At 44.2% G+C, this 71238-nt stretch overlaps 3 protein-coding genes and 1 non-coding gene across 13 annotated transcripts in view; 2 read left to right on the top strand and 2 right to left on the bottom strand.

Annotated features, from left to right (window-relative positions):
- Window positions 1-5660, bottom strand: part of PGLYRP3 (peptidoglycan recognition protein 3) — a 15794-nt gene extending 10134 nt beyond the window's left edge. The window contains exons 1-3 of one of the 4 annotated variants that reach the window (XM_077987187.1): window positions 5335-5660; window positions 4506-4598; window positions 3311-3406 (exon numbers count right to left, since the gene is read on the bottom strand). In XM_077987187.1, coding sequence (XP_077843313.1) covers window positions 3311-3365 — 55 coding nt within the window. In that variant the 5' untranslated portion in view covers window positions 3366-3406; window positions 4506-4598; window positions 5335-5660. Of the gene's footprint in view, window positions 1-3310; window positions 3407-4159; window positions 4476-4505; window positions 4599-5328 lie in introns of those variants that run through there. The other 3 variants (XM_077987191.1, XM_001110279.5, XM_077987195.1) reach the window with 3 other exon arrangements.
- Window positions 5661-32269: 26609 nt separating this feature from the next.
- On the bottom strand, window positions 32270-50957 carry PGLYRP4 (peptidoglycan recognition protein 4). 7 transcript variants are annotated; one of them, XM_028847941.2, is made up of 9 exons: window positions 50648-50957; window positions 49999-50093; window positions 48164-48253; window positions 47216-47429; window positions 45157-45275; window positions 43698-43850; window positions 42467-42665; window positions 39253-39371; window positions 32270-32798 (listed from the first exon to the last, which is right to left on the bottom strand). In XM_028847941.2, exons 2-9 carry the CDS (start codon window positions 50045-50047, stop codon window positions 32620-32622), a joined length of 1122 nt encoding a protein of 373 aa, XP_028703774.2. In that variant the 5' UTR covers window positions 50048-50093; window positions 50648-50957; the 3' UTR covers window positions 32270-32619. The 7 variants fall into 7 exon arrangements, with proteins under 7 accessions (XP_028703774.2, XP_077802759.1, XP_077802756.1 ...); XM_077946633.1 differs by having other exon boundaries at window positions 43743-43850; XM_077946630.1 differs by having other exon boundaries at window positions 47216-47417.
- On the top strand, window positions 33467-33573 carry LOC114674877 (U6 spliceosomal RNA). Its single transcript, XR_003725961.2, has one exon. It is a non-coding gene; the product is annotated as a U6 spliceosomal RNA (small nuclear RNA).
- A 9109-nt stretch (window positions 50958-60066) lies between the features above and the next one.
- Window positions 60067-63341, top strand: S100A9 (S100 calcium binding protein A9). The gene is made up of 3 exons (XM_015152918.3): window positions 60067-60208; window positions 60596-60760; window positions 62982-63341. The coding sequence occupies exons 2-3, from the start codon at window positions 60611-60613 to the stop codon at window positions 63174-63176; spliced, it is 345 nt and encodes a 114-aa protein (XP_015008404.1). The 5' UTR covers window positions 60067-60208; window positions 60596-60610; the 3' UTR covers window positions 63177-63341.
- Window positions 63342-71238: the final 7897 nt, after the last annotated feature.

The following is a 71238-nucleotide window of genomic DNA, read 5'->3' as shown; positions in this document are numbered from 1 at the left end:
GGCCCAGCCTGCCCTGCACATGGGAGACACCCTGGGGGAGCTCTTCACCCCCACAGCCCCCTCCTCTCCACTGTGGCTGAACCACTGCCCAGACACACGCAGCACTCAGCCTGGGAAGTCGTGCCACCTTGTTCCCAGACAATCTCTCCTTGTCTTTCCCTGAAGGGCAAATCTCATCCCCTACTGCCCCCTGGCCTACATGCTCCCCTCCTTCAGAAAGCACCCCAGCCAACCCCGCCGCCCACCCTGGGGGCTCTGAGCTGCCTCCTTAGCCAGGAAGCCTGAGGATGTATTGTCCTCACTGGCGTTGGCCCCAGTCTCAACTGTGTCTCTTGTCTTCCCCTCCCCTAAGAACTGTGAGTCTCTGAAGGAAGCTCCATCAGTCTCCTCAACAAGCGGCTCCAGAGCTCACAGGAGGCTCCATGAACACGGTGTCTGCGCCTCTTTCTTCCGGGCGAACACTCCCTAGTGGCAGGGCTGTGAGATCCCACCCGCGGCTGCAGGCTACCTGAGGGCTCCCTTTCTCCATCCTCATCATAGGAGCCCCAGGAGCACGCTGAGGGACAGTTGAGACACTGTCATGCTGGAGCTGAGAGTGGAGGACATGTCTTTTCTCTCTGGGTTTTTTCTCCCTCTCTCTCTCTTTTTTTTTTTTTTTTTTTTTTTTTTTTTTTTTTTTTTGAGATGGAGTCTCACTCCATAGTACAGGCTGCAGTGCAGTGGCGCAATCTTGGCTCACTGCAGCCTCCACCTCCCAGATTCAAGCGATTCTCTTGCTTCAGCCTCCTTAGTAACTGGAATTACAGGTGCATGCCATCATGGCTGGCTACTTTTTTGTATTTTTAGTAGAGACGGGGTTTCACAGTGTTAGCCAGAATGGTCTCGATCTCCTGACCTCGTGCTCCACCCTCCTCGATCTCCCAAAGTGCTGGGATTATAGGCGTGAGCCGCCACGCCCAGCCTCCTTCTCTCTTTTTTCATCTGAGTTTCTCTTCTTTTTCTCTCCTTAGGCTGAGGAACTCCCCTTTGCCTAAGGACTCAGGATGATCCAAGGGAGTGGTTGGAGATGAACATCTTGGGATTCCTCCCCACCCCATTCACTCTTAGTCTAGACATTATCAAGTCCTGAGAAACATTTCTGACCACTTAAGAAGCCCCAGCCAATCTTCAAACCGCCTCACCATTGGGACCCTTGCGAATGAACTGTGAGATCCTGACAATCAGGTCCATAAGCCTCTGGGACAAGCCTCTGACTTGGGTCTCATTCCAGGAGAACTGTGGGAAATCCCCTGCAAGAGAGCGCTGGTGCATTGGTGCACTCCTTGGAGTGCACGTGGCCAGCAAGCTCAGAGGCTGAGCCAGACATCCCACTCCGCAGTGCATAGCCTCTCCTCCTCCCCAGGTCACCTAAGGCCCTCTAGGGAGCACACAGAGGAGAACCACAGAAGTCTCTGGCCTCGGACTGACTCTGCCTTCCATATCTTCCCAGAGAGGCCTTTTTCCTCCCACCTCCCCCAGCCTCCCTCCATTCCAGGAACACTGCAGTCTCGCCTGCTGCCTTATCTGGGCAGTGCCACCTTTCCTGGTTCACCTGGAGACCTACTAATCAAACCATGGGTACCCAGCAGAGTGTCACATACCAAGATGGTTGTGACATGTTGAGCTAACACACATGTCTTAATCACCTATTGGTGCCAGACAAGGTTCTTGAAACAGAAATATACAGATCATTGTGACTGCCTTCAAAAACTAGACGTTTCAGAGATGCTTTATTGTGGATTAGCCACTGCCAGCCTGTCCTTATCCCCCACTGCTCCCATTCAGTATGAGGGATCCTGGGAGCAGTGGCCAGTGGCAGCAGTGACATTGTCACCAGCCCCACCTCCCACAGACCAGCCCTGTGATTACAAAGCATGTCTAAGGACGCTATCAGAATTGTGGCTTAAAACAACTTCATGAGTTAAGCAAAGCAACTATGATCTCTATACAAAAGGGAAACCAAGTCTTAGGGAAGTTAGGTAACTTGTCTAACATAACAGAGGTTTTAAGCGTAGATTTAGATTCCAATCAGAATCTCTAACCCCGAAGCCCGTGTTCATAACAACTGTACTCTGCAGCCTCCCCAAAGTTGTCAGATGAACTTGGGTTAGTCACTGCCACAATGTGACCTGTTTCTCTTCCTACAAGACAAAGTCATCGAGGGTCTCCACCATGGTTCTGGGATTCTGTCTTTCTGTGAAATCAAGAGCAAATACATGACCAGGACACCAAGGCCAAGGTGTGCTAGAGAGACTGCTGAGGACGGGAGCCCACCTCAGCAGGCAGAGGGCCTGAGCTGGGCTGTGAAGGGGATACAGAGGACTGGGGAGGGGGGAAGGCGGAGCCTGGAGAGGACACTTTGCAAATGAAACCCAGAGGACTCTCAGAGTGGAAGAGCAGCCTGCAGGCCAGCACTGACACTTGGCAGGCAGGACAGGGGCAGGGCAGGAACCAGGAGACAGGGATGAGAACCACACACAACTCCCCATCTTGCTTGGGCAAGTTAATTTCCCCATCAGGGCCTCAGCTTCTCCATTCATACAATGAAAGGCTGAACTGTGTGTTCCCTGACCTGTGAGTTTCTCCAGCACTAACTCCAGGTAATCCCATTAAATTTGCTGTCTGAGTAGCAGAGGACAGAAAGAAAGCTATATTACATTATTCCTTCAGAAAGGGGACTGCGTATGTAAGACAAACTGAAAAACATGTCATATTTAAGAATCACCAAGCTCACTTTCGTTTTAATTCAACAGCATTTGTTTATTGAACATTGCTGTGTGTCTACTGTTATGTATAAAATGATAAGAAATCTTCTTAATCTAGAGAAAGGGCATTGCTACTCTTGGGGAATTTGCTTTTATTTACAAATGTAGACCTAAGTGCTGGGTTTAACTATGATTGGTATAATAATGATGGTGATAAAAATTAAATCATAGCTACAAATTACCCAGCACTTACTACTTGTGCTTAATGGCGCACACTTGTGAACTAATTTAATCCTCAAAAACAACCCTAAGAAATGAGCAATATTATCCTTTTATCATGGAAACAAATACGATTCAAAGAAATTGAATAACTTGTTGAAGACCATAACAAAGGGCAGGCAAGGATTTGAACAAAAATTGTAAACTCTAGAACAGGGCTCCAAATTGCAAATCTACACTATCCACTAGCAAAGGGAAAGCACTTGGATGGGTTTCTGTTATTAAACTTGAGAACGGTTTTCTCTTGCTCATCAAAAGCACTTCTGATACAAGTAAAGAAAACTTACCCCAAGCCTGGAGACCCAGAATGGAGAAGGCAAGAAGCCACGGCAGCATCCACATGTGGTCCCAGGACTCTGACCAGGAGAGTGTGAACGGCGGCCCTGGAAGAAAGGCTAACAGCTAACACAACCATGCTAACTCTGCAAGTGGAGCACCCACCTACTATGTGGCAACCGCTGTCTGCCTCCCCTACCATCCTGTGGCTTCCTGAAGGCCAGCACCTGGCTTAGGCTTCTCAGGACCCCTTGAATACATCAGGTGCCCAATAAATGTGAGGACACTAATGCCTATGTCTAGCCACCCCACTCCCCATCCACCTCCTGTTGCCCTGGGCAACTCCTGGTTCCTCATAGAAGAAGCCCAGTGCCTGATCTTAGGCCTTTCAGGGTAGAAAATAACCATTTCTAAAATCCTCGAGGGAGCTGTTATGAAAAAATCCTGTGTATGTATTTTCATATCTAGTGGTGCAATTTCGTATTTAATCCCATTTTTATAGGTAAGAACATTGAGGCTCAGATGGAGTGAACTACAAGCAGAAGCAGGCTTGGCTTTGCCCCCTGCACCATTTGAGAGTCTCAGGTACGTAAAGTCATTCAATTCAGTCCTCTTCTCTGCAAAGATCCCTGACAGATGCTTGACTAACCTCTTCTTTTAGTGAGAATCATAACAACAGCTACCACTTACTGACTGCATTCTGTGTTCCGAGGTTTTTGCTGAGGACTCCATGGATATTCACTAAGTAGTCTCACAATGACCTATGAGACCCGCACTTATCATCAGAACACTGGGCCTCAGAGAGTTTGAGTCACTTGTTCTAAGTTTCCCAGCTAATAGGGTCAGAGCCAGATTCATACCCAGGTCTGGCTGACTCCAGAGCCTCTGCCTGAAACTTCACAACCTGCTTGAGATTCTGATGATGGACGTTCTCAATGTGGGCCCGAGGTTGAACTATAGGATCACTATAGTCTTTTCCAGCTCCAGGAATCTTTCCTGCTCTTTCAGGTTGAAGTGAATTGCTTACTCATCCTCAGTCAGACTGAAACTGTAGCTCTATGAGCTACCACCCAAAACATCAACTTTCCCCCCAATTTTCCTACTGAGAAACTATAAAGTGGAGTTTGAAACCAAATGGGATAGATCATTGCCATCCAGGGTTTTTAAACTGCAATCAGTAGTCCCCAGATGGAAAAATTTTAAAACCACATCTGAAGAGTAGAGCATGTAGAAGCTTCCTGGGTCAGGACAAGCAACCACTTAGCAGATAACATCCAGGATTCCATTCATTCAGGAAAACTGCAGTGAAGACAAAATGAGCCAATTACAAATGAGGCAGGCATCTAATAAATATGAGGGAAAATGTTCAGCCTCCCTTGTTAGTTAAATGAGAGGTAAGGATTCACTTTCCCAAGATTGAAGCCCTGTTAGGAGCTGGTCTCCTGCAAAGTTTCTGGAAGCCACTATCAATTCTGGTTTGGACCCTGGTCATTTAATCATGGTGCTTCCACAACCATGTAATGTCAGTATGGCAAATCCTGCCCCAAGCTTGTCATATCATACATCCAAAATATCAAGGCTTCAGCCCAGTCCCTGACCTTGCCAGAGACAGAATTGATAGTGTCTCCAATCCGCACCATGAACTGCAAACACTAAGATGGCAGGATAAGCTAGAGCCAAGGATTTACCACCTTGGTTCACGTTGTTGTGCATCCTATATACTTAAAGAAACATTAGAGCAGGAGACAAGTGAGACATAATAGATAAGAATTTAGGGCTCTACAGAAAGGGAATAAATTGGGTAGAGGTAACCCCAGAACCCACAGCCTTGCCAAGAAAGATCCAGGAGTGATGAAACCAAACTCATTTAGAAGAATTTAGAATGAAGAAACTTTTCTTATTTGGAGAAAGAGTTCCACAAGGGAGATCAGGGGAACTTTCCCTACCATGTACACATTTTAACCCTATAGACTTCAGTCCCATTGCTGGAAGAGGGCTTCTAAAGAAACAGACTCACACTCAAACTCACAGATACCTGTAGGTTCTGTGCTGTCCCAGCCCAGCAGGTCAGGGTGCAGTCGGCTCGCCCCTGATTGGCCAGCAGCTCCTTCCCTTTGAGACTTGGTCTCCAGGCCCTGCCCTTCTTCTCCAGCTGGTGCCTCCTCCGGCCTTCACTCTCCCTGGCCCTAGAGGGCACTCCCTCCCTGGGAATGGAGCACTTGGGCTCTGGCTTCCCAGAGAGAAGAGGAGAACCCAAGATTCCTAACAAAAGATGGAAGAGGAGAGAAAGGCAGAGGGCTAAGGCTCCAAGCCAGCTCCGTTTACAGCACCCAGAGAAACTTAAGTGGGAACAGACTCAGCCTGAAAGCACCTGGGGACCCGCCCTGTGAATAAGCCCAGGTAGCTCCTCCCTGGGAAAGGGCATGATTGCCCAACACTCCCTGAGTTCCTTCCTCATCCCCAGCCCTTGTGCCTTATAGACCTGGGGTCCCGGGGGTTCTGTCCCTGACATCTGGGAACTTCTTACCAATGAAGATCTATCTGTTCCAGTTTCCACTGGAGTCACCAGCAGGGGCAGGAGAAAGGGACAGAAATGGAAAGGCACATTCCCAGGAGGCAGCTAGCAATGTGTCATCACTAGAACTTATTCTGACCCCGTAGCTATCATGCCCATTCATCCACCACCGCATCTCAACTTCAAACTCTTCGCCTGAAACAAACCAAGGCTCTCCTCTCCTCACCCATTCCTGACAGTGGCCCTCAATCCTCAACTCCAGTCTCCAAGAATTGCTGTCTCTTCTCTGAAGCAGTTAATGCATAAGACTTTCCAGTCAGGCTCAGCCAAGGGTACCTGAGCTGCAGCCCCCTGGATGGGGAATGCTCAGGCCAGAGGTCTTGGAAAGTACCATTCTCTCTTGAGAAGATACTTGGGTATCCACTCTGTTCTATACACTGATCAGCCCAAACCACACTTCAGGGACAAAAGCTGGGGAGACCTCTGCTAGACCCCACACCTCATATGGCTGCCAGCATCTGAGGGAGACATGCTGAGTGAGCTCCATTTTCCATAGGGTGGGGAATCTTGGGTGAGGACCTCAGAGACAGACATCTAGCAAGGGGACTGGGAATTATAGTTGATGACAGTGACAGACACTACCTTATAAGTCTGAAATTTTTATTTATGACTTTGGATCTTTTGCAGTCATGATTAAGTCCTTAAAATGATAATGGTTGATCTTTAGAATAGCACGTTAGGGAGAACTGAGGAGACTGTCTCACTCTGAAGACCAGACATGGAAGAGAAGAAACCCAAGTGATAAAGCAGGCAGTGGCAGCCCACAAAGGGAAAGGAAAATGGGTAGGATCCTGCAGTCCCCAACTAGAGATCGAAGGACACCAAGGGATTAGCTGGCAGAAAGTCTGAAGCAAGACCACTGTTAGCCATATGGTATTTTCATTAACATTAGAGAAAGTGTTCCTTCCACAAGTAAAAGTTGTAGCCAATATGTTAAGGCTAATGAAAACAGGATAAACAGCTACTTTGTATGTTATATAAATTGAATTATTAAACAAAATAACACTTTGAATTCTTTTTTTTTTTCTTCGCATTTTGAATTCTTTTTTTTTTTTTTTTTTTTTTTTTTTTGAGACGGAGTCTCGCTCTGCCGCCCAGCCTGGAGTGCAGTGGCGCGATCTCAGCTCACTGCAAGCTCCGCCTCCCGGGTTCACGCCATTCTCCTGCCTCAGCCTCCCGAGTAGCTGGGACTACAGGCGCCTGCCACCTCGCCCGGCTAGTTTTTTGTATTTTTTTTAGTAGAGACGGGGTTTCACCGTGTTAGCCAGGATGGTCTCGATCTCCTGACCTCGTGATCCGCCCGTCTCGGCCTCCCAAAGTACTGGGATTACAGGCTTGAGCCACCGCGCCCGGCCCATTTTGAATTCTTAATCACAGTAATTAGGAACTCAAAGTTACTCAGATATACTATGTTTTTTTAATTATACTCTAAGTTCTGGGGTCCATGTGCACAACGTGCAGGTTTGTTACATAGGTATACATGTGCTATGTTGGTGTGCTGCACCCATCAACTCCTCATTTACATTAGGTATTTCTCCTAATGCTATCCCTCCTCCAGCCCCCCACCCTCTGACAGGCCCCTATGTGTGATGTTCTCCTCCCTGTGTCCATGTGTTCTCATTGTTCAACTCCCACTTATGAGTGAGAACATGCGGTGTTTGGTTTTCTGTCCTTGTGATAGTTTGCTGAGAATGATGGTTTCCAGCTTCATCCATGTCCCTACAAAGGACATGAACTCATCCCTTTTTATGGCTGCATAGTATTCCATGGTGTATATGTGCCACATTTTCTTTATCCAGTCTATCACTGATGGACATTTGGGTTGGTTCCAAGTCTTTGCTATTGTGACTAGTGCTGCGATAAACATATATGTGCATGTGTCTTTATAGTAGCATGATTTATAATCCTTTGGGTATATACCCAGTAATGGGATTGCTGGATCAAACGGTATTTCTAGTTCTAGATCCTTGAGGAATTGCCACACTGTCTTCCACAATGGTTGAACTAATTTACACTCCCACCAACAGTGTAAAAGCGTTTCTGTTTCTCCACATCCTCTCCAGCATCTGTTGTTTCCTGACATTTTAATGATCACCATTCTAACTGGCATGAGATGCTATACAATTATAGTTTTGACTTGCATTTCTCTAATGACCAGTGATGATGACCATTTTTTATATGTCAGTTGGCTGCATAAATGTCATCTTTTGAGAAGTGTCTGTTCATATCCTTTGCCCACTTTTTGATGGGGTTGTTTGATTTTTTCTTGTAAATTTGTTTAAGTTATTTGTAGGTTCTGGATATTAGCCCTTTGTCAGATGCATAGATTGTAGAAATTTTCTCCCATTCTGTAGCTTGTCTGTTCACTCTGCTGATAGTTTCTTTTGCTGTGTAGAAGCTCTTTAGTTTAATTAGATCCCATTTGTCTATTTTGGCTTTTGTTGCCATTGCTTTTGGTGTTTTAGTCATGAAGTGTTTGCCCATGCCTATGTCCTGAATAGTATCGCCTAGGTTTTCTTCTAGGGTTTTTAAGGTTTTAGGTCTTACATTTAAGTCTTTAATCCATCTTGATTTAATTTTTGTATAAGGTGTAAGGAAGGGATCCAGTTTCAGCTTTCTACATATGGCTAGCCAGTTTTCCCAGCATCACTTATTGAATAGGGAATCATTTCCCCATTTCTTGTTTTTGTCAGATTCGTCAAAGATCAGATGGTTTGTAGATGTTTGGTGTTATTTCTGAGATCTCTGTTCTGTTCCATTGGTCTATATATCTGTTTTGGTACCAGTACCATGCTGTGTTTTGGTGACTGTAGCCTTGAAGTCAGGTAGCATGATGCCTCCAGCTTTGTTCTTTGTGCTTAGGATTGTCTTGGCAATGTGGGCTCTTTTTCGGTTCCATATGAAATTTAAAGTAGTTTTTTCCAATTCTGTGAAGAAAGTCGTTGGTAGCTTGATAGCATTGATTCTATAAATTACTTTGGGCCATATGGCCATTTTCACGATATTGATTCTTCCTGTCCATGAGCATGGAATGTTCTTCCATTTGTTTGTGTCCTCTTTTATTTCATTGAGGAGTGGTTTGTAGTTCTTGAAGAGGTCCTTCACATCCCTTGTAAGTTGTATTCCTAGGTATTTTATTCTCTTTGTAGCAATTGTGAATGGGAATTCACTCATGATTTGGCTGTCTGTTATTGGAGTATAGGAATACTTATGATTTTTGCACATTGATTTTGTAGCCTGAGATTTTGCTGAAGTTGCTTCTCAGCTTAAGGAGATGTTGGGCTGAGACAAGGGGGGTTTCTAAATGTACAATCATGTCATTTGCAAATAGAGACAGTTTGACTTCCTCTTTTCCTAATTGAATACGCTTTATTTTTCTTTCTCTTGCCTGATTTCTCTGGCCAGAACTTCCAACACTATGTTGAATAGGAGTGATGAGAGAGGGCATCCCCATCTTGCACCAGTTTTCAAAGGGAATGCTTCCAGTTTTTGCCCATTCAGTATGATATTGACTGTGGGTTTGTTGTAAATAGCTCTTATTATATTGAAATACATTCCATCGATACCTAGTTTATTGAGAGTTTTTAGCATGAAGGGCTGTTGAATTTTGTTGAAGGCCTTTTCTGCATCTATTGAGATAATCATGTGATTTTTTTCATTGGTTCTGTTTATGTGATGGATTACGTTTATTGATTTGCATATGTTGAACCAGCCTTGCATCCCATGGATGAAGCCAACTTGATCGTGGTGGATAAGCTTTTTGATGTGCTGCTGGACTCAGTTTGCCAGTATTTTATTGAAGATTTTCACATTGATGTTCATGAAGGATATTGGCCTAAAATTCTCTTTTTTGTTATGTCTCTACCAGGTGTTGGTATCAGGATGATGCTGACCTCATAGAATGAGTTAGGGAGGATTCCCTTTTTTTCTATTGATTGGAATAGTTTAAGAAGGAATGGTACCAGCTCCTCTTTGTACCTCTGATAGAATTTGGCTGTTAGTCCATCTGGTCCTGGACTTTTTTTGGTTGGTAGACTATTAATTATTGCCTCAATTTCAGAACCTGTTATTGGTCTATTCAGGGATTCAACTTCTTCCTGGTTTAGTCTTGGGAGGGTGTGTGTGTCCAGGAATGTATCCATTTCTTCTAGATTTTCTAGTTTATTTGCATAGAAGTGTTTATAGTATTCTCTGATGGTAATTTGTATTTCTGTGGGATCGGTGGTGATATCTCCTTTATCACTTTTTATTGAGTCTATGTGATTCTTCTCTCTTTTCTTCTTTGTCTTGCTAGCGGTCTATCAATTTTATTGATCTTTTGAAAATAAAACAGCTCCTGGATTCAGTGATTTTTTGAAGGGATTTTTGTGTCTCTATCTCCTTCAGTTCTGCTCTGATCTTAGTTATTTCTTGCCTTCTGCTAGCTTTTGAATGTGCTTGCTCTTGCTTCTCTAGTCCTTTTAATTGTGATGTTAGGATGTCAATTTTAGATCTTTCCTGCTTTCTCTTGGTGCTATAAATTTTCCTTTACACACTGCTTTAAATGTGCACCAGAGATTCTGGTATGTTGTATCTTTGTTCTCATTGGTTTCAAAGAACATCTTTATTTCTGCCTTCATTTCGTTATGTACCCAGTAGTCATTCAGGAGCAGGTTGTTCGGTTTCCATGTAGTTGGGCAGTTTTGAGTGAGTTTCTTAATCCTGAGTTCTAGTTTGATTGCACTGTGGTCTGAAAGACAGTTTGTTGTGATTTCTGTTCTTTATATTTGCTGAGGAGTGTTTTACTTCCAATTATGTGGTCAATTTTAGAATAAGTGTGATGTGGTGCTGAGAAGAATGTATATTCTGTTGCAATATTTGGGGTGGAGAGTTCTGTAGATGTCTATTAGGTCCGCTTGGTCCAGAGATGAGTTCAATTCCTGGATATCCTTAAGTTCCTGTCTCATTGATCTGTCTAATGTTGACAGTGGGGTGTTAAAGTCTCCCATCATCATTGTGTGGGAATCTAAGTCTCTTTGTAGGTCTCTAAGGACTTGCTTTATGAATCTGGGTGCTCCTGTATTGGAGGATAGTTAGCTCTTCTTGTTGAATTGATTCCTTTACCATTATGTAATGGACTTCTTTGTCTCTTCCTCCATCCCTTTATTTTGAGCCTATGTGTGTCTTTGCACCTGAGGTGGTTCTCCTGAATATAGTACATTGATGGATCCTGATTCTTTATCCAATTTTCCAGTCTGTGTCTTTTAATTGGGGCATTTAGCCCATTTACATTTAAAGTTAATATTGTTATGTGTGAATTTGATCCTGTCATTATGATGCTAGCTGGTTATTTTGCCCATTAGTTGATGCAGTTTCTCATATCATCAATGGTCTTTACAATTTGGCATGTTTCTGCAGTGGCTGGTACTGGTTGTTCCTTTCCATGTTTAGTGTTTCCTTCAGGAGCTCTTGTAAGGCAAGCCTGGTAGTGACAAATTCACTCAGCATTTGCTTGTCTGTAAAGGATTTTATTTCTCCTTCACTTACGAAGCTTAGTTTGGTTGGATATGAAATAATTCTGGTTTGAAAATTATTTTCTTTAAGAATGTTGAATATTGACCCCCACTCTCCTCTGACCTGGAGGGTTTTCTGCCAAGAGATCCGCTGTTAGTCTGATGGGCTTCCCTTTGTGGGAACTTTCTCTCTGGCTGCCCATAACATTTTTTTCTTCATTTCAGCCATGGTGAGTCTGACGATTATGTGTCTTGGGGTTGGTCTTCTTGAGGAATATCTTTGTGGTGTTCTCTGTATTTCCTGAATTTGAACGTTGGCCTGCCTTGCTAGGTTGGGGAAGTTCTCCTGGATAATATCCTGAAGGGTGTTTTCTAACTTGGTTCCATTCTCCCCATCACTTTCAGGTACACCAATCAAACGTAGATTTAGTCTTTTCACGTAGTCCCATATTCCTTGGAGGCTTTATTCATTTCTTTTCACTCTTTTTCCTCTAATCTTGTCTTCTTTCTTTATTTCATTAATTTGATCTTCAATCACTGATATCCTTTCTTCCCTTGATTGATTCAGCTATTGATACTTGTGTATGCTTCATGATGTTCTCATGATGTGTTTTTCAGCTCCATCAGGTCACTTATGTTCTTCTCTACACTGGTTATTCTAGTTAACCATTCCTCTAACCTTTTTTCAAGGTTTTTAGCTTCCTTGCAATGGGTTAGAACATGCTCCTTTTGCTCGGAGAAGTTTCTTATTACCCACCTTCTGAAGCCTACTTCTGTCAACTCATCAAACTCATTCTCCATCCAGTTTTGTTCCCTTGCTGGTGAGGAGTTGTGGTCCTTTAGAGAAGAGATGTTCTGGTTTTGGAATTTTCAGGCTTTCTGCTCTGGTTTCTCCCCATCTTTGTGGTTTTATCTACCTTTGGTCTTTGATGTTGGTGACCTACAGATGGGATTTTATGTGGAAGTCCTTTTTGTTGATGTTGATGCTATTCCTTTCTATTTATTAGTCTTCCTTGTAACAGTCAGGCCCCTCAGCTGCAGGTCTGTTGGAGTTTGTTGGAGGTCCACTCCAGACCCTGATTGCCTGGGTATCACCAGCAGAGGCTGCAGAACAGCAAATATTGCTTCTTCATCCTTCTTCTGGAGGCTTCATCCCAGAGGGGACCTCTGCCAGCCAGAGCTCTCCTGTATGAGGTGTCTCTCGGTCACTACTGGAAGGTGTCTCCCAGTCAGGCTACACAGGGGTCAGAGACCCACTTGAGGAGGCAGTCTGTCCGTTACCAGAGCTTGAATGTCGTGCTGGGAGAACCACTGCTCTCTTCATAGCTGTCAGGCAGGGACGTTTAAGTCCGGAGAAGCTGTGCCCACAGCTGCCCCTTCCCCCAGGGGCTCTGTCCCAGGGAGATGAGGGTTTTATCTATAAGTCCCTGACTGGGGCTGCTGCTTTTTGTTCAGGTATGCCTCGCCTACAGAGGTGGAATGTAGAGAGGCAGTCGGCCTGAGCTGCAGTGGGATCTGCCCAGTTCGAGCTTCCCAGCAGCTTTACTTACACTATAAGCATAAAACCGCCTACTCAAACCTCAGCAACGGCAGATGCCCCTCCCCCTGCCAAGCTCCAGTGTTCCAGGTCAATCTCAAACTGCTGCTCTAGCAGCAAGAATTTCACACCAATGGATCTTAGCTTGGTGGGCTCCATGGGCATGGGACCTGCTGAGTCAGGCACCAGAGGGAATCTCCTGGTCTGCCAGTTGCAAAGACCTTGGCAAAAGTGCAATATTTGGGCAGGAGTGTACCGTTCCTTCTAGTACAGTCTCTCATGGCTTCCCTTGGCTGGAAAAGGGAAATTCCCTGATCCCTTGCATTTCCCGGGTGAGGCAACGCCCCACCCTGCTTCAGCTCGCCCTCCATGGGCTGCACCCACTGTCCAACCAGTCTTCATGAGATGAACCAATGAACAAGGTACCTCAACTGGAAATGCAGAAATCACCCGTCTTCTGCGTCAGTCTCTCTGGGAGCTGCAGACTGGAGCTGTTCCTATTCAGCCATCTTGGAAGAGCACTCTCTTGGTTATGCTCAATATGTTTAGTTGCCTTACTTTCTTTTGTTTCTTTTTTCTTTTTTTGTTGAGATAAGAGTTTTTCTCTGTCACCCAGGCTGGAGTGAAGTGGCACAATCTTGACTTACTGCAGCCTCAACCTTCCAGGCTTGTATGCACCCAAATAGCTGAGATTCCAGGTGAGCCACCACACCTGGCTAATTTTTGTATTTTTGTAGAGATGGGGTTTCATCATGTTGCCCAGGCTGGTCTTGAACTCCTGAGCTCAAGGAATCCACCTGCCTTGGCCTCCCAGAGTGCTAGGATTACAGGTGTGAGCTATCATGTCTGGCCTAGTTGTCTTACTTCCTCAAGAGAAATGATCCTGCTTGAAAGAGTAACCTGTCATGTCATGAGAAGGCCTATGAAGGGGGCCCCAGAGTGGATCTGAGAGAAGCCTCTGGGAGCTAAGAATGATTCCAGGCCAGTATCTAACAAGAAAACAGGGGCCTCAGTCACACAGCCATAAGGAAACGAATGATGCCAACAAAGTGAATGAGCTTGGAAGGAGATTTTTCCCCACTCAAGCCTCCAGATGAGAGTGCAGCCCTTCAGACCTTAACTTTGCGCTGTAAGGACTTTAGCAGAGGACCTACATAAATCATGCCCAGATTTCTGACCCATGGAAACTATGAAATAATCAATGCTTTTGTTTTAAGCCACTAAATTTGTGGTTATTTGTTATGCAGCAATAGAAAACAAATACAGTATCTAAGATAATCAGGTAGTCTCCTGGCCATATAGGAGCATGTCAGCAGCTGAGAATGGAAACTTTGATGTATCTTTCTCATAACCATACAAAGATACAAGAAGAATTAATGTCTTAAAATTAATTAATATCTTAAAATCCTACACCTTCAGCAAAATTAGCAGATAAAAAAATCCAATTTTAGTTACAAAGGATGAATATGTTTGGGAGATCCATAGTACTGCAAGTGATCATAGTTAATACTGATATATTGGATACTTGAAAATTGCTGAGAGTAGATCTTAAATCTTCTCACCACAAAAAAATAAAACAAGTATGCGTGGTGATAGATATGTTAATTAACTTGATTTAACCATTTCACAACGTATACATGTACCAAAACATCATGTAGTATGCTGTAAATATACATAATTTAAGAAGACAAAAATGTTCACAAACTTCTAGGTATGTGAAAGTAAGTGTGGAGAGGGGAGACAGCAAGTCAGGAAACTGATACTAGAAGCCATAACAATGGATGGTGAGGTGGTGGGGTGGTCAGTGCTATGAGGAAATGTGGGGATGGAAAAAGAGACCGTTATAAGCAGAATATGGAATCCACAGCAGATATTCATCACCAGAATGTGAGGGACCACCTAGAGGGCCACTGCTCTGGACAGTTCTAAGAATGAAAAGGGTGTTGCATGAGAACTGGTGGAGATCGACAGAAATGACTGGGAGAGCAAAGAGAACAAGGTAGTATCACAATATATCCAATAAACTACCCATTGAGTGCAATAGATGGAAGAGCCAATGAGCTGAGAAACAGGAGAAGCTACATTAATTTTCTCCCACCTCCAAACACAGCTGCCACAGGATACTCCTGTAGCAAATGGACCAGAAAAAATCCAACTCATCTAAATATGAATAATAAAAGGCAAACTGTCACATCCAAACAAAGGCTCCATTTAAATATATGACATAAAATCATATTTTATTAACAAAAGTCATCATTAAAAAAGGTTAAAATAGGCAGAGGGGAAAAATATTTCAACATAATTTTCCTAATTGTCTACCTATAAAAAAGTTTACAAAACAGAAGTAAAAGACCTCAGAAAAGAATTTAACTAGACAATAGAAGGATGTGAAAGAGAAGTGACATAATCATCTCAGGAATTAAGACTAAAATACAAGGAGTACAAAGGGGAGCATGTGCCCCAGAAAACATATGTCAGGGGTCTAGAGAAAAGAAATTTTAAAAGTCCAAGGAAACTAAAAATTTTTAAAAAGACAGAGATAAAAAAGAATTAGAGAGAGTTTGTACACAATATGATGTATTTATTATCTCAGAGCTGTACACTTAATAATACTTAAGATGGTAAATTGTATGTGTATTTCGCCACATACACCTCCAATAAAAAATTGGAGGAAAAGAGAATTAAAGCAAAAGTGATCAATGTAGAAGACAGGCAAAGGAGATCCAACATACACATAATTCATGAACCAAAAGAAGAAAACCAATGTAAAAGAATAAATACTTTAAACAATAATTCAAGAAACGAATGTTTTGAAATCAAAGATATGACTCTACATATCGAAAGGCCACACTTTTACCTGGGAGAATTAACTGCAATGGTAATTGCTAAACCATATTATGGTACTTAAAATATGAAGAAATAAAATTTTTAGTCAGTCATGTGAAGAGACCAAGTCATTTAAAAGAGAAAAAATTAGATTGCCATCAGGCTTCTCAACAACAACATTCACATGCAGATTGTGGAGAAGAACCTACAAGACACTCATCAAAGAAAAGAGGTAGCATGAGCCAAGGATTTTACATCCAGCCAATCTATCCTTCAAAGTATAAAGGCTACAGATAAAAACTGTTTTGAATATGTAGTAACTAGGTAAATCTTGTTGCTCCATGAGCCCTGCTATGGTTGAATATGTTCCCCAGAATCCATGTGTTGGAAATGTAATGCCCAATGTGATCATTCTGAAAGGTAAGGCCTAATGGGAGGTGTTTAAGTCATGAGGGCTCATGCCTATCTGCCTTCCACTATGTGAGGATATAACAAAAACACCCTCACCAGATGCTTGTGCTGTAGTCTCAGACTTCCCAGCCTCCAGAACGGTAAGCCAGTAAATTCCTGTTTATTATTAATTACCCAGTGTCAGGTATACTGTTATAGCAGCACAAAATGGACTAAGGCAAGGCTCTTTTTTGAGCACTTTACTAGAGAATAATCTTTATCCAGTCAACAGATTACTGGAGAAATTTCGACCAAAAAAAACCTAAAAACTTCTGGTGAGCATTGAATGTGTTTAACTGTAGAACTAGGGCTAAAACAAGTCTGAAGGACACAAAAGTAGATCCAAAAAGTAAATAAATGGGCATTTTTAATAAATATTATTGAAACAAGATCTAGTTCTAGATCCTCCCGTTCACAATTGCTTCAAATAGAATAAAATACCTAGGAATTCAACTTACAAGGGATGTGAAAGACTTCTTCAAGGAGAACTACAAACTCAATGAAATAAAAGAGGACACAAACAAATGGAAGAACATTCCATGCTCATGAATAGGAAGAATCAATATCGTGAAAATGGCCATACTGCCCAAGGCAATTTATAGATTCGATGCCATCCCCATTAAGGTACCAACGACTTTCTTCACAGAATTGGAAAAAACTACTTTAAAGTTCATATGGAACCAAAAAAGAGCCAGCATTGCCAAGACAATCCTAAGCCAAAAGAGCAAAGCTGGAGGCATCATGCTACCTGACTTCAAACTATACTGCAAGGCTGCAGTAACCAAAACAGCATGGTACTGGTACCAAAACAGATATGTAGACCAAAGGAACAGAACAGAACCCTCAGAAATAATACCACACATCTACAGCCATCTGATTTTTGACAAACCTGACAAAAACCAGAAACAGGGAAAGGATTCCCTATTTAATAAATGGTGCTGGGAAAACTGACTAGCCATATGTAGAAAGCTGAAACTGGATCCCTTCCTTACATGTTATATGAAAATTAATTCAAGATGGATTAGAGACTTAAATGTTACACCTAAAACCATAAAAAACCCTAGAAGAAAACGTAGGCAATACCATTCAGGACATAGGCATGAGCAAGGACTTCATATCTAAAACACCAAAAGTAATGGCAACAAAAGCCAAAATAGACAAATGGGATCTAATTAAACTAAAGAGCTTTGGCACAGCAAAAGAAACTATCACCAGAGTGAACAGGCAACCTACAGAATAGAATAGTGGCCAACATGGTGAAACCCCGTCTCTACTAAAAATACAAAAATTTGCTGGACGTGGTGGCACACACCAGTAGTCCCAGCTACTCAGGAAGCTGAGGCAGGAGAATCACTTGAACCTGGGAAGAGGAGGTTGCAGTGAGCCGAGACCACACCACTGCACTCCACCCTGGGCAACAGAATGAGACTCCATCTTAAAAAAAGAAAGAAAGAAAGAAAGAAAGAAAGAAAGAAAGAAAGAAAGAAAGAAAGAAAGAAAGAAAGAAAGAGAGAAAGAGAAAAGAAAAAGAAGCAGCAGCAAAGTGTATTTTTCTGTCTTACTAGTATTGATCTGGTCTTGTGACTTGCTTTGGCCAATAAGTAGAACGTGGAAGTAAGGTGCAAAAGTTTGAAATTTACATGTGCAGTTGAGCCCCAGAATAAATATGCATGGGGCTGATCTGTGCCTAGTCTGGAGCAAGAAGTCAAACCCAGACAGAGCCACAGCTTGAAGCAAAGCCTGTCAGTCAACTCTAAATCAGCTCATTCACACTTGTTTCTCAGTGTGAGAATAAATGCTTATTGTTGTATTCTGCTAAGTTTTGAGGTGATTTGTGAGGCAACATTATTGTGGCCAGTGCTACATTGGGGAAATAATATATTATTTTAAAGAATCAAGATTTTGTTTTGGGGTGTGTGTGTGTGTGTGTGAGTGTGTACATATTGTTTTTTATTTTTTCTGTATAAACTTTATCTCATGGTGTTCAAATGGTTGGTAAAGGGAAGTTTCCCTTTATAAAAGTATTCCAGCTAATAAATGAAGGTGGAATGATTGAATTATAATATCAGCATTTTATCACCCCTAACGAATTTCTGAACATGATTATCAGTGGCTGCTAACATCAAAAAGAAAAGCTAAACAGGCCATCAGGCATTATGTGACTTCTAATGGAAGAATCTAACCCCATCATTAAGTATTCTCGCCCACAAAGAAATTGAACCACAAACCTCTAGATCTGCCAACTTACAGGAAATTTCAGAGCAGAGAGATGTGTTAAAATGTACCATGGATACACAATTGCAAAATCTATGCTGTGGAAAACTGTAGCAAACCAAACTCATTCTTCAACAAATAAATAGTAAGGAAAGAAAAGAGATGCTAGGAGCCTACAGATTAGAGGAATTATAAAAGACATATCAAACACAATGTATGGACTGGGTATGGTGGCTCACACCTGTGATCCCAGAACTTTGGGAGTCCAGAGTGGGTGGATCATTGAGGCCAGGAGTTCAAGACCAGCCTGACCAAAATGGTGAAACCCTGTCTCTACTAAAAACAAAAAAATTAGCCAGATGTGGTTAGTGAAACCCACCAGACTAACAACTGAACTCTCAGCAGAAACTCTACAAGCCAGAAGAGAATGGGGGCCAATATTCAACATTCTTAAAGAAAAGAATTTTCAACCCAGAATTTCATATCCTACCAAACTAAGCTTCACAAGTGAAGGAGAAATAAAATCCTTTACAGACAAGCAAATGCTGAGTGATTTTGTCACCACCAGGCCTGTCTGAAGAAGCAAGAGCTCCTGAAGGAAGCACTAAACAAGGAAAGGAACCAACAGTACCAGTCGCTGCAAAAACATGCCAAATGGTAAAGACCATCAATGCTAGGAAGAAACTGTATCAACTAACGAGCAAAATAACCAGCTAACATCAAAATGACAAGATCAAATTCACACATAACAATATTAACCTTAAATGTACATGGACTAAATGCTCCAATTAAAAGACACAAACTGGAAAATTGGATAAAGAGTCAAAACCCATCAGTGTGCTGTATTCAGGAGACCCATCTCACGTGCAGAGACACACATAGGCTCAAAATAAAGGAATGGAGGAAGATCTACCAAGCAAATGGAAAACAAAAAAAAGCAGGGGTTGCAACCCTAGTCACTGATAAAACAGACTTTAAACCAACAAAGATCAAAAGAGACAAAGAAGGCCGTTACATAACAGTAAAGGGATCAATTCAACAAGAAGAGTTAACTATCCTAAGTATATATGCACCCAATACCAGAGCACCCAGATTCATAAAGCAAGTCCTTAGAGACCTACAAAGAGACTTAGACTTCCACACAATAATAATGAGAGATTTTAACACCTCACTGTCAACATTAGACAGATCAATGAGGCAGAAAGTTAACAAGGATATCCAGGAATTGAACTCAGCTCTGCACCAAGCAGATCTAACAGACATCTACCGAACTCTCCACCCCAAATGTAGCAACAGAATACACATTCTTCTCAGCACCACATTGCATGTATTCCAACATTGACCACTTGGTTGGAAGTAAAGCACGGTTCAGCAAATGTAAAAGAATAGAAATTATAACAAACGGTCTCTCAGACCACAGTGCAATCAAACTAGAACTCGGGATTAAGAAACTCACTCAAAACCACTCAATTACATGGAAACTGAACAACCTGCTCCTGAATGACTACTGGGTACATAACGAAATGAGGGCAGAAATAAAGATGTTCTTTGAAACCAGTGAGAACAAAGGCACAACGTACCAGAACCTCTGGGACACATTTAAAGCAGTGTGTAGAGGGAAATTTATAGCACTAAATGCCCACAAGAGAAAGCAGGAAAGATCCAAAATTGACACCCTAACATCACAATTAAAAGAACTAGAGAAGCAAGAGCAAACACATTCAAAAGCAAGCAGAAGGCAAGAAATTACTAAGATCAGAGCAGAACTGAAGGAGATAGAGACACAAAAAAAACCCTTCAAACAAATCAATGAATCCAGGAGCTGGTTTTTTGAAAAAATCAACAAAATTAATAGACCACTAGCAAGACTAATAAAGAAGAAAAGAGGGAAGAATCAAATAGACTCAATAAAAAATGATAAAGGGGATATCACCACTGATCCCACAGAAATACAAACCACCATCAGAGAATACTATAAATACCTCTACACAAATAAACTAGAAAATCTAGATGAAATGGATAAATTCCTGGACATATACACCCTCCCAAGACTAAACCAGGAAAAAAGTTGAATCCCTGAATAGACCAATAACAGGCTCTGAAATTCAGGCAATAATTAATAGCCTACCAACCAAAAAAAGTCCAGAACCAGACAGATTCACAGCCGAATTCTACCAGCGCTAGAAAGATTAGCTGGTACCATTCCTTCTGAAACTATTCCAATCAATAGAAAAAGAGGGAATCCTCCCTAACTCATTTTATGAGGCCAGCATCATCCCGATACCAAAGCCTGGCAGACACATTAAAAAAAAAAAAAAAAAAAAAAAAAGCATCTTAGACCAATATCCCTGATGAATATCGATGCAAAAATCCTCAATAAAATACTGGCAAATTGAATCCAGCAGCATATCAAAAAGCTTATCCACCATGATTAAGTGGGCTTCATCCCTGGGATGCAAAGCTGGTTCAACATAGGCAAATCAATAAATGTAATCCATCATAAAAACAGAACCAAAAGCAAAAACCAAATGATTATCTCAATAGATGCAGAAAAGGCCTTTGACAAAATTCAACAGCCCTTCATGCTAAAAACTCTCAATAAACTAGGTATTGATGGAATGTATCTCAAAATAATAACAGTTATTTATGACAAACCCACAGCCAATATCATAGTGAATGGGCAAAAACTGGAAGCATTCCCTTTGAAAACTGGCACAAGATGGGATGCCCTCTCTCATCACTCCTATTCAACATAGTGTTGGAAGTTCTGGCCAGGCCAATCAGGCAGGAGATAGAAATAAAGGGTATTCAATTAGGAAAAGACGAAGTCAAATTGTCTCTGTTTACAGATGACATGATTGTATATTTAGAAAACCCCATTGTCTCAGCCCAAAATCTCCCTAAGCTGATAAGCAACTTCAACAAAGTCTCAGGATACAAAATCAATGTGCAAAAATGACAAGCATTCCTACACACCAATAACAGACAGAGAGCCAAATCATGAGGGAACTCCCATTCACAATTCCTTCAAAGAGAACAAAATACCTAGGAATACAACTTACAAGGGATATGAAGGACCTCTTCAAGGAGAACTACAAACCACTGCTCAACGAAATAAGAGGACACAAACAAATGGAAGAACATTCCATGTTCATGGATAGGAAGAATCAATATCATGAAAATGGCCATGCTGCCTAAGATAATTTATAGACTCAATGCCATCCCCATCAAGCTACCAATGACTTTCTTCACAGAATTGGAACAGTTCATATAGAACCAAAAAAGAACCCACATTGCCAAGACAATCCTAAGCAAAAAGGACAAAGCTGGAGGCATCATGCTACCCAACTTAAAACTATACCACAAGGCTACAGTAACCAAAACAGCATGGTACTGGTACCAAAACAGATATATAGACCAATGGAACAGAACAGAGACCTCAGAAATAATACCACTCATCTACAAACCATCTGATCTTTGACAAACCTGACAAAAACCAGAAATGGGGAAAGGATTCCCTATTTAACAAATGGTGGTGGAAAAACTGACTAGCCATATGTAGAAAGCTGAAACTGGATCCCATCCTTACACCTTATATGAAAATTAATTCAAGATGGATTAGAGACTTAAACGTTACACCTAAAACCATAAAAACCCTAGAAGAAAACCTAGACAATACCATTCAGGACATAGGCATGAGCAAGGACTTCATGACTAAAACACCAAAAGCAATGGCGACAAAAGCCAAAAAAGACAAATGGGATCTAATTAAACTAAAGAGCTTCTGCACAGCAAAAGAAACTATCATCAGAGTGAACAGGCAACCTACAGAATGGGAGAAAATTTTTGCAATCTACTCATCTGACAAAGAGCTAATATCTAGAATCAACAAAGAACTGAAACAAATTTACAAGAAAAAATCAAACAACCACATCAAAAAGTGGGTGAAGAATATGAACAAACACCTCTCAAAAGAAGACATTTATGCAGCCAACAAACACCTGAAAAAATCCTCATCATCACTGGCCATCCGAGAAATGCAAATCAAAACCACAATGAGATACCATCTCACACCAGTTAGAATGGCGATCATTAAAAAGTCAGGAAGCAACAGGTGCTGGAGAGGATGTGGAGAAACAGTAACACTTTTACACCGTTGGTGGGACTGTAAACTAGTTCAACCATTTTAGAAGACAGTGTGGCGATTCTTCAAGGATCTAGAACTAGAAATACCATTTGACCCAGCCATCCCATTACTGGGTATATACCCAAAGGATTATAAATCATGCTGCTATAAAGACATGCGCACATATGTTTATTGTGGCTCTATTCACAATAGCAAAGACTTGGAACCAACCCAAATGTCCATCAATGATAGACTGGATTAAGAAAATGTGACACGTATACCCCATGGAATACTATGCAGCCATAAAAAAGGATGAGTCCATGTCCTTTGTAGGGACATGGATGAAGCTGGAAACCATCATTCTGAGCAAACTATCACAAGGACAGAAAAGCAAACACCACATGTTCTCACTCATAGGTGGGAACTGAACAATGAGAACACTTGGACACAGGGCGGGGAACATCACACACCAGGGCCTGTCATGGGGTGGGGGTAGGCGAGAGGGATAGCATTAGAAGATATACCTAATGTAAATGACGAGTTAATGGGTGCAGCACACCAACATGGCACACAGATACATATGTAAGAAACCTGCACATTGTGCACGTGTACCCTAGAATTTAAAATATAATTAATTAATTAATTAAAATAAAGATTAATTTGAGATTTTCTGTTCTATTTTATTAATTCTTTCCTTTTCTTTTCTTTTTTTTTTTTTTTTTTTTTTTTTTTTTTTTTTTTGATGGAGTCTTGCTCTGTTGCCCAGGCTGGAGTGCAGTGGCACGATCTCAGCTCACTGCAACTTCCACCTCCTGGGTTTCTGGGTTTAAGCGATTCTCGTGCCTCAGTCTTCCAAGCAACTGGGACTACAGGTGCATGCCACCACACCTGGCTAATTTTTTTGTATTTTTAGTAGAGACGGAGTTTCACCATGTTAGCCAGGATGGTCTTAATCTGTTGACCTCGTGATCTGCCCGCCTCAGCCACCCAAAGTGCTGGGATTACAGGCATGAGCAACTGCGCCCAGCCTATTTCATTAATTTCATCTACCTTCGTTATTTCCTTTCTTCCACTATCTTAGGTTGATAGTGCTACTTATTTTCTAACTTCTTGTGATAAAATTTTATCTCATTAGTTTTAGTTTCCTCTTTTCCAATGTTTGTGTTGAAGGTTATAGTTTCCTATAAGTACTGCTTTAGCTGCATCCCACACATTTTGTATGGAGTATTTTTATTATTATTTGATTCAAATATCTCTTATTTCCATTTTAATTTCTTCTTTGACCCATGAATTCTCCATCCCTTACATGGCCAATTCTTGTATGTCCAAAAGTCATTGCTCACAATTAATTTGATAATTTACTTTACGTATATCTCCCTGGCAGACTTTAAACTTCAGAGGGCTGTGAGTCTTTAATTAACTTTTTATCCATGGTATTATCACCTTTCCTAGCAAAGCACATTATAAAAATATTTTGAAAGAATGACAGAATATATAAATAAAGTCTTCATGTAAATAATCAGCCCAAAAGCTAAAGGCTATCTCAACTGGATAAGGCCAGGAGAAGGCAGTATAGACTCTTTGGTGACCTTAGAGTTCACATTCCCATCATTAGGAATTTCCCAAGTCTCCCAACTGCTTCAGCTTTTCTCTTAACTGTATATCAAAACCATTATTCTGCACACAACTGTCAGGAGTTTATTCTACGTGAAGTTCATCATCATCCAAAAATAAATGACACAATAATTAGTTTACTTTCGAAGAGTTAATGATAGGATAGTGTGGGTCACAGGCTCAAACACCAGTAATTTTTTTGACAGCGAGGTCAAATATGGTAACCGGTGTGCTTTCTGTAAAGAGATATCTAAGAAAAGGAATTCTAAGGAAGAATGCACAAGCCAGGAATGGGTTATTAAGGTGGGAATTGAGGCTATTTAATGGGCTATTAAGTCATAACCCTTTGATTTCATGCTTGGGTTCAGCAAGGAGTAAAATGGTGAGAATGGTGAAAATCTTAGAAATATAAGAGACGGGAAATATAAAAGAAATCTCCAGGGTTCTCAGTTTGGGAGGGGATATAGTTATGAGTGATGCTGAGCTTGAGCTCTGTGACTAGGAACCTCTGAGATGAAGTCAATGGGGAGCATTTAGAGTTGAGAAGGTTGAAGGAACAAAGATAATGGAAGTGTTCTTTGTGTTCTTCGTATCAACGCTGAAGCAGCCTGGAGACCAGAGGCATAATCAGGTCTTGGTCTGGATTGAGCCCAGAGGGCAGGGCCATGATCTGAAAATACCTTTGGGCTGTGAGGAATTTGTTGAGACCTTGTAATGCACAAGAGACACCAAGGGAGTGGATAGACAGAGAATGTATTAGAAAGTGTCAGCAACTGTGCAGATAATAGTGCCAGATAATAGTATGGTTGCAGAAAGTATTTTGGAAGATGACCTGGAATAAAGGGAGGGGGTGAAGAGGCAGTGGGTTGGAATACATTCTTGCAGGGGCTGGGCTCAAAGTTTACCTCTGAGAGTCTGTAATTCTTCCCCAGACCTCAGATCGCTATGTGAGGGGTCAGTGTGCATGGACAGAATAGAGACTTTTCTGCTGGTGGGGCTGCCCAGAAACCTGGATTCAGAACGGCACCCTGGAGTCTTGAGGCTCATTATAATACAGCAACTGAAAACTCCAGTGGACTCTAGAAATGGTCTAGACTCCTTATTTTAAAGAAAAAAATACTAATGTCCAGAGAGGGAAAGACTTTCTCAAGACCACAGAGGAAGTCAGGCAAAAAAAAAAAAAAAAAAAAAAAGCCAAATCTAGAACTCAGCTCTGGTGCCCATGGTCTAGTGGGCACTTTCAGCCAGGACTTTGAAACTTCAGAGCTAAAAGAAGAAAACCTGGGACAATAACTCTCTGTGTCTGAAGTGACAATGCCCTATCACCCCCTGGTGACTGGCAAAAGCCCACTCATTATTATCTAGAAGGAGTGAAGTTCCCAGAGGCACATCAGGATGTGGAGATGGAAAGAGGCATTGGCTCCCTCACTGTCCTGGGGATGGGAGAGAGTGCTGTTTCACTGTACGTATATAAATCTCTGTTTTGCATTGTTTCATTTTGTGTTCAAATAACCCATTTGAAGAAACTTCAATGACTCCCACCCAGTGAGTAAAACACCACACCAAAAACAGTGAGGACAGTTGCCTTATTTCATGCACTAGCAGAGTCGCCTCCTTATTGATAAATAACACACCTGAAAGAATAAATTTACCTACTGCGTCCCCTCATTCTTAACTGCGAGCCTTGGTTACAGTGAGAAGTAATCGGGGGTGAGAGCTCCTATATATCAGGCTAAATGTCAGAGCCTTGAGCCCCTCAGCCCTGCAGAGGTTGGAATAATCATCTGCCTGCTACGTGGATTAAGTGGGATTCTTCAATGACGACTACCCTCTGGGTGGCCTGCAGTGAATGAGGGCTCTTGGCATCAGTCCACCTGCCCCTGCCAAACTTATCCCGGTCCTGCTTCCTTCTCCTCTCCTCCCCTTATTTTATTTTCCACCTGAACCAGATATATTATATATGGCACATATAATGTATAATAATATACAATATGTGATTATATGAAATTACATGTAATATTATATATACTTATGAATTACATATAATATTTATCATGTGATTATATATCATCACAGCCAGTGACTCTGAGCAAAATGACAGGGCAAAGGTAAACAGATCCAGTGTTTATTCATTTGTTCCTCCACCCATTCATCCCTTTATTATTCAACATGTATTTATTCAGCATAAACTATGGGCCAGGCACTGCCCAGCACTGTGCTAAGCATTGAGGGTAGAACCACAAATAACAGCCTGGCCTCAAGGAGACTGTAATCTAGGGAAGACACAGAGACATGCAAAGTGGTAAAGCAGGGTGCTGGGCAGTCTGATTTAATAGAAGGACGTGCACAGTGTCAAGGTAACTCCGAGGGTCTTCCGTTGATAATGCAGGTTCAGGGTTCAGGCAGGTGAACAGGAGGCCATCAGAAGTGAAATCTTCTCAGAGAGGGAAAAATTTGAAATGGACTCCGGAAATTCAACCATTTAATGAGCTACCTTGTGCCTGGTGCTTAGAATAAAGAGACAAACAAGACAAGGCCACCAACCTCAAGGAGCTCACTGCCAAAAAAGGGAAACTAGCCCTGTACACTAACAGCCCTGCAGAGCAGAGGTTACAACCCAACTGCTTGAAGATACATTTTATTGGGCCTGCATATTATTTTTAATTTTATGTTTCAATTAAATCAGTGTTCTTTTAAAATCTGGAGATTTAAAATTAAAAATTGAGATGTATTGATACCTTACTCAGTTCGGGTGCCTCAACAAAATATCATAGACTTGGTAACTTAAACAACATTTATTTCTGACAGTTCTGGAAACTGGAAGTCCAAGATCAGGGTGTCTGTATGGTCATGTTCTGGTGAAGGCCCTTTTCCTAGCTTGCAGTTGGCTGCCTTCTCACCACTTGTTCACACGGCCTTTACTTGGGGGAGGGTGTGTGTATTTGTGTGTGTGTATGTGTGTGTGTGTGTGTGTGTAGACCTCCTGGTGTCTCATGAAGGCACTGATCCCATCATGAAGGTCTTACCCTCATGACCTCATCTAATCCTAATTACCTCCCAAGGGCCCATCTCCAAGTGCCATCACATTGGGAGTAAGAGCTTCAACATATGAACTGAGGGGGACAGAGTCAGTCTATAGCAATTGGAATATCAGGAGATCCGAAAACACAGCCCACAATCCAGAAATTAAGAACACTCATTCGTTGATTCATACAACAAATATTTATTGAGCTAACAGTATGCTTCAGTGGTCCTCCCATCATGTTAGGAATTGGGGATACAGTGGAGAGCAAAAGACAAGTCAGCCACCACCCAGCAGTGTTCTTTCCACATGCCCCCTCAAAACATAATGCTGAGGCAGACACACATGGTTCAATAACTGGCTGGTGTCTGACATTAATTGAAGGGCCTTACAGGTCATGAAATGCCGGAAACTTCACACTTGAAATGTGAACTAGTGCCCCATATATTTTTTTTACTCAAACAGATAAAGGAAAAATTAAGGACAGAGTTAAAGGAATCACTTACCTAAGTGAAAAAAGAAGGATTGAATAAACCATACGGGCTGACTGAAAATGTTGGACAATTGTGGCAATATGTATACACACACACACACAAATTTCAGCCATTATTTCCTCCCTCTATAGCATTATAAAACAAAATGGGCTACATGGTAGTACTTCTCATTTTGTCATTATGTTTGTGACTGATAAATGAAAGGAAAGGTGTGTGCTTCATGAAGTGGGTGGCCCTGGAGGATGTCACTGGTGAAATCACACAAGCTATGATGAAATCACCAGAACCTATGATAAAGGAAAGCTGACAGTGAACCCAGAGTCAGGGGCCTGGTTCAAAGCCAGCTTGTACTCTGTCTGCCAGGTTAATTCTTGGGCACCTCTTGGTGCCTTCATCTGCAAACAGACATTATAGTACCTACTTTACAGGGGTTTTATGATGGTTAGGTGGGGCAATTATGCAGAAGTACCTGGCACACGGCATCTAACAAGTGTGGTCTGAATTCCCTACGGGAAGAATGTTGATGAAGGATACAATAAGGCAGAGAAGACATGCTGCTCATATTTTCAGATGACCCAAAAGCGCTGAGTGCACAGTGAGCTCAAAGCAGATGACAAAATCGAGATTTTGAAATATTTCATGGCTGAAAAACTATGATGCCACTAAATCAGGACAAACTATACTCTTTTAAACACTGGGTATGATTAGGCACATTGGTTGAAATGTGGATTTATATAACTTCTTTATAGAAAACCTGATCGTTTTTCCCATCTGCCAAATCAATGAAGGTGATCAGAAGAATATAGATATCAAAATAGATCATGCAGTCTTAGGCCTTATAATTATTACAACTATCAATTGAGAACTATATCATTCACAAAGCATTTTCATATGTATCACCATATATAATTAGTGTATTGTAATAAGAGAAATAATGGCTCCACTCAGCCCCACCTGAGTCTGGAAATCTTTGGAGTATTATGTTCACTTCTGGTCACAGCATTTAAGAAGGAATTTGAAATCCAAAGAAAGCTTTCCATGATATACTTCCCAAAAGATATGAGGTCAGATATACCTAGATGCAAGCCCATCTTGGAACTGACACCCATAAGTTATATGACATTAGACAAACTTATTAACCTCTCTGAACCTGTTTCCTCAGCTATCAAGCAGAAATGACAATACCTAGTCCACAAAATTGTTATGAAGATTCATGAATCCCCATAGACTCTGTGCACACAGAAAAGACTCAGTAAAAATTGCCACCTCACATAGGCTACATGTTGACTCTGTGGGTCTGCTCTAATTCGGTTCAATCCTGGATATGTTTCCTTTTGACTCTTCCATCCTCTCACTCCCAACTCCCCACCCTGCAGCCAACACCAATTCCCATGATGAACATGTGGGATCTTAGGAGGGCCAGATCCCATCAAGCCTATACCACTCTGGATCAGCTATTAAACAATGTCAGATATTAAGGAGTATATTCCCTGGAGTCTTGGGATTCTACATTCATCCAACTTAGCTTATGTTTAGTTAGCAACTACTACATGCAGCAGCTAGATAAACGGTGGTGAAAAGACAAGCGTGTTTCCCGAGTCCACAGACCTTTCATCAGCTGGGAGCTGTGTGTGTGATGTTAACAGTCATTAATGCCTAGGTTTTTTATTAGGGCTTGCAAGGTGATGATATTCCATTTCTACCATTACTTTTTCATTTATTTGTTAGAGTACATCTATTAGGAGAAGTTCTCTATTATTTGGTTATTCAACTGTATTCTTTGTATAGGAAAGGAAGAATAGGTACTTTTCTCTTTCCCTTTTTTTACAAGTTTTAAAGTAAAAAAGTAGATTCAGTGGATGTCCTAGAAGTGACAATTCGGGGGGGTTTTTTGTTATTATTATGAATGTGTTGATTTAAACTTAACAAGCTCAGACACATTGCAATTATTGTTGCTATTGATGCTCACATTGCCATTAGCCGTTAGACACTGGAATTTTCCCTTTAGACAGTAGAAATTTCCCAAGTCCTTTCGACCCAATATGAGAAATATTTAATAGCTTCATTGTTATCTGATATGATAAAATGTTTTAACTTATATGTTTCCCATCCCAGACCTGAAATCAGCCATTTCTCTAAGAACTGTTGATTTCTTTTACTGGGAAGTGGTATTTTAAGATCACAACTTGGGTGCTATGGATACTCATTGCTACCATATTGATCAGGTTTCTGGGCCCTTTCAGTGAGCAAAGGTAAAGTTATTTAAGATGAAACACCTCATATGTTCATAAATGAGTTCACTCTGTTATTTTTTAATTCACATCCAGGGACACAGTGCATCACTTAACCTCTGCTGTATTCATCTGTATCTCCTTGTCCCACACTGAGAATCCTACTTCAAAAACACTGGGGATGATGGAATTAGTCACATAATTACTCATTTGTTTGATTCAACATCTCATACTAAACTTTCTTCTAATAACAATATTAATATTAGAACTACAATATGATTACTAAAATGGTTTTAAAAATTAACTTGCAGATGCTCTCCTTATTCTCTCCCCAGTTTTTTACAGTTCTACCTTATACTACACTGTCAGAGTTCATAACCATTACATGCAATACTATTTTTCTAATAACCTTCATTTGGTCTTAATTTTACAAGTAAATATATATTAAATGCTTACCACCAGTCATAATGCCAGTGTCTCTCCAGTTATTTTGGTCATTTTTAAAGACATTCTCTTGTAGGTTCTCACAGAGAGTCTCATGAGAATAATATTCACAGAATTCTTCCATGTTTGTGAGAGTTTATTTGTGACCTCTATACACAAAAGTCAATTTAGTTGAACATAATCCTTGGATCACATTTTTTCTTATTTTTAAAACATTTTATTATATTTTCTCCTAGTCCAAAATGTTGTTGTCAATAAGTCTGATGATATTTTTCTCTCTTGTTAGTAATTTGTTTTTGGTTTTTTTCCTGAATGCCCAAAGGATATTTTCCACTAAAGAGACTAAGTTCTTAAAAATCCATTAGTTCAGCTAGACCTTATGTTTGCATCCATCATTTTGAGTGCATCTTTTCTGGTATGAAGTGTGCCCTTTAAAAACAAAATTTCAAAATTTTTTTATTTCAGGAGGTGTTTCTAGCATAGTAGTTTTGAATATTTGTTCTGTTCCTTTACTTCAATTTTCTTCTTTAGGGACTCCAGTTACACGTGTCTTGTATCTTCTTTGCCTATGCTTTACATTTATCACTTTCTCTCTAATTCTTTTAATCTTACTTTTTAATTTATCTTTTATTTTAGAATTTTCCTTCCTTTTATCTTATTTTTCTTTAAAGGCATTATCCATTATGTGCATCCACTTTTAATATTTTTTAACTGGTGATTTCTGAAATGGATATTTCCTTTATTTCTTATTCTCTTCTGAGCCCCATTACCTTGTTTCTGAGTTTTTGTAGTTTCCATTAATTGTTCTTTCATATCTTGTATTATTTTCCTAATTATTTTAGCTCAGTTTGAAATTGCAGTTTATAGTTTTCACCCATAAGCATGTCTTTATGTAATGCTTTTGTTTTCTTGATTCTGCTCCTGATTCTATTTTTATCTTAAAATAACTTTATGTGGGTTTGAACCTCAAGTATTTTCTGTTGTTTATTGTCTGTATTAGCTTTCCTCAACTTTAAAGAAGATGTATGGTGTTGAAGAGCTTTTTTAATTCAATCACTCTGGAACACCTTCTTCTATTATTTTTTTCAAGTAAATGTTCAACATTATGATGGCTTATATTCAGAGAGCTTCTTGCTCCACTGCCTTTCCACGCTTTCATGTGAGCTCCTTTTCTATTTTTATCTTTTTTATGTCTTATGCCTGGACTGAATTAGATTCTGTTTCCAGCAGTTCTCCCCTGTACTTTGTTCTAGAAGGGAATTTTATCTGGCTAGTTTTGAGAGGCATAAGACCCAGACCGTTCCAGTTCCCGCAGATCTTACTGCAGAATCCTTTGGGTTTACACACCATTGGGGTGTGCAAAAAGGCCTCTTGATTTTAGATACTAAGCTGTCAAAAATTTGGGGTAAAATTATCTTGGTTATTTTAGGTTCTCATGTCCACCAGACACTCTGTTGTTTCTCTTTGCTTCCTCTTACACAGATGCTGGTACCATATAGATCTTATGGCTCTTGGACTGGGAGGGAACAGAAATGCAGAAAATGCTGGTGGTATGGGGGCACTGTCCAGAAAGTTCTCCTCCAAATAGGGGATAATGTAGTGAATTGGCAAGGTGAACATGAATTTGGATCTCTTCATTCATTTATTCATCCACTTATCTAATAAATATCAGTAGAATGTATTAAATTTCAGACACTGCTGAGAAACAGAGGACATATAGATGAATAAAACACAGTTCTTCTCCCGGAGAAACTCACAACCAAGTAGCAAGGATATAAATAATGACAGCCCTTAAATAAGGGCTGCATCCAAATATATACAAGTTTATGTGTAAGAAAGAAGAGTGGTCACATTGACCTGAGTTATGGGTGAGGGGTGATGGGTGGGAGGTGGTGGCTACCAGGCAGACACCAGGGGAAGGCTCACCTGGCAGGGGGGCATGGAGAGAGAGAGAGAAGGGGAGAGAGAGAGAGAAAGAGAGAGAGAGAGAGAAATGAAACAAGAATCAGTTCATTGTCTCACCTGGCTGAGGAGTTGGGTTTCCAGGGGAGAGGAAGGTAAGGAGAGAAGAAGTCTGGACTCAGAGTCAGAGGACTGTGAATGTCCAGCTATGAGGTTTGTAGGCCCTTGGAGGATGTTGGCAGGAGAGGGCATGATCATCCCAACCTCAAAAAGGAAGCCCAGGAAGGGGTGGCAGGGGAGGAGGACACAAGGTGTTGAGCCAAGGTGGATGGTGAGGACAAGAGATACCTGACAGGGGAGGGAGAGCAGTCTCAGAAGGACCTGGGGCTTCTCTCAGTGTTTGAAATGAGGCCAGGTGCTGATGATGTTGTACAAAGCCTGCCCAGGAGACAAGGTTTGGGCCACATCACTGTGGCCCACCAGCAGGTAGTTGGGAGTCAGGTACCCCTTGACCATGGCACACTGGATCAGGTCTTGGGCTGCCTCTAGTGCTGCAGCATTGGGTGGTGTACCTGCAAAACACAGCAGCCCATTGTCCACAGGATTACAGGGCACCCTGCAAGATAGAACATATTCCCAGAACCCACCCTCATCACAAAGCTAATATATTCCACTGTCGGCAGCCTCCCTAGAGACAGGCAAAAAACAAGGTCAAGGTTTCTTAGTGCCAAAGTTTTCCTGAATCAAAAGAGCCAAGCCTGGGATAATATATTCTTCTGGGGATATACAAAGCTTTTATCCACTACAAAAGTTTAGCCTGGTAGTTCTTTATAAGGATGCAATTTAGCCCCCCAGAGGACATTTGGCAATGTCATAAGATATTTTTGGTTGTGAAAACTGGGATGCAGGGGAATGCTAGTTGGTAGAAAACAAGGATACTGCTAAACATCCTAGGACAGGACAGCCCCCTACAACAGTGAATTATCTGAGCCAAAATGTCACTTGTACTGAGGTTGAGAAACTTGATTTAATCACACATGTGCTCCCTGTACCCTTTCATGTCTAGCTCAATGCTCAGCCCAGTATCAAGTCACAGTCCTGGTTCACCCCATCCCCTGACCCAATGCCCATTTTAGTATGGGCGATGTCACTGAATCAGCTCCAGTGACATGGCCTCATCTTTTCAGAGGTTCAGTGAAAGATCCTTGAGTCTAAACAAACCGATTAAAAGCTTTGAGTTGTTCTCACTTTGGTAGGACATACATTAAAACTGAAATGATATAGGGAAGATTAGTGTGGCCCCTGAGGTAGGATGGCATGCAAATTCGTGAAGCATTCCATATTTTTAAGGAGAAATAAAGTGTTTCCTAAACAAGAAAATGCTAAGGGAATTTGTCACCACTAGGCTGATCCTATAAGAAATGCTCAAAGAAGTTCTACACATGGAAACTAAAGGACAATACACACTATCATAAAAACATATGAAAGTATAAAACTCACAGGACTTATAAAGCAATTACTCAATCGAGACTGCAAAGCAACTGGATAGCCATTAACATTATGACAGGAATAAATCCTCACATATCAATATTAACCTTAAACATAAATGAACTAAATGCTTCACTTAAAAAATATAGGCTGACAGAATGAATAAAAACACAAAATCCAACCATATGCTGCTTACAAGAAACCCCCTAACTGGTAAAGACATTTACAGACTCAAAATCAAGGGTGGAGAAAGATATTCCATTTAAATGGAAACCAAAAAGGAACAGGAGTTGCTACACTATATCAAGTAAAACAGACTTTAGGTCAAAACAGTTAAAAAAAAAAAAAAAGATAAGGAAGTTCATTATGTAATGATACAAGGGTCAATTCAATAAGAAGATATAACAATCCTAAATATATATGCACCCAACACAAGAGCACCCACATTCATCAAACAAATACTGCTAGACCTAAGAAAAGAGATGAATGGTGATATAATAGTAGTAGGGAACTTCAACACCCCCCTGACAGCACTAGACAGATCATCAAGGCAGAAAATCAACAAAGAAACTCTAGACTTAAATTGGACTCTATGCCAAACAGACCTAGCAGACATTTACAGAACTTTCTAGTCAACAATGGAAGAATATATATTCATCTCTTCTGCACATGGAACATTCTCAAAAACAGATCATATACTAGGCTACAAAGCAAGCCTCAATAAATTTTTTAAAAATTAAAATCATATCAAGTATCTTGTTGGACTACAGTGGAAGAAAACTAGAAATCAATACCAATTAACTCTCAAAACTATACAAATACATGGAAATTAAACAACCTGCTCCTGAATGGTCATTGGGTAAATGATAAAATTAAGGCCAAAGTTAAAAATTTTTTTGAAATGAATGAAAATAGAGACACAACATACCAAAACCTCTGTGATACAATAAAAAACAGTGATAAGATGGAATGTTATAGCATCAAATGCCTCTGTCAGAAAGATAGAAAAGTCTCAAATTAACAACCTAATGTCACATCCCAAAAAACTAGAAAAGCAAGAACAAACAAAACCCAAAACTAGCAAAAGAAATAACAAAAAACAGCAGAACTAAATGGTATTGAGACCAAAAAAGAAATAGAAAGGATCAATGAAACAAAAAGTTGGTTATTTGAAAAGATAAACAGAACTCACAGACCACTAGCTAGATTAACCAAGAAAAAAAAGAGATAAGATTAGAATACCCACAATCAGAAATGATAAAGGTCACATTACAGTTGATATCACAGAAATAACAAAAGATTGTCAGAGATTACTATGAGCATCTCCATGCACACAAACTAAAAAACCTAGAGGAAATGGATAAATTCCTGGAAGCATACAACATCTCAAGACTGAACCAGGAAGAAATAGAAATCATGAATAGACCAATAACAAATAATTCAATTAAATCAGTAATTTAAAAAAGAATCTCTCAACAACAAAAAGCCCAGGACCAGATGGATTCACAGCCGAATTCTACCAGATGTAAAAGGAAGAATACCAACCCTACAAAAACTGTTCCCAAAAATTGAGGAGGAGGGAATCCTCCTCAACTCATCTACAAAGCCACTCTGATACCAGCACCAGGTAAGGACACAATAACAACCAAAACTGCAGGCCAATATCCCTGATGGATATCGATGCAAAAGTTCACAACAAAAAATTAGCAAACTAAATCCAACAACACATCAAAAAGTTAATTCCCACAATCAAGTGGGCTTTATTCCTAGGAAGCAGAGATGGTTCAACATATGCAAATAAATAAATGTGATTCACCACATAAGCAGAATTAAAACAAAAATATATAATAGTTTTGATGCAGAAAAAGCATTCAATTAAATCCAACATTACTTCATGATAAAAACTCTCAACAAACTAGGCATCAAAAGAACATACCTCAGAATAATAAATCTATATATGACAAAATCACAATCAACATCATACTGAATGGTAAAAAGTTAAAAACATTCCCCCTAAGAACTGGAAAAAGACAAGGATGCCCGCTTTCACCACTCGTATTCAACATAGTATTGAATAAAACAATCACGCAAGAGAGAGAAATAAAAGGCACCCAAATTGGAAAAGAGGAAGTCAAAACATCTCAGTTCACTGATGATATAATCTTACACCTACAATACCCTCAAGGCTCCTCCGAAAGACTCCTATATTTAATAAATGGTTTCAGTAGTTTCAAGATACAAAATCAATGTACAAAAATCAGTAGCATTTCTATACACCAATAACAATCAAGCTAAGAACCAAATCAAGAACTCAATTCCATATACAATAGCTACATATAGATAGATATAGATAGATAGATACACCTATAGAGATACACACCTATATGTGTTATATATAGGTGTGTATATGTATGTATATATGTATACGTTTGAATGTATATATATGTATTCCTAGTGTATATATGTATTCCTAGTGTATGTATATATGTATATACACACACACAGTAGGAATACATATATGTATTCCATATATACACACACACATATACTAGGAATGCATTTAACCAAGGAGGTGAAAGAGCTCTACAAGAAGAATTACAAAACACTGATGAAAAAAAATTGTAGGCTGGGTGCGGTGGCTCACGCCTGTAATCCCAGCACTTTGGGAGGCCAAGACGGGCGGATCACGAGGTCAGGAGATCGAGACCATCCTGGCTAACACAGTGAAACCCCGTCTCCACTAAAAAATACAAAAAAATTAGCTGGGCATGGTGGCGGGTGCCTGTAGTCCCAGCTACTCAGGAGGCTGAGGCAGGAGCAAGGCGTAAACCTTGGAGACGGAGCTTGCAGTGAGCTGAGATTGTACCACTGCACTCCAGCCTGGGCAACAGAGTGAGACTCCATCTCAAAAAGAAAAAATTGTAAATGGCACAAATGAAAAGACATCCCATGCTCATGGATTTGAAGGATCAATGTCATTAAAATGACCATACTGCCCAAAGCAATCTACAGATTCAGCACAGTTCCTATCAAATTACAAACATCATTTTTCACAGAATTTAGAAAAACTATTCTATAATTCATATGGAACTAAGAAAGAACCCAAATAGCCAAAGCAATTCTAAGTAAAAAGAATAAAGCTGGAGGTATCATATTACCTGACTTCAAATTATACTACAAGACTATAGTAACCAATTAGCATGGTACTGGTATAAAAACAGATACATAGATCAAAGGAACAGAATAGAGAACCCAGAAATAAAGCCACATAGCTACTCAACAGATCTTTGACAAAGTTGACAAAAATATACACCAGGGAAAGGACACCCTATTGAATAAATGATGCTGAGAAAATTGGATAGTCACATGCAGAAGAATGAAACTAGACCCACATATCTCACTGTATACAAACATTAACTCAAGATGGATTAAGGACTTAAATGTAAGATCCCAAACTATAAAAATCTTAGAAGAAAACCTAGGAAAAAACTCCTATGGAAATTGGCCTAGGCACGCATTTATGAATAAGTTCTCAAAAGCAAATGCAACAAAAACAAAAAAAAAGACAAACGGGACTTAATTAAACTGAAACTTTTCTTCACAGCAAAAGAAATAATCAACAGAGTAAACAGACAACCTACAGAATGGAAGAAAATGTTGGCAACTTATGCATCTGACAAAGAGCTAATATCTGGAATCTACAAGGAACTCAAACAACTTAGGGAAAAAAATCAGCTCATTAAAAAGTGAGCAAAGGACATGGACAGACATTTTTCAAAAGAAGACATGCTAGCAGCCAAAAACCATGAAAAAATACTCAACATTACTAATCATCAGAGAAATGCAAATTAAAATCACAATGAGAAACCATCTTACACCAGTCTGATTGACAAAGATTGAGACCATCCTGGCTAACACGGTGAAACCCCATCTCCACTAAAAAATACAAAAAAATTAGCTGGGCATGGTGGCGTGCACCTGTAGTCCTAGCTACTCGGGAGGCTGAAGCAGGACAATTGCTTGAACCCAGGAGGTGGAGGTTGCAGTGAGCTGCCGAAATCACGCCACTGCACTCCAGCCTGGCCACAGAGCAAGATTCTGTCTTGATAAATAAATAAATAAATCAGTCAAAAAATAACAGATGTTGCTGAGGATGCAGAGAAAAGGGAATGCTTACACACTACTGACGAGAATGTAAATTAGTACAACCTCTATGGAGATTTATCAAAGAGCTAAAAATAAAATAGCCATTTGATTCAGCAATCCAAATAGTGAGTATCACCCCAAAGAAAAAGAAATCATTATATCAAAAAGACATTTGCACTCATATGTTTATCTCAACACTATTCATAATAGCAAAGGCATTGAATCAACTTCAATGTCTGTCAATGGATGAATGAATAAAGAAAATGTGGGGTGTGTTTGTGTGTGCGTGTGCATGTGTGTGTGTACACCGTGGAATACTATTCAGCCATTAAAAAATGAAATCATGGTGCGATGGCTCACTTTGGGAGGCCGAGATGGACAGATCACGAGGTCAGGAGCTCAAGACCAATCTGGCCAACATGATGAAAGCCTGTCTTTACTAAAAATACAAAAATTAGCCAGATGTGGTGGCATATGACTGTAGTCCTAGCTACTTGGGAGGCTGAGGCTGAAGAATCGCTTGAACCCAAGAGACAGAGGTTGCATTGAGCCAAAACTGCACATTGCATTCCAGCCTGGGCAACAGAGCAAGACTCCATCTCAAAAAAAAAGAAAAATGAAATCATGTCTTTTACAGCAACATGAGCGGAAATAGAGGCCATATTCCTAAGTGAAATGACTCAAAAACAGAAAATGAAAAACTACATATTCTCACTTATAAGTGAAAGCTAAACAATGGGTACACATTGGCGCACAGAGTACAATAATAGACATCAGAGACTTCAAAAGGTGGGAAGGTGAGAGCAGGATTAGGGACAAGATGTTATTTAATGGGTACCATGTACACTACTCAGGTGATGAGTACACTGAAAGCCCAGACTTCACCACTGTGTAATAGATCCATGTAGCACAATATATCCATGTAGCCCCTAAATCTATAAAAATGAAAAAAAAAAAGTGAAATAGAGCTCTAAGCCATGACAATTCTCAGTGTGAACTCTCAGTGCAAAGACTGGGGCTCACTGTGGCTTTGGCATATAAGGCAAAGTGTCTCTACATTGTTGTCATGGTAACCAAGAGAGGCTGCATCTGCTGACCAAGATGAGCTAAAAATAAGCACAAAGATCTTTTCCCGTTGCTTTGCATGTTCCTTACATACTGGAAGAAAGAGACATTTGGCTGGGTGCAAAGGAGGGTAGATGTAGGGTAAGCATTGTGTCTGGGGATCACCTCTGGTCACACTCAGCTGAGTCAAATGTTGGATTGGAAGCTGGGTCAATCAAGCATATGCAGGCACTAAAATGACGCTTGAGACGGAGACTTTGTCTTCCATGTCAGATGCTCTCTTTCAAATACTATGCAATGACCCTACTGCCCAAAGCATCCACTTACCTGTGAAGGTACCCATGAAGGTAATGCCCAGGGCAATGTCTTCGTAGCCAGGAGTGGAGGAGCCTTGGACATTCCAGCCCACCCCTTCATAAACGGCGCCATCCTGGCCCACCAGGAAGCTAGAGGACCACAAGGGGAGATGGAGACCAGCATGAAACTCTGGAATTGCTTCTCTCTTTCATGTATTAATTTATTCATGTCTTTACTGCTTCAGACTTTGATTATCTATTGGATTCTAAGCACTGGGTTACAGAAACAAGACAGAGTCCTTGCCAATGGAGTGCTGGTAAACTAGCCCAGGGGGAATGAGGGAGGCAGAGTAAGGAGAGGGAATCCCAGTTTACAGCATATACTGATTTCTGTGGTGTAAACCTCTCACTATAGCAGATTTCAGGTGATCAACAATTTAACAACAACCAGCTCTCAAAATTCCAGAATCTCTAACAATCAGCTCTCATGAGCTGGCATGAGTCCCCTCGACTCCAGGACACCACTGCAGCCCCCAAGTAGCTCACAGTCAATAAAGAAAAAAGAGAATGACAGCTTTCAATCCCTATGCCTTTTCTCCTTTGACCAAGAAAACAGTTTTCCCCAAGGTGACCCAGGATCTCCTTACCATTAAGTACAATGTAAACTTCCCCAATCTTTCCTGACGTGATCTCTCTGTAAGTTTGACTCTGCCACCCCTCTTGACTTTTCCAAACATTCTCTTCCCTTAGCTTCCATCACACCACATTCTCTTGGCTTTCTTCTCCAGTTGCTCTCCCTCAACACCTCATCTTCCTGCACCCTTTCCTTAAATGTGGGGTTCCTCAGGATGCTATCCTAAGCCCTCTTCTCCCCTTACTCGACACAGGACTAACCCATCCACTTCCTTGGCTTCAGTTGCCATCCATGAAAGTCCACATGTTCACAACTGGACCCATCTTCTTCCTCACCTGTTCCCCTTTCTGGGATCCCCATCTTGGTGAAAGGCATGGTCACACACCCACTGGCCCCAGCCAGGAATACAGGCATCAGCCCACCCACTTCATCCACTCATTAACTCAGGCTTGTCAATGATGTCTCCCAACTACACTCCCTGATCTGCCCTGCGCCCTGGTCACTAACCATTAACCTCCACTGACCTCTGAAATTCCCCCACTTCTCTCCGTGACCTCTGCTACCATCACAGGGATGTCACCACTTAGTCCTGCCTGGATTGCTGCACAGTCCTCAGATCTCACTGCCTCCAGTTCCACCCTTTCCCATCCAATCTATTCCTAAAAGGTAGCCAGACTAGTCTTTCTAAAATACAAATCTTACTGTGTCAAAACCCTGTTTTCAGTCCCTCAGCACTGAGTGCACACACCCCAACTTAAGTTACAAGAGCCTTCTGACATGGGCCCTGTCTGCCTCCCCAGGATCAGCTCTCCCACACCCCTCTTTGACATCTGTATTTATCCTGATGAACTTCTCTCAGCTGCCTAAAGGCACCTTTCTCAGGCTGGAATTCAGTCCTTTCCACGGAGCCCTTTCCCTCTTCCTGAATCACTCTTCCTGCTTCCTCCTCCCACTCACCTGTGAGGCCCCAGCTAATCTGATGCTCCCACAGAGATTGCTTCCTTCACTCCGATTTTCCTGGCATCCTAAGCCTCCCGTCTACCCTTCATGTGTCCCCTATCATAATGTTAAACCTACCCTACTAGAACTTATTTGTTTGAATTATTTTTTTTCCTCACTAAAGCATTGGCTCCATTCAGGCAAGAACCATATCTGTGAGGCACATCCAATGGCACCCCCAGAGGACAGCCTTGTGCCACGCCGAGTACACATTCAATTACGTGTTCTGTGAATTGTAATCTATGAGGCAGGGAGTGTGTCATCCCGACCACAGAGCACCTCAAGGAAAGAAAATGACACTGTCATAATGCTATAATAGAAGAGGATACAATACAAGGTCCAAGTCAAGGGACAGGCAACTACCCTCTGAGACCTGAATGGAAAAAGGGAAAGGACCTCCCCTCAGCCTCCACCACTTTCCAGTTTAGGCTTTCCAAATTTACAGTCAATTTTCAACTATCCACTCTCATTAAAGACAGCTACGCTGCAAGTAATCCTGTACGGCGGGACCTAGCAAAGCACTTGGTAGTTTCTGATACGTCGTAGATGTTGGAGGGAAAGTTTTCTCCTGTCTTGAAAAGATACTAAAATGGGGACAGAGAACAGGGAGGCCAGAGAGGGGAAAGACAGTCAGCCCAGAATCATGTACCAAGCGATGGTAAATTCATCACTAAGCCATAAATGGCCCTAGAGTTAAGGGCTCCTTCTATGAATGTGCATGAATATGCCAAATGGGCGAGCAGTAGCCTTTCCTGAGATTTAAAATTTAGTGTGATTGTTCCTGATGGGATATTACATGGGGTCTAACCCCGGATGTCTTATCTGCAAGCTCTGAAAGCATCCTTTAAGAAATTTCTACTTGTTTTGTGGATTATTTGTTTTGTGAACTATTTGTTTTGTGTGTTTGTGTGGCAGTTTTTAAAATCAGTACTTTTTAATGGAAACATCTTGATCAGAAATGTATCACAGGATTTTGAGACCCTTTAAGATAATGTTTAATGGGGAAAAAAAAAGAAATGTTTACTCTTGCACTTAGGTTGGTGTGTTCCTTATTAAAGAATCACAGACTTTAGCACTACAGAAATCAGAAGATAGTATCTGGTCTCTCCCCTGCCTTCAGACAGGAAGGATATTCTTCCCAAGGAGGTTGGTGGTTTCTAGAAACAGAGAAGTAGCATGAGTCTACCCTGAGGAGGAACCACTTCAGGTTGTGGCAAAGGGAGCAGCAGAGCCCCAGCCTCTGAGTAGCAGGAGGTGGTTACACAAACAAAGCACAATCTTTCGATTATCTTTTCTACAAGTACCACAGTCTTGCATGCGTACTGCTTCCTCCAGTGACTTTTTGGCAGAGTTTTAGCATCCATCATGCCAGTTTACTACCTTTAGTAGGTACACATCTTGAGAACATGTTTGGGCAAATGACTACCCCCTTGGCTATCTCCTAAGTAAGACCCATGCAGGGCCGTGTGATGAATCCATTTGGTTACCCATACAGTGCCTCTCCTATGGTGACTACCCAGTAAATAAATATTAGTTCCCTTTCCTCTTCCTTTCAAAGGTTCAGTTTCTGCCCCCAAGGGAAGAGAAGCCCACAGTACCCAAACCCACTTACTTATACCCAATGTCGCACGACTTGAGCCTGTCTATGTAGAAAGACTGGATGTCCCGGACCAGCAAGCGGCACTCATCGGAAATGTTGCAGGTCCTCCCGGCAGTGTGGATAATGATGCCATACTTCGCTGGGAGGGTCATCCTGGGACAGTGGGTCTCCCTGGCCCCCCACGCAGACCGTGGGACAATGCTGGGGCAAGCTGAGGTAGGGCGAGAAACCACAGACGGTTCATCTTCCCCATCCATGCCAGCCACTTCTCCACTGTAGGCTGACATAATGCTCAGGACCCTCAACTTCCCAAACCCTTCTGGGTCTCCCACCCTGACCCAAACAGTGGGACTTGAGAGCAGAGAGTGTCCCACAGTGGGTCATGGACATTTTATTCTAAGAATATGTCTTTGGGTCATTTGTAATCCATGAAACTCTCTGTCAGTGTAAGCGATCATTTATATTGACAGATGGCACCAGAGATCAAATTTACTCAAGGCTTTAACATAATAGAGATGAATCTTCTTTCAATCTTGATTAAGCTCAAGAAAAGGCTGAAAGTGCTTATTAAATTTACTGTTTTTGATGTTGCTGCTTGTCAAACCCAAAATAGTATCCACCTTTTATTATCTGCATTATGTTAAGCTCTTTCTTTAAAGTCTGTGTAAGCGGTGCTCTAAGTTTTCTGCAGCACTTCAGTAGATTAGTGTTGTTTTGGTTTTTTATTCAGAAATGTGTGTCAGTGTGTGTGTGTTCATGTGTAAACATATCAATGTATAAATATGTGTATAAATACATCCAGTCCCTTTCCATTGTTTCCTCCCTTGCACTTTTCTCCGTATAACATACCAAATATGCCACTTGTCTATTTGCTTATTGTCTTTCTCTGCCCTCTAGACTGAAACTTCATGAGACCAGGGACTTTTGCTTTTCATTCCTTCGTATGTTTTCAGAGTCTAGAAGGTGTTCAGTAAATGCTTGCTGAGTGACAGAAGAAAGGAGTGTGCATATATGACACCAGGGATAATGCTCTGGCTCTTTCATATGAGGAATCTGGGGGATAAAGAGGTGGCCTGGAGGTTTCCTCTCAAGATTTGCCAGCCCCAAGAGTTCAAAGAATTGGGTGGCCTGTTGCCTACCAGAAGGAATCTAATGAGCCCTACTGAAAAGGTCACTCCCAATGGTGTTTGCAAGTTAGTTGGGGTGAACCCAGCAGCAGGCCCAGTAGGGTTGAAGGTCTTACCTTTCTTCAGGCTCGCCTTCTGTCGAGGGGCCAGGCAGTTCTCACCTTTCACAAGAAGCGGCTGAACATAGTTGGATGACAGGTGGCCCTTCTGGACAGCATAGGAGATTAGGTTTTCCATGGCTGACAGGGCAGCAGGGCTGGGACTGTGGCCTGGAAGAGAGAAATCTGTGGGAAACCTCCACCCAGCCTGAGTAGTTTCAGGGGATCTTTTCGGGGAGGAGAAGATGTTCTGCCAGCCACTGCACAGCTGATGGAGAGGAAGAAAAGGGAACAGGTTATGCCCCCAGTTGGAGAGGCTGAGAATTAAGGATATGCCTGGAAAGATCTCTCAGAGACTCAAAATGAAGTCGTTTTCCATCCCAAATACCTGCCAAACTTCACCCCCTCTCTCCATGAAAGAGCTCAGAAGCAGCACCAAGCTCAGCAGCACCCGCCAGGCCAGGCCAGGGTTTCTCATCAGAAGGGGACCCTTCCAGGTATGTGCCAGACTCTTTGCCTACAATAACTCATTTAATCCTCAGCACAAACCTCTGAGAGATGCTATTATTAACTGCATGATTTGTGAAGAGGAACTTGAGGCTCCAAGAAGTAACATGCTCAAGATCCCAAGTTAACAACAAATGGAAATGAGTAGTCATGAAAACAAAAGCAAAAAACAAGATAAACACAGAGTCCTCTGGAACACTGGGGAAACCACCCGGGAGCTGGAGATAAAAGATACGGACCATGTTCTGATTCCTCTCCTTCTAGCTGTGCCACTTGGAGTCATCGACCTCTCTGAATCCCAGGCTGCACCTCCGCACAACAGGGGTTATTAAATCTACCTGGACTATCTCAAAGGGTACTGGGAGAGGAAAATGATAAACTAAGTATGTAAGATCTCTGTTAACAGCAAAGGGTGCACAAATTCAAAGGAATGGTCCTGGAGTACGTATGTTAGGATGCATGTGGCAAGGGGCCTTGGAGCAATAGCCCAGAAAGAAGTGAAAGAAGTCAGAGATTAGGGGACTCAGAGTTAGGTTTTTTAAGAAATATATAGAAAATCTAGTAGTGAAAGATGAAAGGAAGGAACTGGCAGGAACTTGGAAAGCATGGCCCACAGTCACAGAATGGTCAGAGCTCAAGAGGAAGATGTGATAGTCATTGACGTAGAGGAGAGAGCTGAAGCCCAGATAAGCTTGCAGAGAGACGACTGGTTAGCCATCGAGATGGCTAGAGGAAGAGGAGCCTGTTTACAGGGGTTGAGAAGGATGCCAGGCTAGTAGGAAGAGACCCTTCACAACATCATTTCCTGGAAATCGAGGAAGAAGAGAATTCCAAGAGAGAGTGGGTCTTCAGAGAAGTATGAGAAGGATAAGAAGACAGCAGAGTAGCAGACAGCTACTTCCCATGAAGTGGCTCCTGAGACAAAGGATTAGAGAGTTCTTTGGAGAAGGTCAGCTGTGATAACTGTTACCTTTCTGAGTGCCGAAGAAGGCAAAGCCCAGGGAGATGTTGTTGTAGCCTTGGGTGTGCACTCCTTGGATGTTCCAGCCAACACCTTCATAGACCCTGCCATCATCCCCAACCAGGAAGCTATGGAGCAAGATAATACTGTTTTCATGGCTGACACTGTAGGACATTCCTCAGAGGGGAAACCACTTACCCAGGCTCAAAATGGAGAAGGGCTGAAGTCATGTTCACTGAAAGGAATTTGCACAAACTCTTCCCAGACACTGGAAAGAACAAGTCATTTATACTAGTCCTCAGAATTCAGAAGGAACCACTCTCACACTCCCTGCCTCCTTCCCTTTTCAGAGACTGCAGTTTTATCATTCTACATGCTCAGAAGAAGAGGTCCTAGAGGTTCCACATTAACTAACACTGACCTGACCACACAATGGAAGGGTCTTCTGTCTTCCACACTTCCTTAAACATGGCTCTCCTACCTCCTCCAAAGTGTGTGCTGTCTGTGTGATCCATGCAGAGCTGTTCATTCGATTTCTGCCTGTCAAGTAACTGTCCTACATAGACTTCCCAAGAAGTAGCTCCTGAGACAAGGACAAGGATGCAGGCACTTTATTTGCAAAGGGACCTGACAGAGCAGGAGCACCATCATCTCGGACAAACACCACCACTTTAAGTTCCAGCTCCCTTTCTAGCCTCATGTATTTCAAGGAAATCACTTCTCTTCTAACAACAAGCAGCCAGAAAGAGCAGACAGTAAAACACAGATAAGACAGCTCAGGCACAGAGGGAGGTGGGGGAAAGTCTCTTGGGTAACTGCCAAACTTCACCCTCATACAACTGGCCCCAGTAAAACAGTGGGCCTTAATAAGCATGTTCCTTTCCCTTCTATGGAAGCTAAAAGCAGACTGGGGGGCAGTGGGAGTATGCCTGCAGCTGAAGAAGGATGTATGGGAACAGACACACAACTCTCCCTCCCAGATAAGCACAACAAAGACACAGAAGCAGTCCAAGCCTCTGATAAACTCTCCCACCCTGAATCCTTAAAAACTCTTAGTCTGTAAGAGAGTGGGCTCTGACCTAACTTGGCCAGAAGCCTCTCTCAGTTTTGTTTTCTCTGAAATAAACCTGCCCTTGACTGTCAAGCCACCTTTCATGTTTCTTTCATCTGTCTTCAATTCTTGCTGGATCCCAGAAGCCAGGGTGAGGAGAGTGAGAGAGAAGGAAGAAAGCCAGCAAAGTGTGTGAAATTGGGCTGGCTCACAGGGGCCACCCGCAGCTCCACCCCACCCTTTGGCCTTCCCAGGAGCTGTGTACATGTGCTTTAGAACTGCCTCTCAGAAGTGCTAGGGTTGAGGAAGCTACACACCAATCACTGTCCCCCACGAAGGCATTTACTCCCTTTTGTCATCAGGGGCTGGGGGAAGGTCTGAAGCAGGAAAGCAGAGAGATGTGTTGGACACTTGAGGCAGGAAGCCATCACCACACTCAGGAACTGTCCACAGCTAGTCAAAGTCAGAAGTGAGCCAGAAGCATGTGGTATGGACACCAGTAGGAACTACTAGAGAGATCATTACAGCAACTGATGGACAGTTGCCTCACTGAGACCGGAGCCCATGCGTGTGGTGTGGAGGAACACACCAGGGATGAAGAGAGCCAGTTTAGGCTCCATGAGTCCACAGATGTGTGACCTCAAATTAATCAGCCTCCCTCCCTTGGGCCCCTCTCCCAGGGCAAAGAGATGGTGACACCTGCCTACCAGTTGGGGGAGCTAAAGCCCTCATGTATGTAATCTGTGGTGTGCTGTGTAAGCCAGGGTTGGGGGAGGGTAGAGAATACAGTTATTACTTAACCTTCCTTGCTTCCTTCCGGGAGCTCTCAGAGATAGGCACCTCACAGAAAAATCCAAAGGATTGGGAGTTTCATGAGGGTTTTAAATATTTTATTCATTATAAAACATATATGACCACAACCCAGAAAATGAGGAAAAGGGATGAGAAGGGACAGGAGAAGCATCCCAGGGAAGCAACACTGACCATTTGCCTTGGGACCCAGACCCAGCCTCTTACTTGTAGGCCACGTCACACCCGCTGTTGTTGTGGACATGATGGGCCTGCAGTTCCCGCAGTTTCTGGCTGCAGACTCTCTGGTCGTGACACTCCAGTCCAGGGACATGGTGTATAACAAGGACATTCACTGGCGTGGTCAGCTGAATACTGCAGCCAACAGCTTCTGCCCCCCATGCCTTGCGAGAGACCGGGGTGGAGACATCTGTGGGGAGGCCTTGGAGACATCATTCAGCGCACCTGCCCCATCACTACCACATTAGTGGGCCAAGCTGAACATGCAGGCATGGGCTGTGTCGGCCCCATGGTAGTGGAAGAGCCTGAGAAGGAAGCCTTCAACAGGCAGGTACACCTGCCCTGCTCACCTCTGCAACCCCATCTCTCCAACACTCACCCCCAACACAGACTCTGCACCCAGCCAGGGAGCCTAGTGCTTTGCTTCCCCATCCCAGAATGTCCCCTACTCAGCTCCTGCCCTGCTGTGTTCCAGGCCCTGCACTTCAGGAAGCATCACTTGCTTATCCCTGGGGAAAGCCCTGAACAGCCTGGCTTAGTGTCACCTCAGCATTCATTGTGTGCTCTCTGATCATTTCGTCTGTGGCTCTGAGTGTTCCCTGAGGAGACTGCATCTTCTCCCCTCAGCAGGGACTGTGTCTCCCCCTCAGTCTGAGGACTCCCTGAGAGCAAGATTTGGGTCTCCCTCCACAGGGGGTCCCTGTCTGAAGAGGCTGTTTCCCCCCTTCCTGGTTTTCTAGCCCTCCAGCACCAGCCTTCCATTCCACGGACCTAGGGCAATTAATGCAGGTGGTTTACTGGTACTGCTCTCTGCACCTCAACCCCATTTGCCGCCTCCCCAGTCGCATGTGGCTCTGCAGACCTCAGAAACATTTCCGATCACATGAAAAACCCCAGCTGGTCCCCAAACCCCCTTACTATCCAGATCCAGTTTACCTTTTTCAGTGAGCTGGGGGATGTTCTCAAATGGGTCCTGAAGCCCCTCTGATACCTGTTTAGCTTGTGTTTTGTTCCAGGAGGAATCATCTGCAAAGGAATATCCCATTTTGCATCAGAGAGCACCAATACCAGCCATGGTGGTGGCACCAGCTCTGAACAGAAACAGCCATCCCCTCTCCACTGCCCCTCTGCCTCCTCAAATCCCAGAGCCCCCTCTAAGAAATCCCTCTGGGCTGACCAGAGGGCCACCTCTAATAGCAGCAAGTGGCATAGTTTCTTCCCACGCCAACTCTGGGCAATCCCCTGGGATAGGCAGGGAATTGGAAATGTTATCGTTTTCTCATGAGCTGTATCTACACACACAATTGGCAAAAAAAAAAAAAAATGTATTCAGACACTTCAAAACCACAAAGTCCTCTCCTGTGTGCGTTATTTTACCGAAGCAATGGGGAAGCGTGTGTGGAGAACGGGTTAGAATTACCTGCATGGGTCAGACCAGTTTCCCCAGGATTGATTTTAGGGACATGTGCTGTGCCCATTCTCCTGTCTGAAGGCCCATGGGAGATGGGCAGGGTGTGTTGATTGAGACCCTTACCTGCAAGGAGCTTTCTCTTATTGACAAGCACAAACCCAAGCCATGGGTTGAACTCTGATTAACGTCATAATAATACAAATGCAATCCCTGCTCCTGCTTATCTGCTTTTACTGCCCACGTATTGCTATATCTTCAGGTGCATTATCTCATTTAATCCTCACAGTGAGTTTAGGAAGTCATAACTTTCTCAATTTTCAGGTGGGAAAATGAAGCATTATAGAGCTGAATCGCTCGTTTAAAATCATTCCTAGAGGCAGAGCAAGGACTTGAATCCAGGTCTATAGGCTCCAAGTTCTGTGCTCTACCTATGATCTATTCTTTTGCCTTAAGAGCGAGTAGGTTTTTATTTTGGTGGGGGGGTTGTTTTGTTTTGTTTTTTGTTTGTTTGTTTGAGACCGAGTCTCACTCTGTCACCAGACTGGAGTGCAGTGGCGCAACCTCGGCTCACTAAAACCTCTGCCTCCCAGGTTCAAGCGATTCTCTCATGCCTCCCTCCTGAGTAGCTGGGACTATAGGTGTGCACCACCATGCCCAGCTAATTTTTGTATTTGTAGTAGAGATGGGGTTTCACCATGTTGGCCAGGATGGTTTCGATCTCTTAACCTCATTATCCATCCACCTCGGCCTCCCAAAGTGCAGGGATTACAGGCATGAGCCACCATGCCCAGCCAAGAGAGAATAGGTTTGTTTTGTTGTTATTGTTGTTGTTGTTTGTTTGCTTGCTTTTGTTTTTGAGACAAGTTCTCGCTCTGTCACCCAGGCTGGAGTGCAGTGGCACAATCTCTGCTCACTACAACCTCCACCTCCCGGCTTCAAGCAATTCTCCCACCTCAGTCTCCCTCCAGAGTAGCTGGGACTAGAGGCACATGCCACCACACCCAGCTAATTTTTGTATTTTTAGTAGAGACGAGGTTTCACCATGTTGGCCAGGATGGTCTCAATCTCTTGACCTCGTGATCCACCCGCCTCGCCTCCCAAAGTGCTGGGATTACAAACGTGAGCCACCACCCCTGGCCAAGAGAGAGTAGGTGTTTGTTTGTTTGTTTGTTTGTTTGTTTGTTTTTGAGACGAGTTCTTGCTCTGCCACCCAGGCTGGAGTGCAGTGGCGGGATCTCGGCTCACCGCAGCCTTGAACTCCTCAGGCTCAGATGGAGAGTAGGTATTTTTTAAATTCCTATTACGAGACTTTAGGATCACCCTTCTTGGTTGCTCTTTGGCCCAGGGAAAGAAAACTTACCCCAGGCCTGGAGACCCAGAGCAGAGAAGACAAGAAGCCACGGCAGCATCCCCACGTGGTCCCAGGACACCAACCTGGAGAGTGTGGATGGCAGCCTGAGACAGATGTTGACAGTTGTTAACATGACCATACTCAATCTGCAGAGTATCCTCCACCCTGACTGCGGGGGGTGCCGTCCGCCTCCTCTACCATCCTGTGGCCTCCTGAGGGCCAGCACCTGGCTCAGGCTTCTCAGGGCCCCCAGCACATAGCAGGTGCTCAGCTTCCCTGTCCTATTATTACCCCAGCAACTGAATTTCATCACGTGCCCACTGCGTGCAAGGCCTGTGTACACACTTGCATATGCAGTCTTATTTAATTAGTACTCACCCTAATCCTGTCATGTAAGACTGTTAACCCCCATTTTTATAGACAAAGGAAGTAAGATCCAAGAATGGTACAACCGAGAAATCCAGACTCATGGATGGGTCTGATGCAGAGAATCCCTTCCCCGCTGGGAATATGTCGGGTGAGGGAGATATAGGAGTAGCAGGGGTTCCTAGTTCTAGGGCAGAGGAAATCCAACCCTTAACATCCTTTCTGGTGGATTCCAGTCCCTTTGCTGGAAGAGGACTTCTAAAGAAGAAACACACACTCAACTCACAGATACCTGTGGGTCCTGTGCTGTTCCAGCCCAGTAGGTCAGGGTGCAGTTGGTTAGCCCCTCACTGTCCAGCAGCTCCTTCCCTTCCAGACTTGGCCTCCAGGCCCTGCCCTCCTTCACCAGCTGGTGCCTTCTCCTCCAGCCTTAACTCTCTCTGGCCCTAGAGGGCACTCCCTCCCTGGGAATGGAGCAATCGGGCTCCAGCTTCCCAGAGAGAAGAGGAAAGCCCAGGATCCCTAACTAAAGATGGAAGAGAAGCAGAAGACAGAGGGCCAAGGCTCTGAGCCAGCTCCTTTCACAGCACCTGGAGAAATGCAAGTGGGACCAGACTCAGGCTGAGAGCACCTGGGGACCCGCCCTGTGAATAAGCTCAGGTAGCTCCTCCCTGGGAAAGGGCAAGATTGCCCAACACTCCGGAGAGCTCTTGCTCAGCCCCAGCCTGGGAACGCATGCAGGGCCTGATGGCTGTGTCTGCAATACCTAGAAACTTCCTGCCTGTGAAGATCTGCTCTGGGAGTCTGAAGACTGTGGATTGCAGTCACTCACCAACACTCCCTTTTACCAGGGTCATGAGTAGGGTCAGGATGGACAGAGAGAAACTGGGAGGTACAATCTCAGGAAACAGCTCACAATGCCTAATTCCACCCCAATAGCCTACATGTCTGCCCATCATCCTCCCACCTGCCACTCCCCACCGTCGGCATCAAGCTGCCACCCACCACAGAAAGCCTCCCACAAACCAAGAATCTCCAGCTCCTCGCCATGTTCCAGTTGTCACCTAATCTCATTCCGCATTCTGCAACCTGAACTTCCAGGCCTTGAATATTCACAGAGGAAATTCTGCATGACACTTTCCAAGAACACAGTAGGGTTCAGTCTTCACGGGGACCTGCAGAGCCTCTCATGGGGCAACCTCCCTAGACACTGAGGAAGTGCCCTGAATCCAGAACAGTTGCTCTCAGTGAGCTGCAGTCTCACTCTCAGCCCCAGCTCCCCAGGAGCGCTCTCTGGATGGGGCTCCTTGCATGCACCAGGTCTACCTGGCATTCACCCCAGTCATGCACCCAGACCCAGGCTGGAGCTGTGTGATGAGCAGGGGCTGCTAAGCTCTGTCCTGGGGCAAGGATTAATGTGAGGCAGGGCCAGAGACAGAGATGAAGGACACCAAGAACTGGAGCCTGGCACCAGCACTGTAGGGACCCTGGCAATTTCCCCAGCCTGGCAGCATGCTGTTTCTCCATGCCTTTAGCTGGCTGCCCATCCTAACTGAGTAGAACAACTCTCAAAATGAGAAGGTTTCTGGGCTTGCATCCAGGGCACCAAGGACTTGAGGAGACTCGGTTCCCCTTTTTGGAGGGGTTTGGGGAGGGGAAGCCCAAGGAGAGGTTGGGTGGTGGCTGCCTAAGGGGACCACCAGATTCTCTGCCCCATCCAGAGACCAAGAGATTCTTGAGGACTAACAGACTGAGGGCTGTCTGGGAAAAGGGCATTAGGAGGGAGGAAGAGAGCAGTGTGGGTCATCCCTCTCTGATTCTGTGAACTCAGAATCCCGAGACGACCTCCTAAGTCCTGAATTATCCGGCCCCCAGCCCCATCTCACTCCACACTGCCAGAGCAGGCTCCCAGTGCTTTCTGCCCTACCTCCCACCATCTCAGGACCCTTCCCAAGCGCCCAGCCTCGCTCCCCACCTGCGGCCAGAGGCTCCACTTCATCCTGGCATCTTTGGAAAGGGCTCCATGACTAGTTGGGACTGGTAGAGTCTCAGAGTCTCTCTTCTCCATTCTAGCACCTGTCATGAATTGTAATTATAACCTCCTCAAGAGAGTTCCCAAGTCCATCTCTTTACCTGCCTTTAATAATATCATTATTTATATTTACTTTTTTTTTTTTGTCCTCTGTCTTAAGCTTCCCTCCAGTTGTGAACTTCACAGAGTTGGAAATTATACTTTACTCTGTAGTCTCGGGGCTTAGCGTAGTGTCTGGTATAGTGCTGACGCACGTTAGAAACTCAATAAGTACTTGCCAGATAAAGAAGGAAGGAAGGAAGGAAGGAAGGAAGGAAGGAAGGAAGGAAGGAAGGAAGGAAGGAAGGAAGGAAGGAAGGAAGGAAGGAAGGAAGGAAGGAAAAGAAAGAGAAAAAGAAAGAAAGAAAGAAAGAAAGAAAGAAAGAAAGAAAGAAAGAAAGAAAGAAAGAAAGAAAGAAAGAAAGAAAGAAAGAAAGAAAGAAAGGAAGGAAGGAAGGAGGAAGGAAGGAAGGAAGGAAGGAAGGAAGGAAGGAAGGAAGGAAGGAAGGAAGGAAGGAAGGAAGGGAAAGAGAAAAAGAAAGAAAGAAAGAAAGAAAGAAAGAAAGAAAGAAAGAAAGAAAGAAAGAAAGAAGGGAAGAAAGGAAGAAAGAAGAGAGAAAGAAGGAAAGACTTAAACAGGACACATTTTAAAAGGTGTCAAAAGAAGAAATGGAAAGGAAAAGCAAGCCAGCACACCCACCTGCTTCAAATAATGCATATCTTCAAGTATCTAAGGCAGTGGTTCTCAAAGAGTGGCCCAGGGGAAGCTGGGGGACCCCAAGGCCCCTTGGGGGTCCATGAGATCAAAACTAATTCCAGAACAATATTCCCCAAACTACCCACCACAGGAAACTGCCCACAAACCAAGACTCCCGGCTCCTCACTTTCCTCGCTGTGCTGATATTTGCACTGATGACACAAAAACAGTAGTCGATAAAATCACTGGAGGCATGAACCTATGTGTGGCATCAAACTGCACTAGCAGTCCTCGTGTTGCTCACAATGTATTCTTTCAAGAAAAGGAGCCTCACTTAGGAATGTTCTTGATGAAGCAGTGAGAATTATTCATTTTATTAAACCTCAACCCTGATTCTCTCAAGGAAAAGCATTTGTGTGCTAGAGTTGTGAGTTAAACCAGCCACTTTTTCATGAACGCCATGAACAAATAACATAAAACAAATGATGGCCAAACTATAGATACTTATATTCGGGTATGGGGCATACATTTTCCTAAAAATTAACAAAGTGAGCCTTTCACTTCCAGGAAAACAACTAGAAATTGTTAGCATAATAAAATTGGAACTTTCAGGCAAAAATATGAACTTTGGAAAATTTGTGTCTGCCACCATGACTTTGACAGCTTCCCAATACTTGAAGACTACTGATGAGATCAGTGGTGGTATTAACAAATGTGGTGGGGGTTTTTTGCTTGTTTGTTTTGTTTTGTTTTTGAGACGTAATCTATCTCTGTCACCCAGGCTGAAGTGCAGTGGCATGATCTCTGGTCACTGCAACCTCTGCCTCCCGGGTTCAAGTGATTCTCCTGCCTCAGCCTCCCAAGTACCTGGGACTACAGGCATGTGCCACCACATATGATTAATTTTTTGTATTTTTAGTAGAGACGGGGTTTCATAGTGTTAGCCAGGATGGTCTCGATCTCCTGACCTCGTGATCTGCCTGCCTCAGCCTCCCAAAGTGCTGGGATTACAGGTGTGAGCCACCATACCCCACCAAATGTGGTTTATTTATATGTGTGTGATACATATAAATATGTATATATATTGAGTAATAAATGATGTCAGCATTTAGAAGATGTACATAACTCAGTTAACCAATATTTTCCAAATGATCAATATATGAAGTCACAAAGTCACAAAGTTTGGATAAAAGATCCATTAAATTTTAAGATGGACCAGTTGATTCTAATGTAACAGAGAACAAAGAATTCACTGATATGGTTTCAGACTCTACGTTGCAACTAACCTTTGAGAAACCACCATTTGTTGGGTTTTGATGTAATACGAGAGAAGAATATCCACAATTATACATTTAAAGGCTATTAATGTATTCATCCCCTTTGCAACTACTTATCTATGAGAGATTGGATTTTCTTCAACTCTTCGACCAAAGCAACATATAGCAATACCTTGTATGCAGAAGTAGATGTGATAATCCAGCTGTCTTCTTTAAAGCCATACAGTAAATAGGTCTGCAAAAATGTAAAACAAAAAACACTCTTCTCACTAGCTTTTGATATATATATATAATTATTTTTAATCGTTTAAAAATGTGGTAATATGTAATGTGTTTATTAATGGTACTTTAAGTGAGTTAATAAATCATTTTAAATTTTTTAAACTTTTAATGTAAGTAAATATTGATGCATATAATCCACAAAAGCTCTTTGGGATACTCAATAACTTCTATGCGTACATATAAAAGGATCCACAGAGCAAAAAGATTGAAAACCTGGGGCCAAGGGAATCCCACAGCCTGTCCTGATGCAGATAGACCACAAGGTGGCAGTATGCGTCCTCTGATAACTCCGGAGCTCCCTTCACTCACTAGGAGTCTCTGAGCAACCTCTTTTCTCCATCACTCCCCACCGCTTCCTTTCTTACCTTCATGCTTCTGTGTTGCACGTCTTTTTTTCTTTTTTTTCTCTAACTAGCTTTATCCACCAACGCCTTCATAATTACAGGAAATAGCAATCTCCTAAGCATAAGTTCTGGCCAAACCAAGCCAGTCATTCATTTTATTCTGCAAACATTTATCAGGTGTCACTCATATGCAAAGCTTATCATCCAGGGATGAGTATATTGAGAACACTGTTCTCAAGTAGTTAATAATCTGATGAGGGAGACAGATCCAAAGGCCAGTGATTATAATACCTGCTGAGTGTGAAAACCCTTTATTCTTTACAAAGGGCTGTGGACTTCAAAGGGAGTCCTGAGAGCAGAGGATGCCAAAAGTCAGATGCTGAGATACTCGCCAAAAATGTCTGCAGGGATCTGGAACCTAGGCACATAGTGAGGGAGAAAGCCAGGTTCCCAGGAGATTGGGGAGGAGAAAGGATTGGAGCAACAGAAGCCAGGGGACAAAAGGGAATGCCAGCTTTCTCAATTTTGAAAGTAGTTTGTCTGAGAAATTAGGAGAATAATGAGCAGAGACACCCAAGGTGGAGACATGGGGAGGGGTCCAGACTTGGGGACGCTTAGGTTGAATGTCTAGGAAGCCAGATCACTGGAGGGTCTTCACTGTGGATGCTGGAGCGGCTCAGCATGGAGGCAGGGAGTGGGGCTGCGGTCAGCAGGGGGCCTCAGAGAACTCGGGATGGCCAGTCAATGGAGGCCACAAGGATGCCAAGGGTGGTCAAAGCTTGGTGTAGACTGAACCCAAACATGGTAGGAAAAATGGTCTGAAGCTACCCGTGGATAGCTTCTCTAAGTCATCCTAATGTACTAGAGTCTAGAATGAGCATTGGGGAAATGGGGAATGTCAGGGGGCTTGTGGTTAGGAGACCCATATCCAGAGATCTCCAAGGAAGAGCACCTGGGACTCCCAGCAAGGAGGAACAGAGGGACCGGAGGAATAGGCAGCAGGCTGGGCACAGCCTGAGTGGGGCTGGGCCTCAGGCATCAGAGTCCCTGTGAGGACAGGGACCTGACTTCACCTGCAGGTGGAGCAAGTAAGCCAGGAGACAGTGCCCAGGGGCCACGAGGCTAGTGGTAGTCATGGAGCCCACCAAGAGTCCATCAAAACTTGGAATCTCTGCTAGAAATGACCAAGGGTCAGCTGTCCCAATCTCCTCATGTAATGGATAAGAAAATGAAGGCCCGAACATGGAAATCACTTCTAAAGACCACCAGCAAGTCTGGGAAAGCTAGCACTAAAACCCAGCTCAGTCCCTCAGTCTGGTCCCACTGTGTGCCTGCTATAACACCCCCATTACAACACAGGAGGGGCAAAGCTCCCCAAAAAGCCACAGTGGGGGCTGCAGAGAAGGGAAAGACAGACCCACAGTGGGTCCCAGGCATCTGGGAAAGAGCACAATGATTTGATGGTAGCTGCAAGAGCCTCTGCCCGCCTGTTTGTTTGCTTGCTTGTTTGTTTGTTTGTTTGTTTGAGATGGAGTCTCACCCTGTCACCCAGGTCAGAGTGCAATGGCACAATCTCAGCTCACTGCAACCTCTGCCTCCCAGGTTCAAGTGGTTCTCATGCCTCAGCCTCCCGAGTAGCTGGGACTACAGGTGTGCGCCACCACACCAGGCAAATTTTTTTATTTTTAGTAAAGATGGGGGTTTCACCATGTTGGCCAGGCTGGTCTTGAACTCCTGACCTCGTGATCCACCCACCTCATGCTCCCAAAGTGCTGGGATTACAGGCATGAGCCACCACGCCGGGCCACTTATTTGTTTTTTAACCCAAAAAGCCAAGCCCTTTTCTCCCAGTGAAAACCTGGAGTCATTGTACAGAGCCAGGAAAATTGGCCCACCCACTTCATGCCCTAGCAGAAGGCTCTGAATTTCCCTGGAAAATCAGTACCCAGAGGGGAAGACCCCCATCCCACCATCCCTCAATCCAACCTCTGGCCTCGGCTGGCAGCGAGGAGGCCGGTGGGGGGTCGAGCACCTACTGATCATGCCAGGAATTGTCTGCTCCTGTCAGAACCAGAATGGGTCGGCCCTGGTCTCACCTGCGCCTGAGCTAGCCTGGAACCTGGGGGCCTGCAGTGGCCTTCTTAGATGGGAGCCCACTGTCAGCGTCGGATCCCCCAAGTGCAGACTCCCGTCTGTTTTGAAACCCTGACTGGCTGCTCACTCCCACCCACTGCTGAGCCTCCTCTCCCCCACTCCCAATTTTACTTTCATTCTGAGTCAGCACTAAATGACCACAGTCAGTGGCTCTGCGGAAAGTCACAGAACAGAGGGCGACAGGCCAGTGTTTATGCCACATTCACTCACTTCATCATTGATTCGTGCACTCCTGCATTGATTCAACCAACAAGCGTTCATCCAGTGCCTACTGAGCCAGCCCTTGCCTTGTGTTAAGACTTCAGAGGTGAGCACGCAGCATCTCTGCCTAGAGGAGCCACAGTGGTGTGGAGGAGTCAGAAAGTCGACCTGACAGTTGAGAGCTCCATGGCAAAGCAGAGGTGCCTGCCGCACACCATCGCTCGGGGTTTGATTAACACACACCCTGCTTCATTGTCATGCTTTTTTTGTTTTTAGTTTAAATTAATGGACAAATTGTATTAAACAGGAATTTTCACATGAAGATTCACATGTATTGAGTCCTCAGGAGGTACAAGAACATCTGGTCTACTTTCCCACGTGGCAGCCCTGGCCTGAGACTGGCTGTCCCTTCAAGTTAGGAACGTTCTCATTCCCCACAGTCGCCACCACTGTCCAGTGTCCCCAACCCTGAGGCCCCATATTAGTGGCCACAAGTTACCCTACTGCTGATGTTGATGTTCTCATGCCCCGCCAGCTTCACCTTGGATCTGATTCCTGCAAGGCTGAGTTGGAGATCCTTGGTCCAGGGTGAGAAGTGCTTTGACAGAGGCAGCAGAGGGCGCCATGGGAGCACACAGGAAGGGCACCTGGGGCAAGTGCAGGGACTGCAGAACAGGCTGCATGGGCACACAGGGTGGGCTGCTGGCTGCTGGCTGGGCTTCCTCCGTTAGCTTAAACAATGGAAAGTGGACTTGGATAGGAACTCTACCTCATGCATTCCTGAGCTGTTCTGCACCATTCATTCATTCATAGACGACTCATATATTCGAGCACTCATTCATTTATTTATTAAATGCTTGCTGTGTGCTTAGCACTGTGCCAAGCCCTGTCCTTAGCTACCAAGAGTTTAAAATGTGATTGGAAGACAGGATATAAGACCATGTCTCCCGTGTGTCGCGACTCACTCATCAAGTTCTACTGGCGTCTAGCATTCATGTATGGCACTCAGTAGGTGCTCAACAAATATTTGTTGCATAAATGAAGGAAAAGATTATTAGTAACAATGCCTTTTATTTACTGAGCTCTTCCCAACTTTCCATGTATTGTCGCAATCCTCAAGATAAGTCCTGTTATTATCCTATTTTATTGATAAGAAAGGTAAGGCACAGAGAAGTTAAGTAAATTGCCTAAGGTCACACAGACAGTCTGAAGTCTTAACCACTACTCCATGTGCATCTCAGCAGTGCAAGGCAGGCCATGCTCAGGGCCAATGCTTAGCACACACAGAGATCGCCTCAGGATTTCAGAGGACAGAGCGGTCAGGAGGGGCTGGAGCAATAAAGGAAGGCTTCATGGAGACAGAGCAAAAGGACCAGCACAGGTAGAAGAGAACCATCTTTCCTGATAGAGAGAGCGGGCAGCAAGCAAGAGGGAGTCCCAGGATGGATCCTCCACACTGGCTTCCAGGGGTGAGGGACAGGGTGCCAGCAAGGACATCAGCAAGGATCAATCAACAAATCCGAGGTTGTCCCTCGTGCCAAGCCCTGGGCTATGTGTGCGTAGGAGAACATGAACCTGAATGAGAACCTACCTTTGAGGATCTACAGTCAATTGTCGGACAGAAGCAAAATATGTAAATAATTTTACTCCAGGAAAGCAAGTGTTGAGAGCCAGAAGTGGTATGAAAATCATTGTCAGGAGGACAGAAGCTGTTTCCAAATGGGAAGCACAGAGCAGTCTCCTTGGAAGAGAGTGCATTAGAACTGAGCCGTGAGGGTGGGCAGAATATCACTGTGGAGTAGGGGAAGGGCACTCCTGAAGTGGCAAAGTGGGAGGTGGGCCCTGTGTTCCCACAGTGGGCAGGGAAGTAGTGAAAGCAAATCTGGCCAGACAGGCAGGGCCATTCCGAGAGGGCTTTGTGTGCAGGGCTAATAAGTCAAGCTTTCTCCATAGGCAATGGGGAGCTACTGGAGGTTTGCAGCAGGGGAAGGACCTGTCTTGCCCACCAGGAGGCTACGTAAAAACAGTTGTCTCCCAAGTTATAAGTTCCTGGAACCCTTGCTGGGAGCAGGATTTAGAAAAATGATGCTGAGAGACGCTAGAAACATATTCGCCCTGCGGCTCTCTCACTCAGACTCCAAGAGGGAGGTATCATCGGAATCACCCTTAACCGGGAACCAGAGTAGCTGGGTCCACTTCCTGCCAAGTCAGCAACCAGCTATGTGACCTTGCTCAGGTCCATCTCTGGGTGTCAGTTTCTTCATCTACAATGCAAGAGAGTTGCTCACCTCCAAGAACCTGTCTAACCCCAACTCCCACCCTATGAATCTAAGAATCCCACACCAACCATTCGCCATCCTAAGTATCACAGAGCCAGACAAGCATGGGGGAGGGCTCAGTCCATCCTTGTTGGACTAAAAGGAAGGGGCAGACTGTCCACAGGGGGTGACCAAGGGGGTCAGGCCCCCAAAGGTCCTCAGCCTACTTCAACCTCAAAGGGGACGGGGGGCTGAGTGGTGCCAGAGGAGCAGCAGGCTCACTCAGGGAGAGGAGGGGCTTAGAATAGAAGGGAAATGAACTAAACAACCAGTTTCCTCCCAAACCAGTTTCAGGCCACGGCTGGGAATTTCACAAAAAAGCAAAAGGCGCTCTGTGAACATTTCCTGCTCCGCCCCAGCCCCCTTCCTGGCAGCATTACCACACTGCTCACCTGTGAGGCAATCTTCCGGAGACAGGGCCAAAGGGCCAAGTGCCCCAGCCAGGAGCTGCCTATAAATGCCGAGCCTGCACAGCTCTGGCAAACGCTCTGTGTGGCTCCTCGGCTTTGGTAAGTGAGCTGCCAGCTTCCCCAAGCAGAAGCCTGCCTGCCAATTCCTTCTTTCCTTCCCTGATCCAACTTCCTTCCAAATCCTCCTCCTGGAAGCCCTCCTTGGTTGGCCCTGCCCAGTTTAAAACTTCTTTCACATTTTCTTAGGTCGTGTTCCCCTGGGGCCTCCTGACCTCAAATGCTTTGCTTTTCGGCACTCCCTAGATATTCTAAAAAATCATTTTGTACATGTGTGTGACAGATCATCTCCCAGTTAACTTGCAGCCTGTGCTTTCTTTTTATTTTGCGCTTCCCCCACTATTTCTGTGAGTGCTTAGTAGGAAGTGTCAAAGAAGCTTGACAGCCTTTTCTTCTAGGTGCCCCAACTCATGTTTTTCCATTACACAGACAGAGCGCAAGGAGATGTCCTGCAAAATGTCGCAGCTGGAACGCAACATAGAGACCATCATCAACACCTTCCACCAGTACTCTGTGAAGCTGGGGCACCCAGACACCCTGAACCGGAGGGAATTCAAACAGCTGGTGGAAAAAGATCTGCAAAATTTTCTCAAGGTAGGACTGGACTCCGGCAGGTCTGACCCAGCCTCACAGAAGTTTGGGTTGACAAGGGAGGATGGGAGTGTGGCCTACAGCAATCAAGGGGAAGATTTGAGCTCCTCGAGCCGAGCCCCCAGACGCAGCGGGTGTCCTGTTATACAGGGTAGATGCTCACAGTTACACAGGATGACAGGGTCAAGAGATTGCTCAATTGAACCCATGCTATTTGTCGGGCCCTGTTCTGGGCAGAGGAACATAGTGGCAAATGGGGAGCCCACCATTCCAGTGGAGGGGGACACACAATAAAATTGTTGGCCAATAAAGAGCACAGATAAAGCCAAATGCCAGTAAGTGTATGGAAGAAAATGAGACAGAGTGCTGTGGGCAGCATGGGCTAGGTGGAGTGGAGGTGACCAGTTAGGGTACATGAGAAGGTCCTCTTTGAGGAGGTAACATTTGAGCTGAGCCCCAAATGCTGGGGAGGGAAGCCCCTGAGGACCACCCTTGGCACGAAGCTGAGGAGACTCTAAGCCTCAGGTGGGAACTTGGGGTGGAAGACTTGGAGGGTTTTTCTAATCCTAAGGGTCTGCGGTGGAAAATGAATGCATAAATAGCACACGGAGAGCACTTGCATAGCACTCAGGGAAGTGGGAGGTTTTTCCCCTGCTCCAAAAATGATTAAGCAGTTCTAAGAAAAAGGTTGAGCACTTCCAACAGCCTTTTTGTTTTCTTTTCAAATTTGGGGAAAGTCGGGAAACAGAGGCCTGCATTAAGAAGGGTGGAACACATGGGTCTCGGTCTCAGTTCCACTCCCGGAGCCAGACATCCTGGGGTGGGTCCCTAGCCCTCCCAGTGCCCCTCTCTCCACCTTGGTAAGGTGGAGAATTGCAGCCTTCAGAGTTAGGGGCCCTGACATCTCCCCATAGGTGGGGGCCTCTGGCAGGCAAGCTGCTGGGTGGGGTAGGCAAGAGAGGGCCCAGCAGAGAGGCTGCATGGTGAAGCTCTCCTCCATGTGATCCCCTATGCCTGCTCTCCCCGCCCACCTGACATCCCCTGCCAGAAGCAAAGTGATGCTGTGGGGAAAGACGCAGAGCCTCATGGATGGGCTGCGCAGGAGAGAGCTCGCATTGGCTGGGTGCCCCACAGGTTCTGGGAGGGGACTTAGCGAAGTGACTCAGCCAGAGGGTGGCAGAGCTGGAACCAGCCAGTGCTCTCTTGGATACCACCTGGGTCTTCCACCTCCCCTAATGTCTCCCCTGTTTTTTTGTTTTGTTTTGTTTTGTTTTGTTTTGTTTTTGAGATGGAGTTTCGCTCTTGTTGCCCAGGCTGGAGTGCAATGGCACAATCTCAGCTCACTGCAACCTCTACCTCCCGGGTTTGAGCAATTCTCCTGCTTCAGCCTCCTGAATAGCTGGGATTACAGGCATGCACCACTACGCCAGGCTAATTTTGTATTTTTAGTAGAGACGAGGTTTCTCCATGTTGGTCAGGCTGGTCTCGAACTCTCAACCTTAGGTGATCTGCCTGCCTCGGCCTCTCAAAGTGCTAGGATTATAGGCATGAGCCACCCTGCCCGGCTTATGCCTGTAATCTCCCCTTTTATACTTTATCACACTCTTGAAGGTCAACGGAGCACATACTCTGCTCTCTGCCCCTCCATCTCACCTGTGCGCACCTAGTTTTTCTAGGTGTTTCCCCATTGAGTTGGTTGAAATAAGTTTCACTAATTGGTAAGCTCCAGAGGGAAGGGAAAGGAGGGCATGAGAGGAAGTGAAGTGCAGAGGGGTAGCGGAGTAGAACTGGCCTCTAAGTCAGATCTGAATTTGCATGCCCTGAGTAGTCAAGCTGTGAAAACCAATGACCCTCTCTAGGACTGGTTTCCTCCAGGAAGATACCATTCCTAGCTGTTAAAATTGTTATGAGGACCAAATGAGGTGACATTTCCAGGCTTACTCATGCCATGACCAGGGCAAGACCCTGGAACTCAGCTTCCTTTTCTATAAATAGAGAATCAGCACCCAAGTCACAGGGTCATGGAGGGAATAAACTGGAGAGCGTTTGGTGCGTGCTCATTGTCTGCTCCATTGTGGGCATTCAACCCATGGTCATTTTTAATTTTTAAATCAAGCTCCAGGGTGAGGCATCCCTGCACATTTGCCAGCTGGTCATTTACTGTGCTCCCAGTCCCCACTTCTGGCCACACCCAGCTCTCACAACCTTCTCTCCCCACCTGTAGAAGGAGAAAAAGAATGATAAGATCATAGACCACATCATGGAGGACCTGGACACAAATGCAGACAAGCAGCTGAGCTTCGAGGAGTTCATCATGCTGATGGCGAGGCTAACCTGGGCCTCCCACGAGAAGATGCACGAGGATGACGAGGGCCCTGGCCACCACCATAAGCCAGGTCTCGGGGAGGACGCTCGCTAAGACCACAGTGTCCAAGATCGCAGTGGCCATGGCCACGCCACAGCCACTAATCAGGAGGCCAGGCCACCCTGTCTCTACCCAACCAGGGCCCCGGGACCTCTTGTGCCAAACTGTCCTGGCTGTGGCGGTAGGGGCTGGGGCCAAATAAAGTCTTCCTCCAAATCAGTGCTCTGTGTGCTTCTTCCACCTCTTCTCCAACCCTTCCTTCTCAGGGCTCTGGGCATTAGAGAGCCCTGTCCTTATCTGTGACTCAGCCCCCCTCATTCAGTATTAACAAAATGAGAAGCAGCAAAACATGGGTCTGTGCTGAGCCCCTTGGGCTCACCTCCCGGGCCATGTCCTCACCTCTGACTTCAGGCCCCACTGCTCAGATCCCAGGCACCCTGCCCCATCTTAGACACCCCGTCCAGCCTGTCCCGCCTGACAAGTGGCCCTTGTCACTGTACACTGTAGAAAGCAAAAGGGCATATCCCTACCCCTTGATATGTCAGCTACCTTCCCAACCAGCTCCAACCCTATCTTCACCCATCACTGTCTACGCAGCCCTCTCTCTCCTAATATAATTCTATTCCTCTGAAAGTCTTCCAGAAATGGACCCAGATAGTGCCATGTCTGGGGAGGAATACTGGCACTAAGGCAGTGGAAACAAGGACAGATCTGGTATGTTTACTCTCATAATTTTTCTGGATCCAAGAGAGCAATTGGGTCTGTCTTAACAGACCTGCCATCCTAAGCGACGGGGGTGCTCACACAAGTGGGAGTCTGGGAGCTTAGCTCTATGCCCACCCTGGTCTCAACAGAATGGCAGAGTGAAGAAATGAGCTCCAGTCCTGGCTCTGCAGCTAAAAGACTCAGTGACTACCATAAGGAGTCTGTGCTCTGGGTCCAGAGAGCCTGGGGGTCTAAAGATTCTGATTTTAAGCTTTGAGGGCCAGCTGTCCTTTCTGGTGGGCAGCTGAGAGCTGGAGCCAGCACAAGTATCTGCTTCTCTCCGCAAAGCCTATTACCAGTCCTGGCCCCAGCTGCCTCAGGGCTACTGCTGCTGCTCCCACTTCAAGCTGCCCTAGACCTTAACTTCAGGGACTCCTCTGCCATCTTCCTGCCCTTTGGCTATAAAGTCCCTTTCCTAGGTTATAACCAGTGGGGGTGGGCCTTCCAAAAACCAGAGTTCAGATCAAGGTCTTCTGACCCCTGTCCTTTCAGCAGAAAGAAGACTCACAGAATTAGGATCTGGGGGAGCTGGGAAAAGACTAGCAGTCATCTACTCTCCCTTTTCATAAGTGAAGAAACCAAGGCATAACATGGAGAAGAGACTAGTCCAAAGTCACACAAGCGACAGAGTTGCTCAAAATAGTGCAGTACGAAAAATAGCTTGAATCATATCTGCCCCACTGGCTGCACCTCCCCAGCCCCTTCCCCCGTGCAGAGCAGGAAGATACAGAGCTGCCATGGTTGGATTTCAGCCCTCCCCTCACAGCCTGGCTATGGTTGTGCCCCCAACCTGCCTGTTGCAGACTTCTGCTCTAAGGGCCTGGGGGCTCTGCTCTGGGTGCAGGGTTATAAGGGCTCCCATTCAAGGGTATGAAGATGTTTCCAAGAACAGTCTCAGGCTGAGAGCTCAGGCAGCAGAGTCTAGAAGCCCTCACCAGTCCCTTCTGTGCCTGACTTGGAGACCTGACATCTGGAGACACTCATCTTCTGACAGCCCTTCTGCTCCCATGCTCACATCCAGAGAGGAGTCACTGTCTTCACCCCCTTCTGAACACAGCTTGGTAATGGGGAGAGAGAAGCATCCTGGGGATTGGAGGGCCTTAGACCAGATGCTTCCAGTAGGGTGGTAAGTGCTCCCCCTAGGCCCTATGCCCACCATTACTTATTACAATGTGCCTAAATATGTTTATGACTCTGCCTACCCCTCCAGACTAATAACTCCAAGAGAGCAAAGTCCATCTTTTTTCTGATTTATTCCCAGCACCTAGAGTAGTGGCTGCTACATAGAAGGTTCTCAACAAATATTGCCTGTATAATGGTCTAAAATTTCTCACATATTCTATGCTCTCTTCTCAAGGGATGATGTGGGGGGGGAAAGGCAAGAGGAGATCAAAACCTGCAAATGGAAGGCTTCTGCATTAGCATTACAGAATCTCAAACCTGAAGGTAAGGAGCAGAAAGTTGAGGGAATCTGAGGGCCCTTCTACCCCTCTGTTCAATCAGACCAATTTGATTTGAAGAAAGAAATTTGTCTTGAAAAAAGTGTGAAAACTATGGACTTAATCCAATCTGCCCCACCCACACCCTAGAGTGATTCTTGCCAATGTCCCTGCCAAGTGATTGAACCAACCCTGCCTGAATTCCTCCAGGAAAAGAGAGTTTCCTCCTTTGGGAGTGGCACTTGGAATGTTCCTCATTATACTGAGCCAAAATCCATCTCCTCATGCCCACCCAGCATTAGTCCTACTTTTCCTCCCCTTTGAGGGCACAGAACAAATCTAACCCCTTATCATCCATCCTCCTATCCACATGTTTATTCCTCTGCTTCTTCAAAACGCCCTCCCTAAATTACATCCAGGCTTTCTCCAGCCTCTTCACCTTTGCACCAAAAATGCTGTGCACCATCCTGGTGTCTCTTGTAAGTCCCTTAGGATCCATCAAGTCTCAGAGCCAGTGTTACTGCTTCCTCACCATCCACCCTTCTCAAGAAGATAGGGACTTCCTCCTCCAGGACCACAGAACTCTGATAATTCCAGCATTGCACTTCAAATACTGAATTGAAAATATCCATTTGCCAAGACTATGAGCCCCTGAAAGCAGGGACTGTGGCTGATTTTCCCCCACATTCAAGATCCCAGCATAGATTATCCACTTGTTCATCCACAAAGTGAAGATAGGATGATTCTAGAGCAGAAATGGGTGCTTTGCTTGAATGTGGGTGTGAGGTAGGGGTGGCTCTCAGGAACTGGTGGGGAGTGGGGGGTGCCAGCTGTCTGGAGACCTGGGGCTGGCAGAGAGAAGAGCAGCTGAGCAGCAGGATGACCCAGAGACCTCCTCAGATACCAAGTATTCTTCCATTTGCCTTGTCGCTAGTAACTCAGTCTGCATGTAGGCAATTGTTTCAGACCCCAGGGGATGGTCTAACAGCAAGCCACTTGCACCCTGTTGAATTTTCTTTAAACACAGTTGAACAGAACTCATCAAGGTGACTTAACCTCTTCCTTCCCATTAGCCTCTTTCATTTAAAAAAAAAAAAAAAAAAAAAAAAAACCTCATTCTGTTGAGTAGAGCAGAGTGGGCTTCTTTGCTCAGAGACAGCAAGCATGTCCAGGTCCATGTCAAGGTTAAGATTCCCACTCCAAGTGAGAATCAGCAACCATCTCTGTGATTAATGAGTCCTTTGGGGAAACATGACCTTTGGGGACTTTCCCAGCATTATGGTGACTAAAGAACCAGAGACAACCTGTCTTCAGATGACTATCCAACAATTCCTGCAACAATGAGTTGCCCTCCAGTCTGGTGTTAGCTGTGGAACCTGAACTGCTAGATGCCTTTCTGGAGGAATGAGGAAGGATCAGTAGTGGTCTAAGCTGTTAAACTCTTTCCAGACACTTCGTAGTGCTCTGAATGTGGTCTGGGGCCTGGGTGGTGGTGGGATGACTCCAGAACTTGGGAGAAAAATGAATCCACTTGTCCATTCACTTGTATTTCCCCTCATTCACTCAACAGACATTAACTGCAGACTTACTATGTGTCAGGCACAGTATAATGCTCTGAGCGGCCTTCATGATAAATAAAGCTTGTCCATGTTGTCAAGGAGCTCTCAGGCCTTTAGGGAGACAAGATAGCTCCTCAAATTATTCTGATGTGGAAAATGAGAGTCCGAGGAGGTCCAGCTAAAAGACTTCGGTGGGATGTAGTTCAGTGGGACTTTGAGGTGGGAATGATGCCCTTCACTGGGGCCATCTCCGTGGAGGGGTGAGTATCAGTGTGACATCAAGGCTGGTACCTGTAGACATCCCGGGATAAACATGAAGGTGCTTCAGGAGGCCATGTGTGCAAAGGCCTGGAAATGGGCAGGAGTGGGGTTTGAGGGTGAATGAGGAGCACTGGGGGTGTGACAGGGAGAGGTAAGAGAGACAGAGAAGAACAGGGTAGGTACCAGGCCAAGGAGCTCACACTCCATTCAACAGAACAGGGGCAGAGCCCCGAAGGCTTCAGGGAGGGCAGTGATATAATCACATTTGCATTTCATAGAAGTTTCTCTATCTGTGTTTTATGGGATGGATTTGGAGTGGGAGTGAAACCCCAAGCACACGGCCTGTGGGGAGTCTGTTGCAATAGCACAGGTGAGCACTTAAGAGAGTTGAAGCGGTGCTTCTCAAAAAAAGTAAAGTTAGAGCCTCAAACTACCCCCAGCTTCACCTCAATTAGGAGAGGTGTGACTGCAACATGATAAATAAGCATTTCATGCTATTTGCCAAGACCTTTCCAGGAAGGAAGATCTCAGCTTTCACCAGCCCAGTGAGCCAACCTTACACAACCCTGATGCAGCCCTGCTCTGAAGTAAGCTCCATAATCAAACCCCAACACACTGCCCCCCTCTTCCAGCAGTTGCTTAAAACATATATTTTAGAAAGCCCCGTGTCATGGATTTTGACATTCCAATTACCAAAGTGACAGCAGGACTGAAACATCTGGTTTCTCAAGTCCTGTTGCCTCTTGGGGCTCTGACCTGAAACAGTTTCTCTATCCCAAGACCACAATCAGTCCCTGGATGATTAAACCACCCCTGTCTTCAGAAATCTGCTCCCAGACACAGGAGACAGGGAAAGGGAGCCCCTGAGGGAGAGCCAACTGGCTTCCTTCCTGAGTGTCCCACGGAATGCAGAGTCCCAACTAAACACAGAGCACCGCTATTGGTGCCAGCTCAAAGCAACTACATCCAGGCTTTCCTTTTCTCCATGAATTCTCCCACACTTGCCCACATACCCAAAATTGCCCCATGCAGACTATACAGTGAGGAAGAGGTTTGTTGCCAAGATCTGAGGTGAAGAGGAAGAGGAGGGTGGCCGCCAGCAGGGGTGGCAGGGCCGTCAGGGTTCCAGCATGCAGCCAGCACCTTCAGCAGCCCCCGCCTTGACTTGGAGTCTGATCCTCCCTCCTCTCCCCTGCCTCTCCCCTAACCTTTTCCCTCTTGATTTACCCTGTCTCTTTCTCTCCCTACCTTTTCTACATCCTCTCCCCAAGCTTTTTCTCACTTACTGCCTTCTGCCCTCCTGTTTTCTGTGGTAAAATGCAGTTCTGTGTGGCTGGGTGCTTTCAGAGAAGCAACAAGGGGTCATATCTAATCTTTGTGAAGTAACTAGGGGTCATATCTAACCAGGAATTGCTCCCTCAAAACACAGGATGTCCCACTTTCGAGTCTACTCCTAATAACGAAAGGAGACAATCACAGGGGAAAATTGTTGAAGGTCTTGGGGAATCGAGTCTGGAAAAGGTAAGCAAGGGAGCCATGACAACTGCCTTCAAATATTGCTGAGGTCCAGGGAGAGGAGCCCACGCCAGGGTCAAGGCCTCCAAAACCCACTGTGGTGTGGCTCATTTGCTGCCAGGCCCTCCCACTCTCCCAGCACCGCCTCAAGCATCGCCCTCGCGTTCTACTCCAGGTGTTCATTCCCTCCGGTAGGAAACAGCTCCATGCAAAGAAGCCAACATTCATCAGTTGTTCAGTCTGCAAATATTCACTGAGTAAGAACTAAATGCAGCACCCTGTTATAGTTGCTGGGTCAATAAAACTGCGTCTAGGGGAGAGTCAGACCAGAGGCAAGTCAAGAAATAGATAGCCCAGATCATTTCAGATGTTGATGAGTTCCACAAAGAAAATAAAGGAGACCTGCTAGCAGAACTGCTCCATGGGCCAGCAACCAGGCAAGGAAGCAACGCTGGAAACGAGGCCTGGATGACAAGAAGCCATCTCCACAAAGATTTCACCCCAAATACATTGGAGAGCCTTTGGAGGGGTTTAATCAGGCAGGTGATGTGATATGATGTATCTGGAGGAGATCATTTGGTGGTTATGTAGAGGGTAGCCTGGGGAACCCCAGAGTAGGAGCATGAGGACCAGTTAGGAGGCTGCTGAGCCTGGTCTTATGTCAAATACTGTGCTAGATTCCCTGCCTTTACAGAGCCCTCAGTCCAGTGGGGACACAATTACCAAACAGATATTTTCTCTACAATACAATGTTCTGGGCAAAAGATAAGCAAAGGCAGATGGTAAGCACAAGATGCCCTGAGAGTACAGAGAGGCACTTTTTGCTGTCTTCTTGGCTGTGGTGGTGGTGGGGGTGGGTGGGGGGAGCCAGGGGGCACGGGTAGAGGGAACGAGGGAGAAGGAAAGTTTGCTTGGACTAATGCCCATGCTAAGTTTTGAAAGGGCAAGAATTGCACTTCCGTGTGCCCAGTCCTGTGTTAGGCAATAAGAGAAATCAGAGAAACATAGGAAGTAGGAGCTCTTGCCCTCCAGATTTTTAGTTTGCTTTATCTTAACTTGAAAGGCTTCTTGTGTTGGCCAGGTCAAAATGACAAGACCTAGCCATTCTCACGTCAGGGGCTTCTGATAGCCACTTTGTTGAGCCCAGATCCTTCTCCTGAGATCCAAGGGCCTGATGCACAGGCTGGCATGGCTTGACTTGTGGTGTACTGGAAGTCTGACAAAGCTGTCTGGGCAAAGGCATTACTGAGTGATAAAGGACACCAATGCCACTCTTTTGGGTGCTATATGTGCAATACTTTGCCCTCAGGAGGATATTGGTGTCCTTTATCACTCAGTAATGCCTTTGCCCAGACAGCTTTGTCAGACTCATCATTCCAGCAGGAGCCAGAGAGCAGAAGAGGGAGGTTAGCCCCAAATTGGAAGGGACCTAAAGTCTACTCTTGATGGAAATACATGAGGAAGATACGAACAGGTGAGCTCCCTCAAGGATGTGATGGTTGAGTCGGGTCATGGTATATAAGCAGGTGTTCTAGAGCCAGAGAAGGGCCCAGGTAGCCTAGTGTCTGCAACAGAGCAGACACAAAAAAATGTTTGTGAATGAAGGGATGAGAAGACCCTTTAGACAAAGAGAACAAGGGGACAACAGGAGCAAAACCCAAGAAGTTTGAAAGCCATGGAGAAATTACAGACTGTTCTAGAGTGGCTGGAGAATAGGGCCTCTGGGGGTGGACAGAGGGTGACAATGAGACAAGGCCTCCAGAAACAACAAGGCCAATCCCTGGGCTCAGTGGATCTAACAGTGCTTGTGTTCATTTGCTTGTTCCACGACACCAACCACAGTCACGTGGTCTAGTCTCTGTGTATTCATGAAGGTACTGGAGATCACTTGTGCAAACAGCACACTACATACCTGAAAAAACTGAGGCTCAGAGAAGGGAAGCCACTCGTCCAAACTCACAGAGCCAAGCAGTTGAGCTGGGAGTCTAACCAAGTTCATTTGATTCCAAGTCAAGGGCCCTTGTCATTGTCCTTAGGTGCCGCTGGCTGATGGATTTTGACCAAGGTTAGCAGCCCTTAAAATTTTTCTAGCCATGATTCAAGTTCAACTTGTGGTTCAGTGGGCTATTTTGAAACAAAATTATAGTTGGTGAGTGTTTTCACAACAGCAAATATGCTTGGCTTTTGTTCTCATCGGTTAGTTGTTGGTTTTTTGGGTTTTTTTAAGAGATTCTAATACTACTATATATATCAGAAGCGGTCCCAAATCAAGGTGAGTGCATTAAGGGAGTGGCCTAGTTTGCAGAACAGCTTGGTCTAGTTCAAAGGCCTTTAGAGGAAGATATTGCTCAACTTCCCTTGGTTCCTTATCTTACACTGGTCAACTTTAACTAACCAAGCCACCCCTAAATATAACCTCAAACTGCTTTGGTTTAAAATAATCTATACCTATTGTGCTGTGGCAGAGAGTGGGTCAGCTGCAATCATTACCTCCTGTCTAAATTATGATCTTACTGTTATTGCTAATGTTTGCTGTGTGCTTACTCTGCATCAGATATTGTGCCAAGTGCTTTCCAT

Source organism: Macaca mulatta, chromosome 1, assembly GCF_049350105.2.
Source record: "Macaca mulatta isolate MMU2019108-1 chromosome 1, T2T-MMU8v2.0, whole genome shotgun sequence".
Classification (NCBI taxonomy): Eukaryota; Metazoa; Chordata; class Mammalia; order Primates; family Cercopithecidae; genus Macaca; species Macaca mulatta.
The sequence above is the reverse complement of the archived record's forward strand: the minus strand, read 5'-3'. Positions and strand labels throughout refer to the sequence as shown.

Bases quoted from the DNA above. Each gene is read 5' to 3' on its own strand.
- PGLYRP4 (XM_028847941.2), bottom strand. From the start codon at position 50,047: ATGCTGCCGTGGCTTCTTGTCTTCTCTGCTCTGGGTCTCCAGGCCTGG. The intron at 47,430-48,163 runs GTAAACTGGATC...GATGTCTCCAAG, and splicing joins CCCCCAGCTCACTGAAAAAG to GCCTCCCCACAGATGTCTCC. The intron at 32,799-39,252 runs GTAAGTGGATGC...TGTGTTTTGCAG, and splicing joins CTTCATGGGTACCTTCACAG to GTACACCACCCAATGCTGCA.
- S100A9 (XM_015152918.3), top strand. From the start codon at position 60,611: ATGTCCTGCAAAATGTCGCAGCTGGAACGCAACATAGAGACCATCATC. The intron at 60,761-62,981 runs GTAGGACTGGAC...CCCCACCTGTAG, and splicing joins ATCTGCAAAATTTTCTCAAG to AAGGAGAAAAAGAATGATAA.